At 44.3% G+C, this 60948-nt stretch overlaps 1 protein-coding gene and 1 long non-coding RNA gene across 5 annotated transcripts; one reads left to right on the forward strand and one right to left on the reverse strand.

Moving 5' to 3' along the window:
- Nucleotides 1–8653: 8653 nt before the first annotated feature.
- Nucleotides 8654–35877, reverse strand: LOC112547691 (uncharacterized). 2 transcript variants are annotated; one of them, XR_012896498.2, is made up of 5 exons: nucleotides 35739–35877; nucleotides 26155–26367; nucleotides 18413–18496; nucleotides 9029–9181; nucleotides 8654–8784 (listed from the first exon to the last, which is right to left on the reverse strand). It is a non-coding gene; the product is annotated as an uncharacterized LOC112547691 (long non-coding RNA). The 2 variants fall into 2 exon arrangements; XR_012896497.2 differs by having other exon boundaries at nucleotides 9029–9217.
- LOC102448285 (androgen-induced gene 1 protein-like) lies at nucleotides 35751–59528 on the forward strand. Of its 3 annotated transcripts, none has more exons than XM_025190483.3 (6): nucleotides 35751–36192; nucleotides 44702–44845; nucleotides 49006–49107; nucleotides 52547–52662; nucleotides 58753–58904; nucleotides 59341–59528. In XM_025190483.3, exons 1-6 carry the CDS (start codon nucleotides 35890–35892, stop codon nucleotides 59370–59372), a joined length of 849 nt encoding a protein of 282 aa, XP_025046268.3. In that variant the 5' UTR covers nucleotides 35751–35889; the 3' UTR covers nucleotides 59373–59528. The 3 variants fall into 3 exon arrangements, with proteins under 3 accessions (XP_025046268.3, XP_075757237.2, XP_089625785.1); XM_075901122.2 differs by having other exon boundaries at nucleotides 35751–36054; XM_089769659.1 differs by lacking the exon at nucleotides 44702–44845.
- Nucleotides 59529–60948: the final 1420 nt, after the last annotated feature.

Raw genomic sequence — 60948 nt, forward strand, 5'->3', positions numbered from 1 at the left:
TGAGTCATTGGTCATGGTGAGTATAATTGCTGCCGCTCTGGAGACGAGGGTGAGCGTCTTGTGACTGAACGTGAACGATCACGATGGGGCGAGGTGTACATACAATAACGAGAGTCATGGTGCGAATATTGTGGAGAGTAAGAAGCGACTCTCCTGTGGCGATAGTAACGGGAGCGAGGAGGAGATCGCGGGGATCGTGAGCGGTGTGAATGGTGATATGGAGATCTCGAGTATGTACGGTGGTAACGCGGCGGTGTAATAGATTGCCTCGGAGATCTGTAGTAACGGTGCATAGGAGAATAACCGTAATGGTGGTCCCGCCATCTTTGGCAAGGTGAGAGCGATGGCTCAGGGGAAAACGCCGCCCTGTCGGGACTGAGAGAAGGCGTACGGGGATGGTGAGTCTTCCTTTGCGCCTTAGTCAGTACCACCATGGATGGGGGAGCCCTGGGGATTGGACTACCAGGAATGGAGACGACCGAGGCAAAGTCAGAAACTTCCTCCGGGAGGTGTGGTGACCGAGGTGCGGAGGATGGGGATGGTGGTGCCATATCGTTTCCCAAGCTGTGGGGTTGTGGGCCCATAGGGGCCGGCGCCGAAACGATGGACGGTGCCGGTCCAGCCGCACACAATGGGTGGTAGGTGCAGGCGTGCCCTGTATGTGCGGCGTAGCCGCATCCCCAGGTCTTGAATGGGGGTGGGTTGACCTGGGTGCCGAGTGCTTTCTCGGTGCCGTCTCCAGTGTCTGCGCTGATTGCGGCTTAGGCTTCGGTGCCTGCTTAGGCTTCGGTGCCGGGTCGACTCTCGGTGCCGGGTTGGTCTGAGAGTCTTCATGAGGCAACGGTGCCGAGTGTCTCAGTGCCGAGGACCGCACTGTATCTGGCTGCGGTGCCGCTCGGAGACTCGGTGCTGCAGATGATGGTGCCGATTCCGGACGACCTGGCGGGACCGAGAGCACTGAAAGCACGGGGCTCGGCGCCGACGTACTATGGGCTTTGGTAACTTGTCCACTCCGTGTGGGAGGGTAGCCCGATGAGCCTTGTGTCTCTCCTGCACTTAGGTTCCTGGACGGAACGGAGCTTTTTCTGTCCCTGGACTTATGCGGGACTGAAGCTTCCCGTTCTTCTACTGACGGGGGCTGAAGCACCTTATTGAAGAGTAGCATCTTCAGGCGCATTTCTCTGTCTCGCCTCGCCCGCGCGGCCAACTTGGAACAGTGACCGCATTTCTGGGGGATGTGGCCCTCTCCCAGACAGCGAATGCAGCGGGAGTGGCCATCGGAGACCGGCATGGCGTCACCGCACAAGGCGCATTTCTTAAAGCCGGGAGAGCCGGGCATGTTTAGTGCGGCGGTCTCCGGGGGAAGAAAGAACTTGAGGAGCTGGTCGGAGCGGCCCTCAGAGGTTATAACGGCAAGAGAAAAAAAAATTTTTTTTAAAACTATTAACTACTAACTAACTAACTAACTAAGATAATAACTGACTAACACTATGTAGGAAGGGGTTAATTGGGAAAGAACAAACGAATAAACGATACAATTTCTCCTCAGGAGAGGAGCGTGTTCCAAGTCCGTCTGCGGCCGTGGACGGTTAGGAGGAACTGGTGCATCGGACCGCGCTACGCAGAAAAGGCGCAAAAGCCGCGGGACGCTTTGCGCATGCGCGGTCCTCCGGAGGGGGCTACTGCTGGCGAAAACTTTCTGGTTTGCGGCGCCAGGACGAGCCCAACACCTGTAGTGGAGCACCCACGGAGACATCACTCAAAGAAGAAAGAAAGGCTTTTTCGAAAGATCCTGTAATCCTCAAAAAGGAGTTGAGGTGTCTAAGTAATCGTAAGTGGGATTGTGGAACTGCTATCCTTAATTCTGTTCTGCTGCTGGCACTTCCACTGCCTTCAGTGCTATGCTGCCAGTGGCTGGTGGCTGGGAGCTCAGGTGAGAAGGAAAAGCTGCTGCCAACAGCAGCGCAGAAATAAGGATGGCATGGTACTGCTGCTGCAGAGAAGCACAATGCAATGGGCTAGAAGAGGGTGGCTGGGCAGACCGGAATGGAGCAGGCTGCCAGGCTGCTCTGACTCCAGTCTCCACCATGAGAGCAGGAGGGGGGCTGACCCCTGCTGCCACTCCATGCCCCCCGTCCCCTGGTAAAAATCCTGGGTGACTCCTGGTATAGTTAGAGAGTATTTAAATCTATTTATTGCTTTTATTATATTTTCTATTGTTTTTATTATGTAATGCTTTTATCTTAGGAATAAATTTGCTTGCTTAGAGAGAACTGTGTGGTAACAAACTGCTGGCAATACACTTTTCAGAGCCTTCAGAGAGGACACAAAGCACAGGTGCTGACCTTTAGGCATACCAGCTTGCTGGAGGCATCGGAGTATATGGGGGCTCCCAACACTTCTTGCAAGCGTCTGTTATCAGCATGTTGGTAGGCACTTGGATAGCAATGGCATTCTCTGATACACGCCTAATGAAAAGATGGAAGTAAGAATTCTGAAACAAATACTGGCAAGTTCACACTTTGCCTATTCGATTGATAGACTGACCTCAGACATCCCTGAAATGTCTCAACTTGAGGCATCCTCTTTCTGATGTTCATGGGTGATCTTGAAAATCTGATCTAATTCAAAGGATGACACAATACCCTTCTTGAGGCATGAAGGCTTTCACTGTCTTTGAGTTGAATTGCCCCTATGAATTCCACTAGTTGGGCTGGAAGTAAATATGACTTGCTGAGGTTGATCTTGTCCATAAACTTATCCACTCTATCCCACTGAAAGTAGTTCTAATTAGGTAGAGATTGTGAATTTGCTATCCTAGCCTAAAAATCGGTCAAAGAATAGATTTTTCTGCCAGAAAGATGCAATCTTTGTGACTATATATCCTTCAGAGTAGATGTAGATGGTTCATATTTTCTCAGCCTTTCATTAGCAGCTGTCATCTTCACTAAGGTGCCCGGTGAAGGATGAATATAAAAATACTTGAATTTCTGTGGTCTGCACATTGTTATGTGGCAGAGGATAAAGCTGGGAGAGTGTATAAATCTTTGGTTGGGTTCAAAATTCCCTTGCTAATAGGCATAGCAACTTGACTTTGAAAGACCAGGTAGAGAATATAAAATAATTTGAATGCTCTCTCTAGAATGAGTTCTAAAGGAATCTCAAGGATCCATTTCATTCTTTTGATGCAGTCCTGAACTGCTTTAAAGTCATCAGTCATAAAAGGGACTGATGTCACCATTGCTTCATTCAAAGAAGATGAAAATACCATCGTTACTATGGTGTTCTCCTGATGCTCTGTGCAGTCACTTTCACTCAGTAGGTAGTTATTCATGGTCCCCTGGGAATAATGTCCTGAGACTCTCCAATGCTCACCTGCTGGAAATTTGTCCTCAGATCTTGATGGAAAAAATAGCCTGGATACTAAGGCCATTCAGGCCAATAAAGACAAGGATGTGCAGCTCCAAACAACTATGGAGATCAGAAGATCCAAAGTCATGCACATGGGGTAATAGGCAGCTCTTGAACCTCTAGCCCTAGCCCCAGCCCTGTCTCTTCTCCCGCAGGGCCTCACTCCTTCTGGGCCTGCCCCTGGTTGGCTATTGCCCGCAGCCCTTCCCCAGCCAGAGCACCAGGAGAACATTCACCCCACACCTCAGAGCGCTGGAGGAAGAGTGCATGGCAGTGCCCCCTCAGCCTCCTCTGACCCAGCAAGTTGGGCAGCATGGCCCTAGCCCCTGGGAGCAGAGTGTAGCCAGAGCCATGCCTGCCTGTTTGGGGTGGCTGAGCCACCCCCAGCCTCCTCTAGCCGCTGGCTGTACATGGCGTCCATGGACTCCAAGAATGGGGTCCACAAATGCTCAAAGAAGTGGTAGAGTCTCCTTATCTTTATGTCTTTTGTTAGTCAAACATACAAGTTACTCATACAATCTCAGTACAAGGATAACTAGATCAAATGTAATGACCAGTGATATACAGGTCAGACTGGATGATCTAATCCAGCAGTTCTCAAACGGTAATGGGGTAAGAGGGCCAATGTGGGTATGTCTACACTACAGAGAAGATTGAAGCTACCGCTATCAATCTTGCAGGGTTCGAATTAGCGGATCTAATTCAAACTGAGAAGGGCACTCTGGTCGATGCCGGGAGTCCTGCTTCCATGAGGAGTAAGGGAAATCAAAGGGAGAGCATTCTCCCTTCAACTTCCTGCAGTGTGGACTGTGCCAAAAGTCAAGTTTAGGTACTTTCAACTTCAGCTACGCAATTTACGTAACTGAAGTTGCATATTTTAATTCAACCTTTATGCCATAGTGGAGGCATACCCTTTTAGGCTTGCTAGAACCTGGGGCTGAAACTCCATCCTGGGGCTGAAACTGGGGTAGTGGACATGAGCTGCTGCCCCATCTTCCCCAATCCATGGTAGGGGGCTTTTCCCCAATCTTCGGGGTCATGTAATAACTTTGTCAGAAGGGGGTCACGGTGTAATGAAGTTTGAGAACCCCTGATCTTCTGGCATTAAACTCAATGAAACCTTAATAATGTTCTTTTAACATAAGTGTTTCTGTGTCCATTTACACGTATGGCATTTTATAAATAATATTAAGTAATAATGCACAAGAGTATATGGTGTGTTAGGTAAATCAGGTCAAACTCCATTTAAGACAAGGGAAGTACACTGGTTTAAAACTTTGTAAGGGTTTGTCTACATGGAAAAATTTACTGGAATAACTAATGCATAATAATGTTTCCAGAATAAGAGTATCCACACAGGGAGTTATTCTAGAATAACTATAGCACTTTACATTCACACCCTATGCTACTCTGGAATATTTTACCTGAATAGACAAGACCTAAAAACAGAACCTGATTCATAGTGTCAGGGGCCTCTTCATAATAAAAGATTACAAAACTGTAACTGTTGTGACTCAGCTGCTGTATGGTATTTTAAGATGGTTTTCATTAGGAATGTTCAAAATCGGGTAATTGGGTAAACATGTAACTGCTGAAAATCTCAGCAGTCACCTGGTTATTGGCATCTGCAGTGGGGGGTGGCAGCCAGTGTGTGCTGGGAGCCAGCTTTTAAGCAAGCTCTTGGTGCAAACTGGCTCCTGCCTGCCGCCCCATTCCTGGGGAGCCAGCTGCTACCCCACACTGCAGCCTTTGATACAGAAACCCTGATACAGAGGCCGCAGCTGCAGAGTGGTAGTTGGCTCCCCAGGAGCCAATGTGCGCCAGGAGCCAGTTTTTAAGTTGACTCCCAACACATACCAGCTGCCATCTGCAGCCCTGCTTCTAGGAAGCCGGCTGCCACCCCCAAGATGCTGCCTCTGATACAGAGGCTGCAGCACAGGGTGGTAGTCGGCTCCCCAGGAGTAGGGTGGGATCTGTGTGTAACCAAAACATTGACTGATAAGCCCAGACTTATCAGTTAACCATTTACACTTTCAAACTTTCATATCCCTACTTTTCATATGCACAAGTTCACTGCCATGATAACTAACTGTCTTACAACTCCCAGTCACTAAATCCTTCTGATTGTTTTTAGCATGTATGTAAATCACTACTACTTTCCTTATTCCTTCATCTTGGAGTAATTTATAGACCAAAGGGTTGCACGTGTATAGAATCATAGAGGATTAGGGTTGGAAGAGAGTCACCTAGTCCAACCTTCTGCTCAAAGCAGAACATTGTGTTACAGCTTTTTGAGCTGCTGTCACTTGGCCCTAGCAGCTTGATCTTAAAACCTTCCCTAAATTCTTATTTCACTTTTTCTACTACTGAGAAGTTTTTTTCTTGTGTTAAAAAACCACAAAGATTCAATACATACAAAATACTGTTATTTCAACCATTTTTAATAGAGGTGGACCCAAACTAAAAAGTCCAGATTCAGAATTTTAAAAATCACAGTGTTGCAGCCAGGGTTTTAATTTAATCTAATTTTAGTTGGGTTTTTTTGGTATGTTTTTTTAACATTAAAATATATAACTGAAACTTATTAAAGGGCAAGGTTTTACTGGACCTTGCATAGAAAAGTGCATTTACTGCTTGCTGTGTCCCATATGCAAGAACCAAGGATTTATAGTCTCTCCTCTCCTAAAGACACAAACTTTTTGATGAAAGCCACCCTAAGTCTGCCAATCTATAGTTTCCACCTCTCACCAGACAGCTGAGCTACATTTTTAACTTTTACACTTTGCTTTCATGCAGTGTTTTTTTCTTAGTTGTCAGGGAAACACTAGACTTCTCCTCTTGCAATTTAATGGCTAGATCCATACTGCCACAGACACAGAGGCAATTTAGGATTTAAAGATAACTGGTGTACTTCCCCAACAGTCTGATTTGCTGCCCTCAGAAATATGACCCAGGTTTGCCTCAAGGAATGACACTTTTTGAAGAAACTTCTTTCGTGGTATCTATAAGAAATATGATCCCTTGACATATATGTTAACTTATGGTAAACAATCTGTTCCATGCTGTATTGAGCTGTGACACTTTGAGTACATTTTCCAGACAGGAAGCAGTGTAGCTTGAAACCATGTCTCTCTTAACAGAAATTGATCAAAAAAAAATTACCTCACCCACCTTGTCTCTAATATCCTGAGATCAACATGGCTGCAACAACGCTGCATATAAGAAATGTGTCAATTAAGTCTTCTACTTCTTCATTCATCTATTTTGTTGTAAAACATTGTTCCGTCATGCTGTGAACTAATGTTTGACGAATAACTCTGTGATCTAATTCATGTTGCCCCACTCCTTTGTTTGCATCCCACAATATTAACCGACTACCGTCCTCATTCTATCCCGTGTGAAATATGTCAGCTCTCTTCTAGCAAGGATTTTTTCATCTGTACTGATAGGCATCTAGCACTCAATTAATAATGCCACACGCTGCATACTAATCCCCAGTTGTACACTGCATGATAATAATATTTGCCTTTATATAGGACTTTTGATTTGTAAATCTCCAAGTGCTTTACAAAGATGGGTAAAATCATTATCATTATGCCTGATTTACAAGCAGCTGAAGCACAGAGAGAACACAAGCTCTGTTACAATTAGAGATATGATTCTATCGTGAAAATTGTGACTTTTAATAGTCTGTGAAATCTTGGTAATGGATATAAAATACATTTGATTAGGCCTCCAAATGAAGTGGTGGTGTGACAGGATACAGAGTCAGTGTCACTTAAGAGTCACTTGTTTACCCAGATGAATGGATGGGCCACACTTAAGTGGTGCTGCAACCCTATGCATCATGGTTACAGTGCCTGGAGGGGGGAAGTTCATCCCATGCCAGTCCAATGGGACAGGAGCTGCAGCTGTGGAGCAATCTTGCTTTCCAACACCAACACCCTGCCAGGTCTCACCTTTCAGAACCCTCACTATAGTATGTGTATACTGATGTAGCGAAAAGTACATCATTTGCTGAGCTTTCCATGACTATTCCTCTGTCATCAAATGTATTAAAAATTGCCATGCCAAAATCATAGCTTATTCACTGAATCACACTAGGAAAGTGCAGTGCTCAAGCGGAGGCCCTTGGCGACATTATGCTTATTCAAGTTAGGAGCAGGCATATTTGTAGTAGTCTAATATTGTCAGTGAGGGCCCCTGTGATACCCATAGGAAGGCATGTGTACTGTAGTTCCCACAGTACAGCCTTAAAGTTGGTCAATGTGTAAGGCCCTAGCTACACCCCTAACTCCCTGAACAACTTTCTCTTGAATGATGCATATTGTTGTGGTACTAACTAACCTCCCTCCCGCTGTCAAATCTCATCCTGCCAAACGATAGTTGTCTTCTGTGTGGGAATATTTTGGCATAGAAGAGATTCTCTTTGTTTTCTCTCCTCGTTGCACAACCGTAATTTGGCCAAGACAGCTTTATCCACAGTCACACAGCAGAATCAGGAATAAAACACAGGCCTCTCATTCCTGGCCCTTAAATTAAGCCCTTAGACCACAGCTGTTCTCCCTTGGTACATTATAAACCTCTAAAGAACACCCCTCTTTCCATTCCCGCCACTATGATTTTTAAGGTTACCATATGTTACAACTGCCAACTACTCCTTGAGTGTCTGGTAATGAGGTCACAACAGCATGCTTCTACCCTGGGAGTGGAATATAAAATGAGAGAGAGACTGATTGAGTAAAATACACTGGATTAAATTCTAGCAGAATATTATATACAGCCAGACAACCTGTGCACAGTAGGGAACCAAGGAGCAGAAAATTTCCACGTCAGTTATGGTTTCCTTCAGCTCAGTTTGTTCTGCAGGCTCTCTGCAAAACGGTGCCATGGAAGGTCATTCTGGAGGCAGGAAAGGGAATCAAAGCTCATTTACTTTTTTTATTCTGATAAAGCAGCAGCAATAAACACTCTCTGGATAAATTATTCCCATATAGGCAGCAATAAGCTGAATATAGAAAACATATGTAGAATCATTGCTTGTCAGAAAGAGACTATAAGTATATATTAATGTTTCTTTTGTAGATCTAGAATCATTTAAACAATGCAACTAAGTGTCTATTTTTGACCAGTTTATTTGTATAGTGTTAGGATATATTTGATCAATTTTGTACAATATTTTGGTAGGGAAGACTACCAATTAATAAAACAAATCAGAAGAGTAGTGATTTATTCAACCAGGTTCTGCTCTTCCTTTCTTCTCACACTGATGATTCTCTCCAAATTACCACTGATTCCCCCTCCATAAAATTCCAAAAGTGGCAAGGCATTGAAATCATTGAGCACCTCAGGTATCCTTTTACACATTAATGCCTTCAGAACAAAGACAAATGTTGTCTATTAGATAGTACCAGAAAACCAAATAGTCTAAAAATAATTTGTGACAAATCTTAATATTAAAGTGTTAGCTATATTTTAAACGTTACTTTTTTTCCCCGAAGATGACCTGTGAAACACAATCAATGGTACAGAACAGCACTGCACAATGTTAGAGTTAGAAAATCTAAGTGATCATGTGAAAAAAACACTTGATAATTTGCAGGTAGAGCATTTTTACCTGTTTATCCTTAAATATGGTATCTTGCAAGTCAGTGAAAGTTGTTCTTGCACTGGGGTTATGTTTCAATAAATATGACTGTAAAAGTGAATCTTCCTGGGTTTCACGCAGTTGTGCTCTCATCAGTTGTCAAGGAAACACTGGGCTTCTCCCCTTTGTGAGTTAATGTCTAGATTTTCATTTCCATAGCTACAATGAAACCTTAGTATTTTAACGTAACAGTATCATAACATTAATTTATCATTAATAATAACAATCCAAATTTGCAATTACTGAAAATTACATCTGTAGTTTTACAGGTACATTTGTTTGTCCATGCAAAATCCCACATTTGCACATGCTAAACATTGTATTGTCTAGCAGCTACTCAGGTTCTGTACATCAAATTCTCTGAAGTCAGCTAGCAACTTACAAGAGAAAACCCTCTGTTTTCACGTTTAAATGTAGGTTTCTGCATATGCTAAAAATAAGAGGACAATTTTATATGCCTTTGATCTATCACAAGTTATTCAAGACTTCTTATATTAGTACAATGAGATGTGACAGATACATTTTCTATGATCATGTGTGTATTGCGTGTGCGCCACATGGCACTGACCAAACTCTCAAAGTCCTGTTCTAGTATAAAACTAGTCTCAGTAAAACATTTGAGCTGGATTTTCTAGGAATAGTCTCTTCAGATATCCCAAAGTCTTCATTGGGAAACTGCAGGTATCATCACAGCTTCTTTGAAACTCTGACCCATAAATAAAGTCTCCCCCTCCCCCCACCATGAATAGTTGCACAGGGTGGACCTGATCCTGATCTTTATGCTTCCTGAGTCTTACAAACCAAGGACATTAAAACTAAAGCAGACAGACATCCTAAAATGGTTGTGCCATAGCCTGATGAACAGGATCATCCCGAGTGGAGTGTGGGGCCTGGGATAACCCCTCCAAGTGCCCCAGGTGCAGGGCTAGTGTTGCCAGATGGTTGAACCAAAAATACTGAACATCCCCCCCGCCCCCAAAAAAAAACACTGGGGAAAAAATTCTGTTGAGAAAAAAAAAGGGGAGGGGGAGACCAAAGTTGTTGAACAACAACAAAAAAAGGACTCCCAAGACTTAAGCAAAAAAAAAAGAACAGCATTAAAACAGCATGGCCCCTTTCAGAGAGTATGTCTACACTACAGTGTTATTTCGAATTAACTTAATTCAAAATAGTTATTTTGAATTAAGCTAAATCGAAATAACGCATCTAGACACAAAATCTAATTTGAAACAGCGTTTTGCTATTTCAAAATAGTGCATCCACACTGATTGGACGCTGGATCGCATTTAAGGGTGGCTGAAACCGGTTCCAGCAGGGCATCAGGTCAGTAGTTGCTTTGTGTGGCTGTTGTCTGAAGCGCGTGCTTAAAGGGACCCCCCCTGAACAGCCAGTTCTCAGATTTCCTGCTTGCTTGCCTACCTCGCAGAGGGTATGTCTACAATACAGCACTAATTCGAACTAACTTAGTTTGAATTAGTTAATTCGAACTAAGCCAATTCAAATTAGCGCAGCTAGACTTAAAAACTAGTTCAAATTAGCATTTTGCTAATTCGAACTAGCATGTCCACACAGACTGGACCCTGAACAGAGGTTAAGGATGGCCGGAAGCAGTGCCGGCAGGGCATCAGATGAGGACTTACAGCGTGGAGCTGCTGTCTCAGGCTAGCCGAGGGCCGTGCTTAAAGGGACCCGACCCCCACCCCAGACAGACAGTTCTCAGGGTTCCCCGCTTGCAAAGCAGTCCTGGCTTGGAGTGCCCACACGAGGAACATCACAGCACTCGGCCATCACCCCAGCTGCACATGCTACAGGCTGCCATCCGGAGGGAGGGGCCAATCGGGGGGGCTGCAGGAGAGCTTCCACCCCGAGAAGCCCACAGAGCCACCCCAGTCCTCCCCATCGGGGGCGCGTACCCCATCCCTCCCTCACCTCCTTCCACTTACCCTTCCCTAGCTCCCCTTCCTGATGTACAAAATAAAGAAAACGTGTGTTCAAAAATAGAATCTTTCTTTATTGAACAAAACTGGGGGAGACTGGGAAAAAGAGGTGGGAGAGGGGAAGAGAGAGGCTGGGAGAGGGGAGGGCAACTAAAATGATCAGGGGTTTGGAACAGGTCCCATATGAAGAGAGGCTAAAGAGACTGGGACTTTTCAGCTTAGAAAAGAGGAGACGGAGGGGGGATAGGATAGAGGTCTCTAAAAGCATGAGTGGTGTGGAGAGGGTGCATAAAGAAAAGTTCTCCATTAGTTCCCATAAAGAAGGACTAGAGGACATCAAAGGAAAGGAATGGGTAGCAGGCTTCAAACTAGTAACAGAAAGTTGTTCTTCACAAAGCAAAGAGTCAACCTGTGGAACTCCTTGCTGCAGGAGGCTGTGAAGGCTAGAACTAGAACAGAGTTTAAAGAGAAGTTAGATCAAGTCATGGAGGTTGGGTCCATAGAGTCCTATTAGCCAGGGGGTAGAAATGGTGTCCCTGGCCTCTGTTTGTGGAAGGCTGGAGATGGATGGCACGAGACAAATGGCTTGGTCACTGTCTTTGGTCCATCCCATCCAGGATACCTAGGGTTGGCTGCTGTCAGCAGACAGGCTACTGGACTAGATGGACCTTTGGTCTGACCTGGTACGGCCATTGTAAGCTCAGGGTCGGGGGTCTCAAGGGACCACCCTGATTTTCATGCAAACCTGCTCCTGGGTGGCCAGGCTGGCAGCTCTCCTGCCCTAGACGGCCACTTTCCTGTGCCTAGTGCGGAGGTCGTGGACAAGGTCCACGATGTCTGCACTAGACCAGGCAGGTGCCCGCCTTGTGCGGTCCTGGCCAGGCTCCCGAGAGCCGCCAGCCTGGTCCTGGGAAGAGGCGGAGGGTTGGGTGGCATCGGGTGGCTGGCTCATGGCGTGCCAGGTGCAGGGTCTGCTGGCTGGGTGCTGGCAGGCTTGCACCTGGCACGGGCACCGTAGCCAGCCCGTGCCCCTTTAAGGGCTCCTGGGACGGGAGGGGGGCATACGAGTTTCCCTGGTGGTGCCCAGAGTGGCCACCAGGGAAAGCTGGGGAGGGCTAGCCTCCCATAGTTCGAATTAAGGGGCTACACAGCCCTTAATTCAAACTAGTAAGTTCAAACTAGGCTTAGTCCTCGTGCAATGAGGTTTACCTAGTTCGAACTAAGCGCTCCGCTAGTTCGAATTAAGTTCGAACTAGCGGAGCGCTATTGTAGCGCCTATGAAAGTTAATTCGAACTAATGTCTGTTAGTTCGAATTAACTTTGTATTGTAGACATACCCTCAGAGACAGCAAAGCATTTTCCTCTCTTCCTGCTTTGGTCTCATTTGGGACACCACAGCACTTGGCACTATGGAGCCAGAGCCACCCCCGGGCACTCTGGTGCTCATGTTGAATGTCTTGCTGCAAGCCTGGCAGCAATTGCTGGAGGTTGCCTGATTCTGCTGCAGACCAGGTCTCTGGCCCTCCCCCTGCCTCCCTGGGGGCTGTGGAGGAGCGGTGCCCAGACGCCAGCGTGCCCCACTGCATCTGGCATCTGGACACCAGCAGCGACTGGTGGGACCACATCGTCCTGGAGTGCTGGGGAGACCAACAGTGGACCCAGAACTTCAGGATGAAGAAGGACACCTTCCTTGAGCTCTGCGAGTGGCTAGCCCCTGCTCTGCGGCAACAGGACACACGCATGAAGCCTGCTATTCTCCTCCACAGGCGGGTGGCCATCGCCCTCTGGAAGCTCTCCACACCGCATGGCTACCAATCCTTTGGCAACCGGTTCTGCGTGGGGAGATCCACCGTCGGAGTGGTGCTCATGCAGGTACGGCAGTCACCGGCCACAGGCCCATGAAGGGAGGCTGCAAGGAGGACAAGGTCTGCCCCAGGGAAAACAGGGCGGGAGGTGGTGTAAGTGCCCTCCCCAGGAGGGTTCGGTCTGTCCCAGCTGCACTACAGACCTCCCGCGGTAGCCAGGATTGCAGTGGGGGTTGCTCCTGGGAGTGGGGCACAGGGCAGTTGCAGGGAATGAACATTCCCAGCCACCCGGGCACCCCAGTGACCCTTGGTTTTGTGTGTCTCTCTGCAGGGGTTCAAGGCCATCAACAAGGTGCTGCTCCGCAGAGTCATCTGCCTCACCGACCTGGACACGGTCATCCAGGGGTTTGGTGCCCTGGGCTTCCCCAACTGTGGGGGGGCAATCGACGGGATGCACATCCCCATCCGTACCCCGGACCACCAGGCCTCCCTCTACATCAACAGGAATGGGTACTTCTCTGTGATCCTGCAGGCCGTGTCTGACCACCAGGGCCAGTTCACGGACATCAATGTGAGCTGGTCCGGCAAGGCACACAATGCACGGGTGTACCACAACTCCTCCGTGTGCCAGAGGCTGCACTCCGGGACTTTCTTCCCCGACCGCCACATCAGGGTCGGGGACGTGGACATGCCAGCGTGCCTGCTGGGGGATGCAGCCTACCCCCTACAGCCCTGGCTGATGAAGCACTACACGGGACACCTCAACCCCTTCCAGCAGGCCTTCAATGCCAAGCTCAGCAGGGCCTGCATTGTGGTCGAGGGGGCCTTCGGCCGACTGAAAACCCGATTTAGATGCCTCCCCACCTGCCTCAACCTCTCCCAGCACAATATTCCGCACTTGGTGGCAGCGTGCTGTGTGCTCCACAATTTATGTGAGAGGAAGGGGGAGGCTTTCCTGCCAGCCTGGATGGCAGATACTGACCGCCTGGCTGGCCAGCATGCACAGCCCTGCATGGCTGCCAGCTGGGAGGCCCTTCAGGAAGCCTTGCGGGAGAGCTTCTAGGTGGATGAGGACTGAAGTCCCCCTGGCGTGCCCCACTTGGGCCTTGTGCCTTACATTCCACCCCTACCTCTTTCCCCTTTCCCTTCCCTAACCCCCCTTCCCGATGTACAATAAAAACACCTGTGTTGCCACAAAAAACTCTATTTAACATAACTGGGGTGGGAGAAGGGGAGGAATGAGGGCAGGAGGGGGAACGGGGGAAACCTAGGAGGAGGGAGCTGGAAGGGGGAAACAAAGAGAGGAAGGGGGAGGGGAAGCTCAGGGTTGGGGGTCTTACCGGCCCCCCCATCTCGCAGCACTGCGGGTGCGGAGGCCTCAGTGTTCCTGGGGGGGGGTGGGTATAGAGGGTGGGGCAGGGGGAACAGGGTGGAGGGGGCGGAAGAAACAGGAGGGGGAGCAGGGGTGGAAGGAGGAGTGATAGCTGGGGTGGCCACAGGGCCTGGAGCAGAAGGAGGCAGCAACCGGTCCACCAGGGCCTGCAGGTGCTCGCAGAGGGCACGGCCCTGCTCCCACAGCTCCCGCAACCTCTCCTGCCACAGCTGCAGGTCTTCTTGCACCCACTGCTCTTGGCTGTGGACCTCCTTCCCTGTAACCGCAGCTGCTGCCTCTGGTACTCCTCCTGGTTGAGGGTGCACCTGCTGGCCCGGGTGCGGGTGGATGTTCCAGGCGGGGTGGTGCACCCTGCACTCGCAGGTGCTGCGCCTGTGGTGAAACAAAAGAAACGGTCAGTTCTCCCTGGGGACACAGTGGGTGAAACCCAGCCCCCCTCTGGAAGGTGAGGACGAGAGGTCTCTGCACCATCACGTCCTGCTATCCCCAGGAGAGTGAGCTGACCCAGGACTGCACCCCAGCCCCTGTGCTGCCTATAGTGTGGTGTGGGGGGCGGGGAGGGGAGATGTGCCCTGCCGTAGAGAGGGCATCTGGAGGGAGGGCAGTGTGAAGTGTCTCTCCCCCGGGTCAGGAGCCTGTCATGTGCCTTCACATATATGCGTGTGAGGAACAGGGCCTGGGCCCCTGCATGGCACCCAGCTGGGGCCACATGTCCCGTTGGCACGGCAGATGCACAGATTGCCGCCTGCTCCATGGTCGGCAAGGTCCACGCGCACGGTCCCTGGGCTCCCCCTCCCCCCCCACCCCACATAAGGGGACCGTGATGGCACTCACATGTGGAGGCCTCCCTGGCCTCGGATGAGGCTGCTGACGGGCTCTCTGGTACAGCTCAGGGGTCCTGGGTTCAGGGCACGCTGCCTGCAGGCTCCCGAGGCTCCTGGCTGCCGTCCTCCTCTTCTTCCTCCTCTTCCCCTGTGTCAGGGGCAGGGCCGTCTGCCCCGGGGTCAATGACCACCAGGAGGGCACGGACCATCTGACCCCCCCCACCCACAGGATGCGGTCCAGGGCCTCATACTGCGGGCAGGCCTCTGGGTCAGTCCATGGTTGGGAGTCCCTGGTATAGGCCTTTCGCAGCTCTTTGATCTTGCTCTGCACCTGCTCCTGGCTGCACGTGGCCTCTGGTGGCCACATGGCAGCCATGAGGCTGTAGACGGCCGCATTCCTGCATCTAGTGCAGAGATTGTGGGCACTGGAAGCCTCCCCCCAAACCTCAATGAGGTCCACAATCTCCGCACTAGATCAGGCAGGTGCCCGCCTTTTGCGGCCCCTGGCATGTTCCTGGGAGCCACCAGCCTGGTCCTGGGGAGCGGTGGAGGGCTGGGTGGCAGCAGGTTGCTGGCTCATGCTGTGCCAGGTGCACAGTCTGCTGGCTGGGTGCTGACAGGCTTGCAACTGGCACAGACACTATGGCCAGAGTCTACCCCTTTAAGGGCTCCGGGGTTGGGGGGGAGCAGACGAGTTTTCCTGGTTGTGCCCAGAGTGGCCACCAGGGCCCCTGGAAAAGGCTGGAGGACCCCTAATTCGAAATGAGCGTGTACACAGCACTTATTTCGAATTAGCTATTTTGAATTTGGTGTTATTCCTCATAGAATGAGGTTTACCAAATTTGAAATAAGACATTTTAGGTGTCTGGTATTTTCTGGATTTTTTTACCGGACAGGAGGCGAAAATACCGGATTGTCTGGGTCAATACCGGACACCTGGCAACCCTGCCCAGGGCAACTCCAAACTGCCACAGGCCCCACTTCCACTCCACTCCTTTCCCAAGTCCTACCCCTGCTCTGCCTCCTTGTCCCTTCCCATGAGTAACATGGCCCAGAGAATTATGGGGGAGGAGGACCTAGCATGGCAGCAGCAGGAGTCACCCACCCTCACTCACCACACATGTGGCAAGAGCCAGAGCAGCCCAGCAGTCTGCTTCGCCCCGCTGTGCCACCCTCTCCCAGCCTGCTACACCTACTTCTCAACAGCAGTGGGAAGCAGACATCCTGAGAAGCCGAGTGCAGCAGGCTGGAAAGGCAGGGTGCAGCAAGCTGCCAGGCCACTTTGGCTCCTGCAGCCCACATGGTGAGTGCAGGGCAAGGACAACCCCCTCCTGTTGCCCTGCACCAGGCCCTCATAATACCCTGATCCCTCCTGTCCACAGGACAGTTGGGGTGGCCACCTTGGGCCCTCCAAAAGAGCAGGGCCTTGAGCAGGCATCCTGATTCATTCTATAGACAGGCTGGCTCTGCTGATGAACTTCCACCCAACCTGACACTTCAACTGACTTCTGTGAGGAGGAAAAACTGACTCTGTACATACTCCCCCTAACATCACCAGAAACATTCTGTACCGATGTGTTTCTCTGAGGCTACTGCTAGGAATTGATGTTTGTGTGATGTCCCTTCCCTCTCACTGCAGCTGTGCCTAATTAAAGCATAACAAAGTCCTTAGTGTGCGGTAGGCCAAATACTACATTTAGTATTTGGAGGAAATTATGAAAAAATAATGTAGGCAATTTCTCTGAACTGTGTTGGATAAGTAGAAAATATTCAGCTATGACTGCCGTCCTGTTGGGGCAATTTTGCTGTTCAAGACTGGTGTGAAGTACTGTATCAGACACAAAATAAAATAATGTTGACACTGAACATGCCTGTAAGGCAATGTTATTAATGTATTTAACTGTCTTCTATTGTTCACCACAGTTATAGTAATTCCAATGCACTTAAATAATTTTATGCCATACATAAAGGCAATGCAAATGTAAAACAATTACATCCAAATAATGACTAACTTTGCTTTAAAAGGAATTTTGCAACTGTTCAAGTATGTCTTTAACTGTCTCTGTTGTCCAGAGAGCAAGAATTTAGAAACCTGGAGGATATAAGGATTTGAGCTCTTATAAGTTTGTATCATATATCCATAATTCATATTTTTAAATGTTTGGCTCTCACCTTAGCTTTTCTAATGAAGCCAATCACAGCCCTTAATAAGTTTAATTATAGAACATATTATTTCATCTATTTTTATCTGTTTGTATGCTACTGACTAAGAAAGAATAGGACCGTTTCCAGAAGCTACCAGTAGCAATAATAATAGCACCTTTCATCCAAGGAATTTAAAGCACTTTACAAACATGAATTAAGATTCATAACACCCCTTTTTGAATGGGTATCAAAACAGCAAAATTTTTATATCCATTATACAGATGACTTAACTGAGGCACAAAATTATTAAGTAACTTGTCTAAAATCACACAGTGAATCAGTGGCTCACACAGTGAATCAGTGAACTCAGAATCATGACACATGTTCAGCTAATTAAAAATACTCTGAGGACTTCCAGAGAAGATTACAGTACAGAGTTGGGGGTAAAAATAAATCTCTTTCCTTATGTCACACTTGAGAAATCAATGTCCAGTGATGATCCATTTAAACTAAGAAAGAGAAGTGATCTCAGAATTTTTTTTAAAAAATATTAAGATTGTGAATTAAATAATTTTTAATTATTTTAAGCATATATATAATTATTCCCATGATAAAAGGCTAAAATGTTATGACAAGTTGTATATATTTACATTGCCATATGTGCTGTTATCTATACTATTGTTTGTCTATCTCCATGGTGTCCAGCACGCTAGCCACTCACCACAAGTGGCTATTTGGCTGGTTGAGTGTGGCTAGTTTGCTGGTTGGACACCATGGATCTATATAACGGAGAATGCTCCAAATTTACTTTGAGTTCAGTATTGATTAATAGGTCTTGCCGTGATTCTCATCACTGTGGTATGCAAGCACAATTCAACAATTTAAAAAATGAGGAATATTCATACACAGGAAGGGATGAGATTAAATAGTCATAGTCTAAATTCACTGTAAAGTTGATAAATTGTGTGGAATGTATATTATCTATATTTCCTCAATGTTCCAGTTCATTTCTTCCTTCACTGATGCTTTTACACTTTGGTAATTTGCCAGCTCACTGTTTGTCATCCTACGTGGGTGGTTATCTAGAAATTCATTTCTCCCTTTTTTCTGCTTTTGCACAGTTGAATAAATTCTGACTGAAAGATATTCAGATCTTACAGCATACTCAAATATCCTTGGTCATATGGTATTCTAATTGAATAGCCTTGCCATATATATAAGAAAGAAAAATTGGGAGAATTTTTACTTACAAATGTTTCTTCATCTAAATGTTGACAGTTGCTGTCAAATTCTGAGGTCCAATCCACAAATCTTTATCTGCTATACACATCGTCCTAATCAATAAATCCAAAACATTACAATTAGATGGGAATAGTAAGTGTAGAAAATTACTATCCTGAAGTGTTTTTCATTCAAAGTGCTATACAAGCATGTACATACAGCACCACTAACATGTAGAAATCTATAGGAAAAAAGGACGTTTTGGCCAGACAACAGGAAAAAGTCCTACTACGCAACTGCACATGCATTTTGTTCCAGTAAATCTGCTCCTTACTGTCCACACACACAAACCAGCAGCCCTTTACCACAACATGCTCTCTCCTGCACCTCTCCTGGAAGGTGTCTTTCCTGGTGGCTATTACTTCTGCCAGGCAAGTGTAGGAACTGAGAGCCCTAACAGGGGACTCTCCATATATGTTTTTTTTAAGGATAAGGTCAGGCTGAGCCCCTACCCTGTCTTCCTGCCCAAGGTGGTTTCACACTTTCACATTAACCAGGACATTTTCCTTCCTGTTTTTTACCAAAAGCCCCATGGCTCCAGGACAGAACAGGCTCTACCCACTCTAGATGTGAGATGTGCTTTAGCTTTTTATTTAGAGACAACCAAACCTCTCCACAAGTCCCTCCAACTGTTTGTGTCCATAGCAGAAAGGATGAAGGGTCTACCTGTGTCAGCCCAGAGTATTTCATCCTGGATCACCTCCTGTATTAAAGTGATAGAAATGTAGCCGTGTTAGTCTGGGGTAGTTGAAGCAAAATGCAGGACAATGTAGCACTTTAAAGACTAACAAGATGGTTTATTAGATGATGAGCTTTCGTGGGCCAGACCCACTTCCTCAGATCAAAGGAAGTGGGTCTGGCCCACGAAAGCTCATCATCTAATAAACCATCTTGTTAGTCTTTAAAGTGCTACATTGTCCTGCATTTTGCTTCTCCTGTATTAAGGCGTCCTATGAGCTGGCGCAGGTTCCGGCTCCGTCTATCATGGCCCACTTGACCAGTGCCCAGGCATCATCCACCGCCTTTGTTGCTCAGGTGCCCATCGTAGAGATCTGTAGGGCGGCTACCTGGTCATCAGAGCACACCTTTGTGAACCACTATACCATAGTGCAGCAAGCCAGGGAGGACACCGCTGTAGGTAGGGCTGTATTGCAGTCCGTCTCTCTGTAAGGCTCCAACCCTGCCTCCTGAGATTTGGCTTTGGAGTCACCTAAGTGGAAGGGATATAAGCAACCACTCAAAGAAGAAAAAATGGTTACTTACCTTTGTAACTGTTGACAAGATGTGTTGCTCATGTCCATTCCACTTCCTGCCCACCTCCCCCGCATTGGAGGATTTTGGCAAGAAGGCTATATATGCACTGATATAGCGGTGCCACTCCAGGCGGCTCCCCTATTGGCCCACCAGGTACCGCTAAGGGAAAACTCCATGCACCCGACATGAGCACACCCAAGTGGAATGAACATGAGCAACACATCTCAACGCACAACAGTTACGAAGGTAAGTAACCGTTTTTATTCATTTTTTCCTCACTAGTCACGATTTTATAGAGCTCTATCATATCCCCACTTAGTCATCTCTTTTCCAAGCTAAAAAGTCCTAGTCTAAGGCAAGTCTACATTGGCAAATTATAGTGCACACCTTTGCAATAAATCAGCTCCCAGTGCTGTAAATCCCAAGGTGTCCACACTGGCAAGGCACTTAGGCTTGGTTTACACTAGGGGTACGTCTAAACTACATGGCTCTGTCGACGAAGCAATGTAGATTAGTTTATGCGAAAAAGGGAAATGAAGCTGCAATTTAAATAATCGCTGCTTCATTTAAATCAAAATGACCGCCGCGCTGTGCTGATCAGCTGATTGTTGGCACAACGCAGCAGTCTAGACGGGGAGCTGCTGACCCCAGAACCCTTTGTTGGCAGATCCAGTAAGCCTCATTTCACAAGGCATAAAGGATCTGATGACAAAGGGTTCTGGGGTCGGCAGATCCCCGTCTAGACTGCCACGCTGTGCTGTCAATCAGCTGATCAGCACAGCGTAGTGGCCATTTTGATTTAAATGAAGCGGCGATTATTTAAATCGCCGCTTCATTTCCCTTTGTCATCCTACCTAATCTATATGGCTCCATCGACGTAGCCATGTAGTCTAGACACACCCTAGGAGTTTAGATCAAGGAGTTTAGCCTCATAAGGTCAATTTTCTAAATGATGCATCCACACTACCAAACTTGTTGCATTGACCTTAAGGGCCGTAAAAGTCAATTTCTGTACTCCTGCTTTTCACAAGGAGTAACACTATTCCCAGCCTTGTATGGCTGAATTTACACTAGTGTAAATGCAATGTTGCCAGAAAGTTCACACTACAGGCCTCAGAGAGTCCTCCTGCAGCTTCCCGCTCTGGCCAGAACTTGTACCTCTACTGCTCTCCTGCTGAGCTCAAAATACTCTGGGAACAATACAAGGGCTTGTTCTGTGAGGCCAGCTTTGTGAGTCCATTGTGAATGAGCAGCACACCATGGCATACATGGATATGGCATTGAGTAATCCCAACAAAAGTGCAACAACTTCAAGGATTTCTGCTCCCACAGGCTCCAATTCCCAGAAGCACAGAAGAGTGCCTGCATGAAGTGTTCAGGAGATCTTGGACCTCATCAAGGTGTGGGGAAATGAAGCCATCCTCAATGAGATCTGAACCAGCAAGGAGGAACACCAAGATCACAAGCTATATGGAAGCTAAAGGATATTCCAGCGATGCGCAACAGTGTAGTCAAGATCAAGGAGCTGCGCCAGTCCTACCACAAGACACAGGAGGAGAAAGCAGCACTTCACATATGCTGCATCTAAGACCAGCTAAACACCATTTTGGGGGGGTGGCCTGACCTGAATCCCCAACGTGGTCATGAAGTCCAGCCAAGAGATGCCTGGCATCAGCCTGGAGGACAATGTGGTGGTAGAAGAGAAGGAGAATAGCTGGCTGCTGATCCCCAAGAGCCAGGAGCTGGTCAAGTCACTGGAGTCAGTCTCCCTGCCCCCGCCTTGACCCCCTCCCCAATCCAGGATGTCTCCCAGTCCAGCACCAACCCCCAGAAGGGCTCTTCTGGTGTTTTCACAAACTTTGTCTAACTATAAGCAGGTTAACGCAGTGGGGTGTGAGGTGCAGCATATTCTGTGCCTGCACAGCATGTGAGGCCTGGAATAGCTTCTTCATGTGTCTGCAGATGGAGCAGGAGTCATGTCTGAACAGCTCCATGAAGATCTCACATAGGAACTCTTTAATCCTCAAAAGATTTTTGGCGGGGCCAGCCTTATTCTGTTCTCTGTGGTAGGACACCTTCCCACACCCACCCACCCACCAGGAAGTGATCTGGAGCTATTGAACCACAAAGCAGTACAGCATAAGGCCTGGGTTTATGGCCACATTCAGTCAGCACATGCTCCTAATCACTTGGTGTGATTCGAAGAACACTGATATCTTGCATGGGGAACCTATTCAGCACATGCGGCTTCCTGGGGAGAGTGCTGACATACATCTTTCCCCGCCCCCTGAGCAGGAAAGGAACCAGTGTCCTTGGGAGGCTGAGTGTAACAGACCCAGCATGTGCTGGACACAGCAGCAATAAACCCGGCGTGTGCTGGACACAGCAGCAATAAACCCGGCGTGTGCTGGACATAGCAGCAAGATGACCCGCATCTTCCCCCTACTCCCGCCTGCAGGCTCTGGCCCCTTACTATGACTGGCTGCCTCCAGATCAAGTGTGTTCCGATTCTCCCCTGAGAAGTCTGTGCATCTGCTGTAAAGTGCCCTCTTTAAAGCAAACGTTTGGCCTTGCATGGAACACATCTCCTTTGTCTTTGCAAAGACCTTCGGTGTAGGTTAACAGATTAGGGGTAGGCTTAACACAACGTATCTGCTGTAAAGTCTGCCCTTGTAACTTTTCTTTGCAGCTGGGACAGCAGCCAGCTCAGTGAGTCCTCTACCTCTTCTGGCATCTGCCTGCCTGAGTCACATCCACAGGCGCAAACGCACGAGGGAGAACATGTTCTGGGAGCATATGGACTGCTTGCACACCCTCAGGGTGAAGATCCAGGCAGAGTGGCAGAACCAGATCGTAGACCAGCAAGAGAGGAGAACCGCCAAAGAGCACTTTGTGGCTGTGTCTAGACTACATGCCTCTGTCGTCAGAGGCATGTAGATTAGACACATAGGCAAAGTAAAATGAAGCCGCGATTTAAATGATCGCAGCTTCATTTAAATTTACATGGCTGCCACGCTGAGCCGACAAACAGCTGATCAGCTGTTTGTCCGCTCAGCGCGCTAGTCTGGATGCTCCCCTGCCGACATCAAAGCCCTTTGTCGGCAGCCCCGTTATTCCTCGTGGAATGAGGTTTACCGGGGCTGCCGACAAAGGACTTTGATGTCGGCAGGGGAGTGTCCAGACTAGCACGCTGAGTGGACAAACAGCTGATCAGCTGTTTGTTGGCTCAGCGCGGCAGCCATGTAAATTTAAATGAAGCCGCGATCATTTAAATCGCGGCTTCATTTGACTTTGCCAAAACAATAAATCTACATGGCTCCGTCAACGGAGCCATGTAGTTTAGACATACCCTGCAAGACAGCATGAGACCATGTTTGCCTCCCTGACTGCTCTTATGGAGCTCATGGCATCCTGCCTCAGGACAGCCACCTCCCAAAACCCTACCTACCCTGATAATATCCCCTGGTCCCTCCTCCACCAGCTCCATGATTTCCACCTGTAGGGCTCCCAGGAAAAGGGCGGGGGAGAAAACCCAAGGGAAGCCGGTCACTCCAGGCCCACAGAAGGCAGAAGGCAGTCCCACTCCTGTTCTTGAGTCCCCTTCCCATTCCCAGTTCTTCCACTTCCCTGTTGTTTTCCCCTAATAAAAACTCATGTTCACTGAACAATGGTCTCTTTATTGCTCGAACTGCAGAGGTGGGTGGGGCATTAAAGGGAAACACAGGGAATGCAGGAGCAACTTGTGGAGAACCACGTGGCAGAGTCCTTGCATAAAACTGCAAAAGAGTCCTTGCATAAAATTGTCCTTCAAGGCGTTTCTGATTCGCAGTGCTCCTTGCTGTGCTCTCCTGACCATGCTGGTGTCTGGCTGTTAAAACTCTCTGGCTACATCTACACTGGCATGATTTTCCAGAAATGCTTTTAATGGAAAAGTTTTCCATTAAAAGCATTTTCGGAAAAGAGCATCTAGATTGGCACGGACACTCTTCCGCAAAAACACTTTTTGCAGAAAAGCGTCCATGCCAATCTAGACGCGCTTTTGCGCAAAAAAGCCCCAATGGCTCCACACCAGATCCGGCTTGCTAGGAAAAGTACACTGCTGCTTCCCTTCCCTCACCCCCAGCTGAGGACAGCAGCGCAGGACTTGTTTCCTGGAGGCTTTCCCTACTGCTCCAACTGGCCAGAATCTGGCCAATGGGGAGCAGCGGGAGGCAGTGCCTAAGCTATGGTGCCTGCATGTGAAAGTAAGTGCCTCTGTAGCCACACAGCCCCCCCCCCTCGCCCCGTCACATCAATCTTGCTTGCCCCTCTGAGGTGCATGTATACAGGGCAGAGTAGGAGCAATAAAAATCGGCGTAGCCTTGGAAGGTTCGATGTGAGATCAGGATATGCGGGCTTCTCTGACCCTGAGTAAGCTGAAAACATAGATATGAGAAGAGAGCGATTAAGGCAATAAGCTGACCTCGAGGCTGCGAGAACTGCCCTGGCTGGCACCTATATTGATACGATCACACAGTCATCCCTGGGAGACAAATCTCCCAGGGTATGTCTACACTACCACCCTAGTTCGAACTAGCGGGGTAATGTAGGCATACCGCACTTGCAAATGAAGCCTGGGATTTGAATTTCCCGGGCTTCATTTGCATAAGCCGGCCGGCGCCATTTTTAAATGCCAGCTTGTTCGAACCCCGTGCCGCGCGGCTACACGCGGCACGGGCTAGATAGTTCGAACTAGCAAGCGTCTGGGCTGTCAGCTGGCCGGGCGCTCCGCGGCTTGGCTCTGCTTTGCGCCCCCCCCCCCCGTCCCCCTGGTCTACAGACCAGGGGGACTGGGGGGGGGGGCAAAGCAAAGCCAAGCCTCGGAGCGCGTGGGCAGCGGACAGCCCTGTCCGCTGCCCACGTGTTCCGCCACTTTGCTTCCTCTCCCTGATCTGCTGGAGACCAGGGAGAGGAACGGCCCCGTTCGTAACTGCGGATCCGACATAAGTCGGATCCACGTAACTCGGGGACTGCCTGTACATATAGCCTTATTAACCTCTCGTCATACAGTAGCCGTTCCATACCCCTCATCATTTGTGTTGCTCTTTTCTGAACTTTTCCCAATGCCAAGATATCTTTTCTGAGATGAGGTGACCACATCTGCACGCAGTATTCAAGATGAGGGCATACCACAGATTTATATTAAGGCAATAAGATATTCTCTGTCTTGTTCTCTATCCCTTTCTGAATGATTCCTGAAATGTTGTTTGCTTTTTTTTTTTTTTACAGATATTGCATGCCAAGTGGATGTTTTCAGTGAACTATCCACAATAACCCCAAGATCTCTCTCTTGCATGGTCACAGCTAATTTAGTACCCAGCATTTTATATGTATAGTTGAAATTATGTTTTCCAAAATGCATTAATCAACATTTTGTTGCCTACTGACCTAGTTTTATGAGATCCTTTTGAAGCTCTTCACAGTTTGCTTTGGACTTAATTATCTTGAGCAGTTTTATACCATGTGAAATTTTGCCACTTCACTTTTTAATTTTGCTATCTCTCTGTTTATCATTTAATATATCAAAAAGGACAGATTTTTGGTATTACAATTTTAAACAATGAAGCACGATTTAGTAGTGTTTGGCAACTAGATGTTTCAAGATTCCTGGATTTTATTCCAAGCTCTTATATCTTTTAGAGCATTGACTAAGTCACCTAAGCTATCTGCCTCAGTTTACTCAACTGCAAAATGAAATTACACTTAAAAGAGTAGTTACAGGGATTGTTTTTAAAAGTACTTTTAGAATGATTACAAGTATGTGCAGAACTTTTCTTTTAAACCATTAACGTCCCAGAAAAACAAGAGGTTGAGTGAAAAGAACTAGAAAGTATTCCACATTTTGTTTCCTGTAATGACTGCTTCCCTTTTGTGATTTCCATCAGGTTCTGATTTAATTGTAAACTACTAAACATGTAGTTGGAGGTTATATGACCTTCTTAACCTCACGATCTGCCCTTCTTGTGGAAAAATGTTGATTAAATGGAATACCTTGTTGGCTGGTGTAAGTGCAACTGCTGCTTCAGCTGTGTGGGACATTATTGCCTTGGAATCTTGAAATGCAGGCATCCAATTTTACCACGTTATTTTTTACAGTTTTCAGTTTTATGGCCAACAACCCCTTCAGTGAGAGGTTTCTTTCTATAACACCACAAACAACTGTTTGGTTTCCCAATCCAAAATTATGGGGTTTCCTTAACGTTTAACACAAACATGACATGATTACTCATTATCTATGAGGTACTAAGGAAATGTGCTTGCATATGTGTAGTCACTTTTACAACATACTTAAATCTATATACAAATACGAACTCTCATTTAATCTCTTAGCAAGTTTTTAACAGTACTGTGTTATAAAATTTCAGTGATCCAAGTAGAAAGTCAGCATCCAATATATATATGGTGATCCAAAGTTTACCTGTTTGCTTTCATGAAAGTCTTGTTTGGAATGTACATGGACTCCTGAAACAGACCCTGCTAACAGAGTGCTGAACAGAACTCTTTTTGAAGCTCGTCAAGATTGACAGAATGATATGTTGATGAATCAGTTTGATTTCTATAAAGCCAAAAACTGTATTGTAGCTCTTTATGTAGTGTACGGTCAGAAAAAGAATGGAGATTTAACACAGTCCTACAAAGTAAAAACAGAAATAATTATTCCAATGGGGAAAAAACAACAAAGGGGACATTTTAAAGAAATTTAAAAATATTTCAATTCAAGAGAAACTCTTTTAAAACTAAACATATGGCCTGCTTTTAAGAGGTTTTATGCACATACAATTATCACTCCTAGAGCCTCTGAAAATAAAGATGTGGGTACATAAGATCCACAGAAAAATCAGTTGGGAGCCCCACACAAGTGAGAAGCAATGTGAGAAGGCCCTGACTGAGAAGGAAAAAAACATTCCTCACATTCCTCTCATACACCAGTGCCTAGGGGGCCGGCCCCAGGCTAGTAGATTTTGTGCACTCCAGCCCTGTGAGTGGGTGGCAGGAAGGCTGGATCACCAGCACAGACTCTCCAATACAGGGGGCTCTATAAGCCTTGCGGGCTGGATCCAGGCAAGCCGGGGGCCACATGCAGCCCCCAGGCCTGAAGTTCCCCACCCTTGTTCTATAACCTTCCATTGACACAGGATTTGGGAATTGTGATGGGGCATCTGCCCCATACTGGCTCTTTAAGGGTAAAATGCAACCCTTAGAGAGGGTTGAGAGAGCAAACCCCCTACAGCTGAGGCAGGTACTAGCTAATTAGGGCTCAGCTGAGGGGAGTATAAATAAAGACTCCTGTAGGGTAAGAGACTCAGACTCACTCGTGTTCTAGCTAGGGAGTAGGAGAGACCTAGCTGCCCCTGAGATGAAGACTGGCAATAGGGAGGGGCGGGGCGGGGCGGAGGAGGTTGGTGATTCCCAGAGGGGGAGGACCCCAGAGTTTGGGGATGCTGTGATAGGACAGTACCCAGAGGTGGAGAACAAAACAGGTACCCATGGGTGAGACACTGGCTGAAAGAGGGTGCCCCAGGACTGAAGGACCTAAATCCTGAGTGAGCAGCAGGAGATGCCTGTGGTGGTGAGTCATGCCTGGTTACAGGAACATGTACACTTCATAAATTATTACTAACGTTCTGTTACAATAGTACATTAGGCAATTGACAACACATTTCTTCTGCTGCTTACCTTCTCAAAATATAATGTTTAGGACTAGGATGTCATTGTGGAGATGACCATTCTTATCCTAGGCTTATCAGTTAATCTGGTCAATTACATGTTTAAAAGCAGTTCTTCTCCTCTTTCTTCCCTGCCCCTGCTCTGTGGTGCTGCCTGCAAGCCTCTGTCCTCCTCCCCATGCTGCTGCCTCTATCAGCAACTGATACAGAGGCAGCAGAGAAGGCAAGGGAGGCTGATGCAAAGCAGCCTCTGTCTGCTGGGGGAGTCTGAGGTCCATGCAAAGACTGCTCTGCATCCAACAACAGCCTCTGTCTGCAAGGAAGTGGGACCCCCCCACACACAGACAGGGGCTGCTACCACCCCATGCTGCTGCCTCTGAATCACAGGCAGAAGCACAGGGTGGTAGGCAGCTGGTCTGCTTAAGGGGCTGGTTTTAAAACTGGCTTCCCTCATGGACAGGCTCCTATCTGCCATCCTGTACTGCTGTCTCTATCACAGGAAGCAGTACAGGGTGGCAGGGGGCTGACTAAGAGTGCACTGGCTGCTAGCCCTGCTCCTGGGACCTATCAAATAGTCACATAAGAACTAAGTTTTCATGTGGCTTCATGACTACTCAATTACACTATATTTAACATCCCTATTTAGCACCTTGATTTGATTGTTCAGAAGAGTGTTTTGGCCACTTTTTCCCTATATTCCCCTTAATACATCTAATCAGGATAAATTGATTCAGAAGCATTGAAGCAGTATAGCCACTATTTGCCATATTGCTAAAGTTGGGACTTGTAATGGAGCTTCATTAGCAGAAACAAGAGGAGGCTGGTAGCTATGGCATTATTTGTGAGGGATTTTGTCCCTACTAGTCTGAAAATATCCTGACAATCTTCAGGGCATGCTGTATTTGTTTTCCCAAACTTTTGAAAAGTAAAAGGAATTGTATGGATGAGAAATGGGGAAGTGGATTTTGGTTTTTAACTTACCAGTAGTGGGCTATATGTAGAAACCTACCAAACTGACAATATATTTAGGTCAATTTCATGGACAAAGGATTTTTAAAATAGTCAATTTCACAGTTACAGCTATTTTATGTATGAAATTTCAGAGTGTTGTCACCATAAGCATCCAGACACAAGTGCATCTTGGAAGAGGTCACAAGGCTATCATAGGGGGTTCATGGAACTGCCAGCCTTACTTCTGAGCTGCTGCTGGCAGGGGTACTGCTTTCAGAGTTGCGCAGCCAGAGAGCAGTGGCTGATGGACAGGCGCTTAGCTCTAAAGCTAGTGTCACTGACTGCAGCAGTGCGGAAGTGAGGGTTGGGAGGTATGGGTTACCATATGTCTGGGTTTTTTCCCCAGACACTTCCTGTACTGGCAGGGGGCAGACAACTGATTGGGTAGACTCCCTGCTCAAGGGGTGACAGCTTGAGCCAAAGTCTCCAATCCAAGTCAGGAGCTGACAGCTAGAGCTGCGCCTTTCTGGACTGGGGGAGGGTGTGATGATAGCCCTGGATGGAGAGGAGGTGATGACAACTGGAGTCAAAGCCTCTCTGTGGGGAAAGGGTGGTGACAGTTGGAGTGACAGCCTACCACCTGGGCTGGGGGCAGATAGCCACCCTCACTTCTGTGCTGCCTTCTAAGCTGAGCTCCCAGTTAGCAGCTGTCAGGGCTATTCCCCACTCTGGCATGCTGAATGCAGAAGATGGAGGCCCACAAGGGACCTTAAATACCTTGACTCTACAGGCTCTGCTTACAAAAACTCCCCAGTGTCACAGATTTACTGACTTTTGGGGTAGCTGCCTCCAAGTGATTTAATACTTGAATTCCGTCCCTGGGGGTGCCCCAAGACAACTTGAACAAAGAAGCAAAAAGCACAAACACACTATCTCCTATGTCTACCTAGCCTTGGAAGTCAGCTGCACACAGGCCTCCTGTTACCTTCCAGGACACAAGAATCAAACTATTGCCTTCAAGATGATTTTAACAACCAAACAAAAAGATATACTTGGTTGCTAGGTGTTACAGAATTTCTAAGAAAAGAACAGATCAAAGACACAAAGTATCCTAGTTCTTTGGGCTGTAACTTAAATGGTGAGTGGGGGAAAGAAGGCATAAACTCCATATACAGAGTTTAACCAAAATAAAGAGAAAAATACACATTTTTCCTTTACTCATGATCCAGGGTGATCTGTACTTCAAGGCCCAGTTCACTACCATGTCCAATATTTATCGGAATGGTAATTCTGATTACTGCATCTGCTTCCTCCAGCCCTTACCTTGCTCTTTTTGTGGGAAGATTCTAAGTTATCTAAATACAACTCAAATTTCAGCACTATATCCCCATTGGTTCTTTTGGCCCCCTGCCAAAACTCTTGCTAGCCACCTGAGTTTAACCCCTTAGGTCAAAGGGTGCTGGTCAGCACTCTTCCTATCCATCACAGCAGCCATGGAGCTTCCTACAGCTGGAAGAGGTTCCCAGAGGTGGATTAAACCTAGCTCCAAAAGTAGCCGCTGCAGGGGAAGAGAAAGTCCTATCCTTCCCCAGACCAGGACTAATAATTGAAGCCAGGCAAACAATAGAATGTGGGGCACCTCTAGTCCTGCCCTACAATATGCAGATTTTGCAGTAAAGTCAGAGTTCATGGTCCATGATGAGTATTTCATGGTTATGAATATGGAAGGACCATTGTTATCTTTAATTGCATTGCTGGACTTAAGATGCATTTTTAAATAGTCAAGAAGATCTATGAAAAAGAGGTGCCTCTTATATCTTTTCTGTATATGGAAACAAACAAGAGAATGGGGTTATTTTATTAAAATTCTGCTTTAAAAGAGGAGTTAGTATTGGATACATGTTACCAAACAGCTAAATCTTGCAATTACTTTAAATACTTAACGTTACTGCAGCTGTGGTGATGAATGTTACCATAACAACACAACTGCAGTGATGTCCATGATGACACAGAAGACTGTTTCTATGGTAATGGAATGTCTTTGTTTCAAGGATGCATAAAAACCCATCCCAAAAAATGGGAACTGACACTAGATTGGAAAATTTCTTCCTTGTAATGCCCCATCTGTCTGTCTTACACTGAGATGGGAAACACTTTGGGGAAGGGACCTTCTTTTTGTTCAGTGTGTATATAGCCCCTAGCATAATGGGGTCCTGGTGCATGATCAGGGCTGCTAGGGAGCCCTAGCAATACAGATAAATAATCATAATCAATATATATAGGACTGACTGTTCACAACAAATACAGTGGCTGGATAATGTTCCTAATTATGTATGTGCAAGTTCAGATATTTACTGGTCTAAATAAGACTCTAATCAGGCATAATATGATTCTGATCTCAAACTTTTACCCCCAGTGAAATTCTGCTTGCTACAAAGGAATTATTTCAGTAGTGTGAAATCAGAATGAGGTAGCTGTTCTAGTTTATCCAAAGGATAATCTGTATCTTGTAAAGTAGACATAAGAAATTCTAAAGGCAGACACTAGACTTAGGGATGTCATCTTGTAGACAATTACACAATTAACTGATAAGCCTGGGTTTATCGGTAAATCTTGTTGACTAAATGCACTCTCCCTGCTCCCTGCTGCCTCTGATACAGAGTGGGAGCTAGTGCCCATGAGGAGATGGCTTAAAAGCCAGCTCCCCACCCCAGCGCAGAGATGAAATTAAATAAGGACAAATGCAAAGTACTACGTGATGGAACAAATAATCAACTGCATAAATATAAAATGGGAAACTGCCTAGGAAGGAGTATGGGGGGAAAGGCTCTGGGGATTATAGCGGATCACAAATTAAATATGAGTAAAAAATTAAACACTTTTGCAAAAAAAAAAAAAGCAAACAGTATTCCCTGATGCATGAGCAGGAGTGATGCAAGCAAAACACAAGAGGTCACTTTTCCACTCTACTCAGCACTGATTATACTCCAGTTGAGGACTTAGTGCAGTGCTGGGCAGCACACTTTAGAAAAGATTTGGATAAACTGGAGAAAGTTGAGAGGAAAACAATAAAAATAATTAAGTCTAGAAAGAAACTCACACTTTCATAATTCTTAAACCACTGCAATATTAGGTAGTGTGACTAGTGATTCATCTCAGTTTGAACAGTACAATGCTGAATTCAAAAAATCTACTTATCTGTAACTGGTCTTTATTCTGACAGCTACATTATAGGGTGTCCAGTGATTAAATCACAATTAATTGTGCAGTTAATAGCACTGTTAAACAATAACAGAATAACATTTATTTAAATATTTTGTATGTTTCCTATGTGTTCAAATATTTGTTAACACAGAATACAAAGCATGCAATGTTCACTATATATTTTATTAAATATAAACAAAAGAAACAATGTTTTCAATACATCTAATACAAGTACTGTACTACACTATCCTGAAAGCTGAACTTACAAATGTAGACTTATGTACAAAAAACTGCATTCAAAAATAAAACAATTTTAGAGCCTAGAAGTATAGCCCTGAGTGGATACAAAATTTGTATCTGCAGCCACATCCATATCTGCAAAAAGAGCTGCAACTATCCGCACACACTTCCACAGATGCAGATACCTGTGGATGTAGACGGGATAACTGCAGATTTGCAGGCCTCTCTACCTACAAGTCCACTCAGTTCTACTACTTGTTCAGTCAACTGCTCAGACAAATAAGTTTGTTTACATTTGCAGGAAATAATGCTGCCCACTTGTCTACGTCAACTGAAAGTGAGAACAGATTCATATGGCACTACTGTAGCTAGAATCACAAGAAATTTACGTGCCAGATTCACTAAATATTCATCTGTCCCTTCATGTTTCAACCACTACTCCAGAGCACATCTCCATACTGATGATGGGTTCTGTTTGATAACTATCCAAAGCACAGCAGATCGATGCATGTTCATTTTCATCATATGAGTCAGATGCCATCAGCAGAATTTTAGCAACACTCTGATGCTACTTCTGAAAGCATGATCCACACCTCATCCCTCTTAGATTTTGGACTGTACTTCAGATTCTTTAACCTTGGGTCGAGTGCAGTAGCTATTTTTTATAAATCTCTTTACTTTCTTTGCACTTTGTCAAATCAGCTGTGAAACTGTTCTTAAAATGAATGTTTCTGGGTCATCTGAGAATTCTAGAACATGAAATATGTCTCGTGTTTTACACATTCCACTATATAATTCTCCTACACATTTCAGTCACAAATCTAATAAACACTTTTTTTTAAACAAGCATCCATCAGCATAGAAGCATGTCCTCTGGAATGGTGGCCAGAGAATGAAGAAGCATAAGAACATTCAGTATATCTGGCATACATATTCCAATGCCAGCTACAAAAGAACCATGCAAACACCTGTTTTCACATTCAGGTGATATTGTAAATAAGAAGGTATCAGTATCTCCCATAAATGTAAACAAACTTCTTTGTCTTAGCAACTGGTTGAACAAGAAATAGAAGAGGACTTGTAGGTTCTAAAGTTTTACACTTTAAGTGCAGTTATGTAACCAAAAAAGCAACATTCATTAAGTTATACTTTCACAACTCAGATTGCACTAAAACTTGTATATTTCTTTATCATTTTACATCACAAATATTTGAAATACATTTTGTATTCTGTGCTGTAATTGAAATCTATGTATTATAAAGCTTTGCCGGGATATAAAATCTGCATGTGTATTGGCAAAAATTAACCACAAATATCCACACAATTCTTTGAGAACTTGAATTAACGGTGTTTAGTCAACAGTCTTACTAAATAGATATGAATCATCAACTGGGTGACTTATAAGGATGTTAACGTTTATTTTTTTTAAACATGTAACTGCTGAATTTTTTTTCCCAGTTACACATTTACATGCAGAGGGGCAGGTGGCTCCATGGGAGCTGGTACACGCAGGGACTGGCTTCCCATGTATACTGGCTCCTACCTGCTCCCTCTCCTTCACTGCAGTATCTCTATCATAGGCTGCAGTGCAGGGGGGCAGGAGCCGACACTCACAGGGATCTGGCTTTTAAGTCAACTCTTCCCTCCCTTCCCCCCACTGACTCCCATCTGTGCGCCTGCCCCCCCTCCCCCCCCCCAGTGCTGCTGCCTCTGTGGGAGGCAGCAGGGCTAGGGCTGCAGGCAGCTCTGTAGGAGCCAGCACATACAGTTCCCACCTCCCCACACCTTACTGTCTCTGAAACAAAGGCAACGGGGGGGGGGGGGGAACACAACCTTTAGGATTAACCAGTGAGGCCAGGCTTATCAGTTAATCATGTAAACAGATACACACTAACATCCCTAGTGACTTGTCAAGCAACTTATCATACATTACATATAAAAGCTTTCTTTCTGGAAGTGCAGGGCTACTAAGCACGCAGTCCATTTGTTTGTGGCCCACGGTGAAGCTTGGGTTTATGTGGGACTCAACACGCGACCTGCGAGTGGGAGCCCTTGAAAATGGCCTCCACTGGGAACACGCTCCTCAATGGCAAGGCTTCTCCCAGGTGGGGTGAGCATTGAAAGACACAAGTGGATGGGTTGGCTGGAACAGATGGGTACAGTGTCAACATTTCTAGCCCCCAAGAAGAAGAGACTGGGAATGCTGGGACACTGTGGGAAGTGCTTTGCATTCATGCCCATCAGTCTGAAACAAGTTATTTGTGTATATTTGCATTTATATGCAACCACACTTAAGTTGCAGCCCTTGGCATGTGCTGTGAGTATCACTGTGGTCCCTGGGGCTTCCAAAGTTGAGTAGTCCTGTTCCAGTGTGATCAATTAAATTGGTACAATTCTGTCAACTGTATGAGCTTAATTATCCCATCTGCTTTTGTATCCGAAAAACATGTTGTTGTACACTATGAAAGGAAAATGAAATAGATGACAGATTATGAAACAATTATGACAGAATAGGTGAAAATACCCCACAAAATACAAACTATTAGTAGCTGTAATTGTAATGTTCCAAATTTGGGGAGAGAATGTCAGTTGCAGGTGAGATGCAGAGAAGAGTAGCAGGTAGAGATGCCATTCATTCAGTCAGAATGAAAAAGTGGCTGAAATTGTAAGTATGCAGACATCTTCAGTGAGGAGTGAACACAAACCAGACTAAAGTACCTCAATTATGAAACCAATCACCACCAGTTCTCCTAAAGTCAGTGACTCATCAGTATGCTTGTAATCATTAAACAGGGCCTATGTCTATCTTATTGTACTTATGAAGGCCATACAATTTGCCATACAATTTACCTTACAATTAATTAGTTGAAATTTTAACACCTTTACTTTTCTAATGCAAACAAATTATTTAAATCTAGCCCCAAAACAATAAAAATTAAATACCAACAAAAACATTTGAACTGTGGGAAGGACTTTCAAGTGTCAATTTTGAACTAGGATTGTAAGAACTCTTAATTCATCCTTCTCACTCTTTCCATCCAGCTCTTTCCTATTAAACATTGGAAAAACATGTTTAGCACCCCACCTTGTAATCTCAAGCCACTGTTATCAAACTAATATATTTATAATATATTAATCAAACTTATCAAACTAATATAGAAAACTAATATATGTTTTCAGGTAAAACTATTTTACAAGCCCTACAGAAGTCATTCACTCAGCATAGAAAACACCTCCTTTTGGGGTTTAATGTGACAATTCCAGATGGATTCAGTAATTTAGGCCAAGAAGTGAAGACTTTAGGTTGGCATATGTAATTAGCTAAGATGAAATCAGATCAGGAAATTAGTGCTGACTCTGCAACTTATTAAAGATCCCATGCAGTTTTCCTATAATCTGGAACTCTGATTTTTAGTCTCACACTGAGGATGGGCCCAAAGACATGAGTGACAGGTGCCTGTGGAAGCAGGGGGAGCAGGAGGGCCATCCAGAGTAACAGGGAGGGCACATACAGGGGCAAGCTATATTATCAATTACAATATTGATGGGGGCGAAGAGGGGCAGTGTACCAGCTCCGTGCTGCCACAAGTCACCTCTGGACATCATGCCCAGCCAGAATGATGCCAGGTCTAGCCCAAGAGAAATATGCCCGCCAAAAACCCCAGAGTTAGCGTCGCCACAGCTGGCAACAGGCTATCTCTCCATAGAGCGAGCCTCATTTGGTCCAGGACACCTTAGTCCCGCACTAACGGCAGATCCTTCCCAGCCAGCACCAGATCCACCCTCACCCCGTTACACCACTGAAAGAGCCACGGTCTGTAGACGGGGTAATTCCGGGCTGCCTGTCATTCTGCGCTCCCTGACACGCACCCTACTGCCGCACTGACGTGCATCCTCCGGCTGCTGTGCAATGAGGAGGCGTCGCCGCAAGGCGCCTCACCTGGCGAAATTAACATGGCGTCACAAGGACCTCAACAGGGACGCACGAGATGGCGGCGGGCGGCCCGACGCACGCGCCGAGTTCCCCCCAGCAGCCAAGGCCCTTCGGGAAGGCGGAGTAGGAACGCGCCTCGTTGGCGGGCCGTCCCAAGATGGCGGCGGGACGCTTAGCTCGTGCGCAGAACGCAGCGAAAACAAGGAGGGGTTTGCGGTGCGCAGGCGCAGCGCGCCACCCGGGCGCGTGGTGGCGCCCACTCTCCCTCCCCGCGCCTTCTGACCCACCCAAGATGGCGGGGCAGTTGCGGCGCCCGCGACTCGTGAGTTTCGTCCACGTGTGCTGTTTCCTGTGGGCCTTGTTCTCGCTCTCTCAGAACGTGGGCATGCCCCACTCCCTCCGCAGGGAGAGCGAGAACACCTACGGCGGCCGCTGGAAATACCTGACCTTCATCAACCAGGTGTGGGCCGGCCTGAGTGGGCGGAGGAGGGGGGTCCCTAGGGAGCTTGAAAAACTAGTGTCTGGAGGGAGGAGACCGGCAGGGGGCCTAGGAGGAAGCTCTGACTGGGGCAATACGTGTGCCAAATGGGTTGGGGGGGGCAAAAAGGGAGGGCTGGCAGGCAAGGGAGGAGGTATGGGAATGAAGAGGGCTCGAGCTTGAAGGGGACAGGTGTGGGTTGAAGCTAGGGCTCAAGAGAGAGGGATGGCTTGTGGGGAGGAGTACTTGTCCATCAAAAAGTTTGATGGCTTCAGGGGACAGGTGTGAGTTGAAAGTGGATGGAAGGGCTGTCCTGAGAAGAGGAATGAGCCATGTTGAGGGAATCTGGCCTATCATCACTTGATCCATGTCTCCTTTACTTGAATAACATAAAATTTAAATGAATTTTGAAAATTAAAAACAATAACGACATGACAATATATCCATCCCTTCTCTTGTGCATCTCTTTTTCAGAGTATTTTACAATCGTACAATAAATAAACAGTAATTTGAGGATATTCGCCTCTAACTCCTAGAGAATTCAGGGAATTTTTCTCTTTTTTATTTTTTTTTATTTTAGTGCTTGGCTGTTGGCTGTATTATAAATACAATAATTTTGTTGAATAGTGATAAAAATGTAGCCGTGTTAGTCTGGTGTAGCTTTTCGTGGGAAGTGGGTCTGGACCACGAAAGCTCATCACCTAATAAACCATCCTGTTAGTCTTTAAAGTGCTACATAGTCCTGTTTTTTGTTTCAATCATTTTGTCCTATTTCTTATACTGGTAAGATCTCATTATGGTAGCTAGGATGCCATTTAGGTATGGCAGCGAGCATTTTAGCTGTCCTCTTACCCCGCTATTTCATGCTGGAAGTCTGCTTTTCAAAGCACGTGCCCTAGCCCCTCAAAGAGATCTTAATTACATAAGAACATCCATAGTTGGTCAGACCAAAGGTCAGTCTAGCACAGTATCCTGTCTTCCAACAGTGGCCAATGCCAGATACCTCAGAGTGAAAGATCAGAGCAGGTGATCATCAAGTGATCCATCCCCCGTTGCCCATTCCCACCTTCTGACAAACAGAGACTAGGGACTCCATTCCTACCCATCTTGGCTAATAAGTATTGATGAACCTAACCTCTGTGAATGTATCCAGTTCTTTCTTGAATCCTGTTAAAAGTCCTGGTCTTCAACATCCTCTAGCAAAGAGTTCCACAGATTGACTGTGTGCTGTGTGAAGAAAAACTTCCTTTTGTTTTAAACCTGCTACCTATTAATTTCATTTGATGACCCCTTAGTTTTTATGTTATAAAAACAAATAACTTTTCCTTATTCACGTTCTCCATACCTGTCATGATTGAATAGATTTCTATATCATATCCCCCCCCTTAGTCTCTGCATTTCTAAGATGAAAAGTCCCAGTCTTTTTAATCTCTCTTCATATGGCACCCGTTTCAAACCCCAATCATTTTTTGGTGCCCTTTTCTGAACTTTTTCCAATGCCAACATATCTTTTTTGGGATGAAGCAACCACATCTGTATTCAGTATTCAAGATATGGGCACACCATTGGACCATAGTACACATTGTGGGTGCACTATTTATATAGAGGCAATAAGATATTCTCTATCGTTTTTAATGATTCCTAACATTTGCTTTTTTTGACTGCCACTGCATACTGAGTGGATGTTTTCAGAGAACTATCCCATAATGACTTCAAGATCTCACTGTTGAGTACTTATAGCTAAATTAATCCCCATCATTTTGTATGTGTAGTTGGGATTATTTTCCAATGTGCATTACTTTGCATTTATCAACGTTAAAATTCATTTGCCATTTTGTTGCCCAAACACCTAGTTTTATTAGATGCTTTTGAAGCTCTTCACAATCTGCTTTGGTCTTAACTATCTTGAGCAGGTTAGTATCATCTGCAAATTTTGCCACCTCACTGTTTACCCCTTTCTCCAAATAATTTATAAATATGTTCAATAGGATTGGTCCCAGTAAGGATTCTTCGGGGATACCACTAGTTATCGCTTTCCATTCTTGAAAACTGACCATTTATTCCTACCCTTTGTTTCAAATCTTTTAACCTGTTATCAATCCATGAGAGAACATAAGAATGGCCATACTGGGTCAGACCAAAGGTCCATCCAGCCTAGTATCCTATCTGCTGACAATGGCCAATGCCAGGTGCCCCAGAAGCAGTGAACTAAACAGGTAATGATTAAGCGAGCTCTCTCCTGCCATCCATCTCCACCCTCTGACAAACAGAGGCTAGGGATGCCATTCCTTACCCATCCTGGCTAATAGCCGTTAATGGATTTAACCTCCATGAATGTATCTAGTTCTCTTTTAAACCCTGTTATAGTCTTGGCCTTCACAACCTCCTGAGGCAAGGAGTTCCACAGGTTGACTGTGTACTATGTGAAGAAGAACTTCCTTTTCTTTGTTTTAAACCTGCTGCCCATTAATTTCATTTGGTGGCCCCTAGTTTTTATATTATGGGAACAAATAAATAACTTTTCCTTATTCACTTTCTCTATACTGCTCATGATTTTATATACCTCTATCATATCCCCCCTTAGTCTCTTTTCCAAGCTGAAAAGTCCTAGTCTCTTTAATCTCTCCTCATATTGGACTGTTCTAAACCCCTAATCATTTTAGTTGCCCTTCTCTGAACCTTTTCTAATGCCGTTGTATCTTTTTTGAGATGAGGAGACCACATCTGTACGCAGTATTCAAGATGTGGGCGTACCATGGATTTATATAAGGGCAATAAGATATTCCCCATCTTATTCTCTCTCTTTTTTTTTTTTTTTTTTTTAATGATTCCTAATATCCTGTTTGCTTTTTTGACTGCCGCTGCACACTGCGTGGACATCTTTGGAAAACTATCCACGATGACTCCAAGATTTCTTTCCTGTTTAATTGTAGCTAAATTAGCCCCCATCATATTGTATGTATAGTTGGGGTTATTTTTTCCAATGTGCATTACAGGCAGTCCCCGGGTTACGTACAAGATAGGGACTGTAGGTTTGTTCTTAAGTTTAATTTGTATGTTAGTCGGAACTGGTACATATTGTAGGGGAAACTCTAGCCAAACATTTCTCCAGAGCTCAGTTTTATTCTCCCACACCTCACTTCCCTCAGTCCTTTATTCTCAAGCTGAGGTGTCTGCTGAGAAAAGCTGCTCCGCGTCTCCCTGGTCTGCTGGGAGGGGCGCTAGCTTCACGTCTCCCTGGTCTGCTGGGAGGAAGCAGCTAGTGTGGGGTTGCCTCACCCCGTTTGTAAGTAGGGATCCGATGTAAGTCAGATCCATGTAACCCGGGGACTGCCTGTACTTTACATTTATCCATATTAAATTTCATTTGCCATTTTGTTGCCCAATCACTTAGTTTTGTGAGATTTTTTTGAAGTTCTTCACGGTCTGCTTTGTTCTTAACTATCTTGAGCAGTTTATTGTCTGCAAACTTTACCTCTTCACTGTTTACCCCTTTCTCCAGATCATTTATGAATAAATTTAATAGGATTGGTCCTAGGACTGACCCTTGGGGAACACCACTAGTTACACCTCTCCATTCTGAACATTTACCGTTTGTTCCTACCCTTTGTTTCCTGTCTTTTTAACCAGTTCTCAATCCATGAAAGAATCTTCCATTTTATCCCATGACATCTTTATTTACATAAGAGCCTGTGGTGAGGGACCTTGTCAGAGGCTTTCTGGAAATCTTAAGTACAGTGTATCTGCTGGATCCCCCTTGTCCTCATGTTTGCTGACCCCTTCAAAGAACTGTAATAGATGATTTCCCTTTACAGAAACCATGTTGACTTTTGCCCAACAAATTATGTTCTTCTACATGTCTGACAATTTTATTCTTTACTATTGTTTCAACTAATTTGCCTGGTACTTACGTTAGACTTACCGGTCTGTAATTGCCAGGATCGCCTCGAGAGCCCTTTTTAAATATCGGCATTACATTAGCTATCTTCCAGTTATTGAGTACAGAAACTGATTTAAAGAATAGGTTACAAACCATAGTTAATAGTTCCACAATTTCACATTTGAGTTATTTGAGAACGCTTGGGTGAATGCCATCTGGTCCTGGTGACTTGTTACTGTTAAATTTATCAATTAATTCCAAAACCTCCTCTAATGACACTTTACTCTGACAATTCCTCAGATTTGTCACCTACAAAGAATGACTCAGGTTTGGCAATCTCCCTAACATCCTCAGCTGTGAAGACTGAAGCAAAGTTTCTCCGCAATGACTTTATCGTCTTTAAATGCTCCTTTTGTATCTCAATCATCCAAGGGCCCCACTGGTTGTTTAGCAGGCTTCCTGCTTCTGATGTTCTGAAAAAGCATTTTAATACCTTTTGAGTTTTTGGCTAGCTGTTTTTCAAACTCCTTTTTTGGCTTTTCTTATTACATTTTTACACTTAATTTGGCAGTGTTTATGCTCCTTTCTATTTTCCTCACTAGGATCTGACTTCCACTTCTTAAAAAGATGCCTTTTTATCTCTCACTGCTTCTTTTACATGCTTGTTAAGCCACGGTGGCTCTTTTTTAGGTCTTTTACCGTGTTTTTTTTAATTTGGGGTATACATTTAAGTTGGGCCTCTAGTATGGTGTCTTTGAAAAGTGTCCATGCGGCTTGCAGGGATTTTACTTTAGTTACTGTATCTTTTAATTTCTGTTTAACTAACCTCATTTTTGCATAGTTCACCTTTCTGAAATTAAATGTCACAGTGTTGGGCTGCTGAGGTGTTTTTCCCACCACAGGCATGTTAAATGTTATATTATGGTCACTGTTTACAAGTGGTCCTGTTATAGTTACCTCTTAGACCAGATCCTGCGCTCCACTCAGGACTAAATCGAGAATTACCTCTCCCCTTGTGGGTTCCTGTACCAGCCACTCCAAGAAGCAGTCATTTGAGGTATCGAGAAATTTTGTCTCTGCATTTCGTCCTGAGGTGACATGTACCCAGTCAATATGGGGATAATTGAAATCCCCTACTATTATTGAGTTTTTTATTTTGATAGCCTCTCTAATCTCCCTTAGCATTTCATAGTGACTATCACTGTCCTGGTCAGGTGGTCGATAATATAGCCCTACTGTTATATTCTTATTCGTATTAGAGCATGCAATTGCTATCCGTACTGTTTCTGTGGAATATGTTGATTCATTTTAAGATTTTTACTTCATTTGATTCTACATTTTCTTTCACATATAGTGCGCCCCCCCCCCCCCCCCCCGCCCCGCACGACCTGTTCTGTCCTTCCAGGTTTCTGTGATGCCTATTATATCAGTATCATTCTTTAACACAAGGCACTCTAGTTCACCCATCTTATTATTTAGATTTCTAGCGTTTGCGTACAAGCACTTGAAAAACTTGTCACTGTTTGTCTGCCCTTTTCTGATGCATCATATTCTTTTTTATGTTAATGTTTCTCATCTGATCTGGCCCATACTTTATCCTCTTCCATCCTCTCCTCCTGACTAAAACCTAGAGAATCTCTATCAATAGACTCTCCTCTAAGAGACGTCTCTGTCCGATCCACATGCTCCTCTGCACCCATCAGCTTTCCCCCATCTTATCCCATGACCTTCCCTCTTATCCCATGACAACTTACTTAGGAGCCTTTGGTGAGGGATCTCGTCAAAGTCTTTTTGGAAATCTAAGTACACTAAAGTCACTGGATCCCTCTTGTCCACGTGCTTGTTGACCCCTCAAGGAACTTCAGTAAATTAGTAAAGCATGATTTCCCTTTATAGAAACCGTGTTGAACTTTTCCCCAACAAATTATGTTCATCTATGGGTACATCTACACTGCAACACTATTTTGAAATAACTAGTGCAATTCCAAAATAACTTAGTCCACGTCTACACAACAGGCAGAAAGTGTCAAAATACTGTCAAGCTGGAGGACTACTTACTCCGACTCCTGTAACCCTCATTGTACAAGGAATAAGGGGAGTCAGAGGAAGAGTGCTCTATTTCAAAATAAGTGCTGTGTAGACACTCCCTATTTCAAAATAAGCTATTTCAAAATAAGATACGCAATTGATGTAGCTCAATTTGCATAGCTTATTCCGAGTTAAGCCCTGCTGCGTAGAAGCACCCTTAGTGTCTGAAGGGTGCTGGCATTAGACTTACCAGTTTGTAATTGCCAGGATCACCTCTAAAGCCCTTTTAAATAATGGTGTCACATTAGCTATTTTCCAGTCATTTGGTATAGAAGCTGATTTAAAGGATAGGTTACAAACCACAGTTGTTAGTTCTGCAATTTCACATTTGAGTTCTTTCAGAACTCTTGGGTAAATAACATCTGGTCCTGGTGACTTGTTACTGTTAAGTTTATCAGTTTGTTCTAAAACCTCCTCTAATGACATCTCAATCTGGGACAATTCTTCAGATTTGTCACCTAAAAAGAATGGCTCACGTTTGGAAATCTCCCTAACATCTTCAGCCGTGAAGACCAAAGCAAAGAATTTATTTAGTTTCTCTGCCATGACCTTATCATCTTTGAGTGCTCCTTTAGCATCTCAATCATCCAGTGGTCCCACTGTTTGTTTAGCAGTCGGTAGGATTTAACTTCCACTTTTTAAACTATGCCTTTTTATGTCTCACTGCAGCAGACCTTGAGTGTGGAATGTAATGAGTTCTGTGATCCTCCCAGCTTTGCCTAAAATAGTTAAATCCAAAGCTTACTGCAAAGAGTTACAAAAGGATCTCCTAAAACTGAGTGATTATGCAACACAATGGCAAATGGAATTCAGTGTTGATAATTGCAAAATAATGCACATGGTAAAATATAATGCCAACTATACATCCAGAAATGATGGGATCTATATAAGCTGTTACCTCTCAAGAAAGAGATCTTGACATCATTGTGGATAGTTCCTTGAAGACATCCGCTCAATGTGCAGTGCCAATCAAAAAGCTAACAGAATATTGAAAATCTTTAGAAAAGGAATAGATCAGACAGAAAATATTCATGTTGCCTCTATATAAATCCATGGTATGTCCGCATCTTGAATACTTCTTGCAGATCTGGTTGCTTCATGTAAAATATGTATAGGATTTGGAAAAGGTACAGAAAAGGTCAACAAAAATTATTAGTGTCAGAGGGGTATCTGTGTTAATCTGTAACTTTAAAAGCAACAAGTAGTCCTATAGAACTTTAGAGACTAACAAATATATATATGAGCTTTTGTGGGCAAAATTTATTTCTTCAGAGGAGATGAGCTTGAGAATGATTAGAGGTAAGGAATAACTTCCATATGAGGAGAAATTAAAAAGACTGGGACTTTTTAGCTTAGAAGAGAGTTGAGTAAAGGGAGGGTATATCAGAGGTCTATAAAATCATGAATGGTGTGGGAAAATTTGAATAAGGAAATGTTATTTGCTCCTTCACATAACACAAGAAGGTCAGCCAATGAAACGTATAGGCAGCAGATTTAAAAGAGCCTATTTCATCACCGACAACCTGTGGAATTCTGCCAGAAGATGTTGTGAAGGCCAAAACTATTGTAGAGTTCCAATAAGAACTAAGGTTCAAGGAGGATAGGTCCATCAATGGCTGTTAGCCAGGATGGGCAGCAATGGCGTCCCATCTGTTTTCTAGAAAATGGGAAGAGGTGAAGGGATGGATCACTTGATGATTGCCTCTTCTGTTCGTTCCCTGAAGCACTTGGTATTGACCACTGTTGGAACTCAGGATACTGGGCTAGATGGGCTTACTAGGTCCAGCTCCCCTCCCAGAGCTGAAGTAGAACCCAAGAGTCCTTTCAAGTTGTCTCTCTCTCTCTCTCTCTGCAGTTAGCCTAAGCAGTTCCTCTTTAGTGAGTCACCACAAGATGTCAGAACATTAGTGTTAGAACTGAGTGGGTCTCATATTTAATTTCCTGTCTTTTATATAAGAATTAGATACAGTGCTCTACAGTCAGCTAATTGCTACATATTCTGCCAAAAAACTAGAGTTTTCAACTGAGTAGCTCCTGAAAAGAGGTGATGAGTGTGTGGAAGAGTGCGTACAGGGTCGACACACCAGTTTTGCTGTTTCACTTGTATTGAGCATTCATAATAACACTGCTGAAGCCACTCTCACTCTGCCCCTCCCCCCATGCCCTCACTTCACCTCCCCGCTCTCATGGCATGCACCAATCAACCCTTCCCATCAAAATCTGATATGGCATCCCTTTACAGTAGATAGACTAGAAACACAAATAATAGAGTTGTTTACTTTTTTCAAAGTAAATTTAAAGCTATTATAGTACCAGCATGTGTATATGTGAACAGAAACAACGATATTGATTAAAGAGTTAAGGCAACAGGCTAGGTAAACATGAGTAATTTCCATGGTAAACAGGTTATATTCATTTAAATAAAACGTTTTCTTTTGAGAATTAAAGAGTAATAAAAAGGATATATATGTAACCAAAATAACATATTAAAAAGATTTCTTATTTTTTTCTTAATATGTTTAGATTCTACAAACTCTGTTGTTTGGAATATGTTCCATAGTTGACTTTGCTCGTATGTTCATCCCTGCCAAAAAGAACAGTGTGTCTTCCAGACTGTTGTCTCTGAGAGACTTAATCTTCTCGATACTAGTATTCCCTGTTGGCTTAGTAAGTAGTTCTTAGTAGGATGTTAAATATCAGTTAATTGAATAGTTGAGTAACCACATGAATTCTTATCAGTTAGTTGACTACTCTATAGTACCCGGGGGCGGAGGCAGCAGTGTGGGGTGCCAGGTGGGAGCTCGTCCCCGAAGGGAGACAGTTTAAAAACCAGCTCCTCTCATGGAACAACTGCCTGTTGCCCCGTGCTGCTGCTTCTGATACAGAGGCAGTAGCACGGAGTGGCAGCAGCCCCTGTCCAGGGAGAGGAGGGATTGGGAGGAGGGGGGAGGAGTCTTTGCTCCCAGACCCAGACTGAGCCGGGATGACTCCTAGCCTAGATCCTAATACACTTTACATGCAGAGCCTCAGCAGAGGTAGGTACCTGTCCCATTGCAAGGTAGGACTGAGCCAGGTTGCTGGCCAGCCTGCTAAAAAATGTACTGGGGGAGGGGGGAGAAACGCATGTATTATATAGCACTGACCTATAAGCTTTTGCTTATCAGTTAATCAATTACACTATTACATCTCGAGTTCCTACCAAAAGGCCCCCTCTAAAATAATTTCACAAAAGACAGAAGATAATAGTGTGTCCATATTAAACTGACAGAGATAAGTCATAGTATTTTATACACCATTTTTATTTAGTTTCAAACATAAATGGATAGTGACACAGATTTTTGGGGAAGCTGGTTCCTAGCCCCTCCCTTCTTCCCACTTCCCCTGCAGGAGCCCACAGCATCCCCACCACGGCCCCAGTGCTAGGTAGTCAGTCAGCATGGCCACAGTGCCCCAACCCAGGTGCCTCAGGCGATGTTGCTGCAACCCTCCCAGCCCTGGTGCCCTTAGTGACCAGATGGCATGGCAGCAGTATCTCCAGCCCCCATGCACCAGGCAGCCATCCCAGAGCTCTGGGTGGCACGACTGCAGTGCCTCCAGTCCTGGAGTATGGGGCAGCATAGTCTGAGCATAAGGCAGGTAATGCAGTGCCAGCCATCCCAAGTCCGTGCAGAAGTCAGGTCAGCCAGCTCCAGCCCCAGCCAGCCTGGTGAAGGCAGAGCACCAGGAAATGCAGGAACATGTCTTGGGGCAGAGCTTAATTGGAGATATCCCAGGCTGTTGGGGGGGCAGCCTCCCTCTACCTAAAATACTCTTTGCCCATGCTTTCAGACATAATAGGTCTAATGTGTTCCTCGCTCAGGAGACTTTTAATGTATATCTGGTAGGAAGGCATTTTGTCTAATGTATTACCAGCTGCTTTTTTTTTAAACGTGTGGACACAAAGAAAGTGAGAAATGAGATTTCTCTTGAGTTACCTGAAGAAAGATAGGCCCTAAGTTAAGTAATCCTCATGAATGGGGGTACTCATATGAACCACGAATATTTACATGAAAATGAGTGTGTGGTGTCAGATTCCTAGACTGATGCCTTGTCCACCTGAGACAGGTGTGCCAATGTAACTAAATTGGTTCAGTCTGCTTACACTGGATTAAAAGTGTCCACCTAAAAATACCTTATATTTAGTTTGTTAGCAAAGAATGAGCATAAGTTAAACCATAAATCAAAGCACTCATAAATCAAATTAAGTGTCCACACAAAGAATGAGCAGTGGGCTGTCCCGCTGCCCGCGTGCTCCGCGGCTTTGCTCAGCGCCTCCCTGGTCTGCTGGGGGGGGCTCCCACCCCCAGCAGACCAGGGAGACACGGAGCAGCTTTTCTCACCCCGGAGGATGCAGGCAGCAGAACCGCGGCGCATCTGGGCATCCCGCCGCTCCCGTCCTCCGGGGCGAGAAAAACCCCGTTCGTAACTGCAGATCCGACAGAAGTCGGATCCGCGTAACTCAGGGACTGCCTGTACTAACCTGTCTTAATATCTACCATGTAAACACATTTTTAAAATCATCTTTCCCTCAATGTAATTATTTTGGTAAGGATTAACTCTGAATAGTTCTGTGCACAAACTAATACTGTAAAATCTCAGTTACAAATGGTTTATGAATGGAGGTTACTGGTAACTCTAAAATGTTTGTAACTGAACAAAATGTTATGGTTCTTTGAAAAGTTTACAGACGAATATTTACTTAATACAGTTTTTACTCCTGGAGGAATTTTGCACCCCTGTAGGAACACAGAATTTATACCTTCTGCTGAATTCTTGGCTCCCCTGCAGAAAAATGAGAAAGCAAAGAAATCTGTGGGGAAATCTGTGCCCCTTCCCTGGCAGACCTGGGAATGTGTGGTGGGAGCAGATGACAGGAGGGAGGCTGAGCGTGTGTGTGTCCATGGAAAAAATATTCAGGGAGTGCATGGAGCTGGATGCATGCCTGCTTGGGAATAAGTGAGAGAGGTGCCTTATCTACACCTGCAAGTTTTATCACCAAACACCCTTTTCAATGACAAAACCCAAAGAGCATCCGTATAGCAACGTGACAGAAATTGCAACAAATGCCAAGTTTTGGCAACAAAAAACTTCCACCTCTGAATGAGACATTTGTTTCTCCCTCTCTCTTTATTGTCGACAGTAGGTTTTTTGGTCACCTCCAGCATGTTTCCCACAATGCCTGATTAGCCACTTGGTCCAGCACTTTGAACTCGGCTGCTTTGCAACCACATAAACAGGGTAAGCAGACACACCCCTTCCCCCCCCCCCCGAAAACCCCAAAAATCCATGTGGTGAATGGTATCTGGCTCATGTTCTGGTCCGCATGGCATCTTCTCAAGGAAATGGGTGGGTATTGCTTAAAATGCTCTTCTGCTTGGAGCAATGCAGAGCTTTTGGATCTTACCAGTTTGTGGGATGCAGAATCAGCCCAGTAACACTGCACGTGACCCATAGGAACTGAGATGTATGGTTACGTTTTTCGATCCCTATGTGAGAAGGGTTATGAGTGCAATACTCTACAATGCAGAGTCAAGATAAAGGAACTCTGGAAGGCATACCAGGAGGTGCAGGAGGCAAACAGCTGGTCAAGGATCGAGAAATGTGACCATATCTGGCCCAGTTCCTATGAGTCCTCTGATTGCACTGATTCTTCACTGCAAAAAACAATTAAATCCCAAACCACTGCATTGCTTCAAGCAGGAGAGCATTTGGATCAATAGCCACCACTCCTGTTTCCTTGAAAAGACCCATGAAGACTACTACGCAATGTGCCACATACACAGGAAAAGAATTTAAAGTTTCTGGTGTTTGCAGGTGGAAGGGGAGCATCTGTTTACCTGTAACCATTACGTGGCTGAAGGGTAGCCACGTTCAAGGTGATGTCTAGAGTGGCTAAAAGGGACATGGTGGGATACATGTTGGAGTTCAATAAAATCAACAAAAAGCCTATTTTAGTACATACTGCATGATTGTCAACAGTCAGACACAAAAGTTCCTCACAGGGCTGGAAGCTTTTTGTCACCAAAAATAGCCTTCAAACATTCACATTAATGAAAGAAAAAATGATGCTTTCCCTTTTTTTTCCCTAGTAGTTTACGTTTAACATGGTACTCCACTGCATGTGTTTTGTTAGTGGGTTGATTTTTTTTGTTTGTGTTTTTGCAGGGGAGGGTTGGGATGGGTTTGCTTTGGTTTTGCTTTGTTTTGACTCTGCTCCTGCTTGATTGTAGGGATGTTAAATATTGATTAATTGACTAGTCAATTAACCTCATGAATTCTTATTCGTTACTCGACTATTCTATAGTCCCTGGGGGCAGGGCCAGCAGCCATTGTGCTCTGGCCCCACTCACAAGGAGCCTTCTGCTGCTCCGTGCTGCTGCCTCTGATATAGAGGCTGGGTGGCAGCAGCCCCTGTCCGGGGTGGGTCTGAGCTCCTGGACCCAGTGAGCGAGAACTGAGCCGGGCTGCCTGTCTCCTAATACATGTTAAATGCAGAGCTGCAGTGGGGGTAGGTCCGGACCTGACCCAAGCCAGGACTGAGCTGGGCTGCTGGTCAGCCTGCTAAAAAATTTGCTGGCGGAAGTTGGGGGGAATGCGTGTAGTGTATAGTATTAATATATAAGCTTTTGCTTATCGGTTAATTGACTATGCTATTACAGCCCTACTTGTTTGCATACTTCCAATTCCAAATAAGATGTGTAGTTGACTGGTCAGTTGGTAGCTCTTGTGATCCTAACTCAAGGTTAAACTATATTTAATTTTATTTACATCGAGTTTTTTTATCTCAGTTTGTAGCTGTTACTTTTTGGACTCTTTATGCATATGACAGAGAATTAGTGTATCCTAAAGAGCTGGATGAGATTAATCCTTCTTGGCTTAATCATACTATGGTAAGTAGATAGTGTTTCTAGAGTCTTGGGTTTAAAGTTTATTCACTTTATGGTATTTTCCTTATCTCATATGTATGATACATGCAAAGTTTGTTTGAACATAACAATTAGGCATGCAAATTTCTTACTTTCTGGTATTTCTTACTGTATCAAATGTAGATATCAGGGTCATGGCCTGTAGCTACCAGGGCATTCACTAAGCTGTAACTGCTTCCATCTCTAACACTGGTGGAGATGCACCAGTAGTTGTAACAATTGGGAAAAAGACATGTGTAGATTCAGCCGAGGGTCTCTGTGATGTAGAGTACAGGTACACTGTGGAGAGTAGGGAGAAAACAACAACCCTGTGCAACAACTTTCTAGGTTTCAGAGCCCAGTCTCCAACCTGAGCAGAAAGGTCTATGCTGCCATCTCTAGTGAGCCTATGTCAGTTGACCCAGGTTTAGAGACTCACTGCTATAGGGTGGTTGCATTGTTTTGAGGTTCTTTTGAAGAGGAGAATGAGGGGGGAGTTAGTTCCTCATACACAGCTGCCTCTTTCACTGAATATCACCTGTCCTGTGCACTGAATTAGGCAGGATGTGTGGATAAAACTGTCACATGCAGTGGTGAAAGTAACTTAAATTTCCTACAGGTATTGTCGTATAGCAAACCCACCCCCTCCACAGGGAGGGGAGTTGCTCAGGGCTGGAAGGTTTGGGGGTTTAGAGCAGGAGGTGGGTATGTGGGTGGGTGTTGGAGTCAGGGCAGTGGGGGATGCACAGGGCAGGGGTGGGGATGCAGGAGTCAAGGCAGGGGCTTTGGGGAATCTTAGGCCAGAAGATTGCGGGATGTGGGGGAAGCTTGGGGTTGTGAGTGTGGCCACCACAGTGCCCAGCCACCACATTCCCAGGACTGGCCAAGGTAGCAAGCACCATGCGGTCTGGCTGCTAGCTGGCTGAGGTGGTGGGTACAATGCAGGTTGGCTGGGATGCCAGGGACCGCACTGTCCAGCTACCTGAATACTAGGGCTGGCTGGGGCAATTGAGGCTGTGTTGCCCAGCTTCCAGATCTACAGGACTCGTTGGGGCAGCAGGGACTGTGCTGCCCAGCTGCTTGAGCACCAGACTGAAGCCCAAGTGGGCTGTGGCCACACAGCCTAGGGCCGTGGTCACCAACCAGTAGATCGCGATCTACCGGTAGATCTCAGGGGCTCTAAGAGTAGCTCTTGAGCCCTCTCTGAACTGCGCACCTGCGCAGTACATTTACATTAGATTTCCTCATTTGAGCAGCAGCTACTCACCGAGCAACGACACAGGTGAGTAGCTGCGAGGAATGGTGGGAGCTGAGAGGTCAGGAGGGCTGAAACACCCCAGCAAGCTGACTGTGGCTTTTAGCTGAAAGCGTCTGCCCCGCACTCCAGCTGATCGGTGGCTTCTCCTCTGCGTCTGCCCACGTGGAGCTTGGTGCACCCTGGCTGAGCGCCATGGCCAGCTGGCTGGGCAGCCACTTCTCCACCCTATAGCCCGGCTGCCCTGCGCTCAGCCCAGGGAGGCTGCGTCTAGCTCCAGCTGTGCTGGAGCAAGCTTCCCAGGCTGAGCGCAAGATCACAGATGCCCATCTGATGGACTGTATATGACTAGCAATCTCAGACTACAACCCAGACTTCCAGATACTGGCAGATACTGTTCAGTCACAGGTGTCACACTGAGACTGTGTTATTGGAAGAAAAAATATATAATTATCAATACTTGATTTTACATTTACAAAATAGCAGAGAACAAAATGTATATTGTAGATGCTTAATTTGACATTTAAAGAGCATGAATTAAAAACAGACCAACTATAAACATGTGATTTTAATTTTATATATTGCACGATTTAAAAATAACTGTTTAACAGAGTGTATAAGGGCTGGGGATAGCAAGTGATGGACAGGAGAACGGAGAAGGCGGGGCTTCAAGGAAGGGGCGGGGCGGTAGATCTTCCCCTGTTCTGAGACTTAAAAAGTGATCTTGAGTGTTAAAAGGTTGGAGACCATTGGCCCAGGGTGTAGCGATACAGGTACTTTTGGTAACATCCAGAGCCCCATCCGGCAAATCTCTTAACATTGTGCTATCCCAGGGCACACAGGCTTATTTTCACCTTTGATAATTAAATATTGTATTATCTATATCTATATATATCTATATCTATATATATATATATATATATATATATATATATTTTAGAGTGTGTCTGAGAGTCTTTCTGTGACTCAGTTTGTTCAAGACCTCCTTCTAAATAGTAAGAGCTAGGGCCATTTAATTTGGTATGCAGCTCCCTCTTATCCTAACTTAAAGCAAGGTCAAGTTTTGGTTGTCAGGAAAATAGAAAGTCTCTGGAATGGGACTGTTTTCCATAACATGGAAAGGGAGGCGGCTGAGAGGAGAGACCATGAAAAGGAGAAAGGGAGGGAGGAGAGAGAGAAAAGGCCCCTGTGGGCCAGAGGGAGGGGAGAGAAAAGGCCCCACAGACTGGAGGGAGGGAAAGCCCCACCAGATGGGACATCCCCTGCCCTGAGCCCTTCCTTACCCTCTCACTCCCACATCCCCAGCCCCCTTCTCTGAGCCCCTCCTCAATCCTCTTGCCCTGACTACACACACCCCAGCCTCTTCCTATCTTGCCCCTTTTCCACATCCCCAAGACCCTGCCTTGAGTTCTGCACCCTCTACATTGACAGCCTCCTGCTGTCAACACTGGATAAGTCTTCTAGTAATATGTAGGTGAAAGTGGGCAGAATTAAGGCTGCACAAGTCTTTGTCATTTTCTGATTTTTGAGTGCTTCACTTTACAATCAGAACATTGTGTGTGTGTGTACACACCATTAAATCTTGTAAAACATCCATAGATAGATGTGTAAATTGCATAGTAACTTGTCTTATATATTATGGGCCAGGTCCAAAGCATGTTGCATCCAGTCTGCTTTGGATCAGGACCAATTTTAGTGAACATAATTTCCCCACTGAAGTCAATTGGGTTCTGAATGAAGAGGACTTCAGGAATATACATTAATTAATTATTGACTCTTAATTTGTTTCAGAGGTCCTGAGCCAGCATCATGTCAATGGCAGCTTTGCCATTGACTTCAGTGAGTATAGGATCATATCTATAGTATTCAGAATCAACTAAGGCCATTTTATTTCTTGATTAAAAACATCAATTTAATTTTGATTGCATCTTTTGGTGGCCTTTTATTTCTGGGGAGTGGATGAAGCTGTTACAAAGAAAAGAGACTGCATTTGTGAGGGATGGAAGGAATCTGTTATAAATAATAGCTCATCTGAGAAGCCTATGAAACAAAATATTTCATTGATATTTCTGAATTTTTCACTGTTTCTATTGTATCATTTTCTAGGATATCATTTATTCATACTGTATATTTCCAAATCTGACTCTTGTATTTTATTTTTATTTTCAGCATACCACTATACTGCCACTACTGTTTATTGAGCTGATTACTTGTCCGCATAGATATCTTTCCAAATTGAAGGGAATGGTAGGACTTAGCATCTTTGGTACTTCATACCTCACATGGTAGGCATTCCATGTTTCTCAGAGACACATCAGCAACAAGAGAGTAGAATGCATGTGTGTATTTCTACCATGTGTGTTTTTGTCATGATATTTTTGTTAATGTAATTACTATAATGGTTCTTACATTACAATAGATTCATATACACATATTTTACAAGAAATAATAAAAATGTGAGCTGCAGTCACTTTTTTTTTTTTTTAAATGCAAGTGTGATTCCATGACCAGTCTGGTCCCAGATACAATCTCCCTGTATGCTTTGGAGAGAGTTGCTGCAGGACACCTCTCCATTTCAGATGTAGTAGCAAGTTTTCATATATGTGGCCTTTATGTGGAGTTTCCCCCTCTGCTGCAAAATATTTATGATCGGTAAATTTGACCCAAGGAGAGGCTCCAACTACTTACTTTATTCAAAATTGGTGATCACGTTGAAACCTCATGTTGAACTATTTCACTGCTTAGTGTATTAGCAAAACATCCATGTAAAATATTTATCCTGTATGGTTGGATTCCTTTAATAGATGTTCCACAAAAATAAAGTTTCAAGTTTTGCATATGCAGTAATTCAAATAGTCTAAGTGTCTAATTCTACACTTAGTATGCTAGGAAGGAAACAAGTAACTGAGTGAAAGAGGAAGATTCTTGAGGGGAAATGAAAGTGGTCAGGAAACTAGAAGGATTCAAATAAAGCAAAGCAGATTACATTTAAAGTCTCTATTGAATAAAAGCTAGAGATGTTATTACACAACATGCTGTTTTCACTTGTTTTGAGTAAATTTACTTTAAGAAAAACCTCTTTAGATTTCTCCAAAATTTCTGCAGGCTCAGAAACAAAAGTCGTACAAATTTTCCCTCAAATTCCCTGTAATTTTGCTCAGGATGAATAGTAATCTGTCATAACTGTTGAAATTGTCAGTGACCTTACAAATTCACCTGATGCAGGTAGACCGTTGATCAGTCTTTATTTAATTTTAAAACTAACATTAAAAATACCTTGAACATTAATCTCCTTTCACTTAATTATAAATATAATTACGGGAATACTAACTAGTACCTTAACCATAGCTGGCTGAAATAAGATTTAAAAAATAGCCAGAGATCTTCAATCAATATATTCTCCCAGTATACAAACCAGTGTGAGTGCTTACTACACCATTCCTTAACCAAAAGCCTGGGTAAAAAGGTGGGCTTTTCAGTTTACTCTAAAGATAGCACATTTGAGTTATTTTGGCTTGGGGAGGAGAGTAATGTAGTCTCTTAAGCTATATGTACACTGCACACCATACAATAGACAGTCGGGTTGTTGCAGCCACACCTGTATAAAATGCACATTGTAGCTGCCCTTTGTCACAAGGAGATAGCTCTCCCAGTGATAAAATAAATCCACCCCAAATGAGGAGCGGTAGCTTTCTCATCAGGAGAGCATCTCCCATTGACAGAGTTGTCCACACTGGCTCTTTTCATCGTTATTTTAAATTTTTTGTCATTCAGTGGAGTATTTTTCACACGCCTGAGAGACAAAAGTTTTAACAGCGAAAGTGCTGTGTAGACATAGCCTTTATGTGTGCGCACAGCAGTCCCTAAACTAGCTACAATGGCATGAGCCTGGCTAAGATATCAGTGTAGATGCATTGACATCCAAAGGCTTCAGCATGGGCTGAACAAACACACTGAAAATCCTGGCTACTTGCATTGTTAAAGGCTGCATTGCCACATCTACAGTGCTGTTTTTAGCTGTGCTACTTAGATGCGTCTACCTGTGCTGCAATCACACCTATAATTACTTTGTGGAAATATCTTAAGATACTCCAGTTCAGCTTTTAGAGCTCAAAACCAGGACTTTAAACTCCTCCTGGAAACTAAGATAGCTGATGCATATCCCAGGGTAAGGGGACATATAAATAAACCACCACATCCTGTATCAGCTTCTAGGTTGATTTAAAATGTAGCCAGTTGTAGGATTCACGGTATTAGTCTACTCTTAAAATAGAAAAGGCATGGATTACAGACACAAACAGAAAAAATCACAATACACTGCTACTGTATGATGGCAACATTTAGGGATATACCTGAATTGAAATGACAATCTCTATAAATATATAATTAATGTACTGCTGCATGTATAACATGGAAAAAAACTGAGAGACTAGCCAAAATGGCATATACCATGGAATTGGTAACAAGGGATCAGTATGTCCCCTATGTACAAAGTACCTGCATAGATCCTGGAAACTCTTGCAAATTCCTTTCCCAGTGCAGCTTTTTTTAATCTTTTCATCATAGAATAGTAGAACTGGAAGGGACCTCAGGAGGTCATCGAGTCCAGTCCCCTGCCCTTGTGGCAGGACCAAATAGACATTTATCTAACCTACTCTTAAATATCTCCAGAGATGGGGATTCCACAACCTCCCTGGGCAATTTATTCCAGTGTTTGACTACCCTAACAGTTAGGAACTTTTTCCTAATGTCCAACCTAAACCTCCCTTGCTGCAGTTTAAGCCCATTGCTTCTCATTCTGTCCTCAGAGGCCAAGATGAACAAGTTTTCTCCCGCCTCCTTATGACACCCTTTTAAATACCTAAAAACGGCTATCATGTTCCCCCTCAGTCTTCTCTTTTCTAAACTAAACAAACCCAATTCTTTAAGCCTTCCTTCATAGGTCATGTTCTCTAGATCTTTAATCATTCTTGTTGCTCTGCTCTGGACCCTCTCCAATTTCTCCATATCTTTCTTGAAATGCGGTGCCCAGAACTGGACACAATATTCCAACTGAGGCCTAATCAGCACAGAGTAGAGCGGAAGAATGACTTCTTGTGTCTTGCTCACAACACACCTGTTAATGCATCCCAGAATCATGTTTGCTTTTTTTGCAACAGCATCACACTGCTGACTCATGCATAGCTCTCCATTCCCTACCTGACCAAACTGAAAGGTCAGTCAATTCCCAAAAACAAGTGAAATCCCACAAAATCTGCTTGTCTATAAAGAGAATATGCAAAGGGAAGGACTGCATGTACAGAGCCTTCGTAGTTTTCTTCCCCCACTGGCTCTTTCATCTGTTCCTTACAGCCTGGCTATGATAATGTCGCCTGTGATAATGTTCCACTATTTGATCTGAGGAAGTGGGTCTGGCCCACGAAAGCTCATCATCTAATAAACCATCTTGTTAGTCTTTAAAGTGCTACATTGTCCTGCATTTTGATTATTTGGTGACATCGGTCCCAAGTGTTGATAGCAGGCGTTGCTAAATGGATGCAGAAAAATGAATCTGCCAGCCTCTATTTCAAGTGACAATTCCATTCTATCCAATATTTGACATGTAAGCCAAAAACCTCGTTGGGCTGACACTATGTGATCTTGGACAAGTCACTTAATTGTCTCCTCCATTAGATGGAGGTGTTAATGTCTTCCTCACCTAAAGTTGGCTATTAACTGTTTTATTATTTCTTAATAATCTTATTTGAAATTATTCAAATCTTCATGGCTGCGTCTAGACTGGCATGATTTTGCCCAAATACTTTTAATGGAAAAGTTTTTCCGTTAAAAGTATTTGCGCAAGACAGCGTCTATATTGACATGTGCCTTTGTGCAAAAGCATTCGTGCCAGTGTAGACTCTCTCTTGCGCAAGAAAACTCCGATGGCAATTTTAGCCATCGGGCTTTCTTGTGCAAGAAATTAACTTGGCTGTCTACACTGGCCCTCTTGTGCAAGAATACTTACGCAAGAGGGCTAATCCCTGAGCAGGAGTGTCGGAGCATTTGCGCAAGAACCACTGATTTTGTACAGTACAAAGTCAGTGTTCTCGCGCAAAAGCTTGCCAGTCTAGATGCAGCCCATAAGTAATTATTATTTGTCCCTTCCAGAGAGTGCTGTCTTGTCTTATACCTCTGTTGCCTTCCACAGGAACCAGAGAGGGCATAAAATTCTCAGATTTACTGCTAGTATTCTGCAGAGTAAAATTATGCAGTTTTGATTTCCAAGACTTTATTGCTTGTGCCATGAGGCAGTGAGAGCCCTTAGGGCCAGATTTTTAAAGGTATTTATACACTCCCAGTGAAAACAGTGAGAGGCATCTAAACATGTTTTAAAATCTGGACTTTACTGTTGGGGCATGAATCCTTCATATTATCCAATAGTGACTTCTCTGACCAATTTTGAGGGTAACACAGTCCTCAACTGAAAGACTGGTAGCTACTATACGGGGCCTCAGGAGTGGGAGTGAGGGGAAAAAATGGATGATTCTGTGCTCAGCAGGTTATATGAAGAACTTATTAAAAATCTTAGCAAATCTTTAGTTATATAGTTTCTAATTGTGGAACACCATAAAATATTTAAAAACAATTACAATAACATTTTCCTAGTTCTGTGCCTGCTATAATGTCTGTGCTAACTGTAACTCAGAGTTCTTTGGTTGTGTGGTTTGTGTTACATCTTTAGGGTTAAATTTTCAAAGCACATCCATTCTATACCCAGGAAGGACTTGTTTATGTAAAAATAACATTGATATTTTAGCAATCAGAAGAGGTAGATAAGCCTTCAAGAATGGCTGTTTCCATTCGGAAATGGTTTGTTTGTTCGTATACATAAAACTGGGGTTTGTTCAGCTGTATGAGTAATTCACAATTCAGTTATGTGTTACTTACCTTTCTAGTGGACAGAGGTTTATTAATCTGCTACTGCTTACACCTAAAAAACAGTGATTTAGTTCACATGACTGCTAAAGACACCTATCTAGACATTCAGAGATCCACAAAACAATTGTCAAAAAATCAGGGTAAGTGGCTGCAGAGTCTTGCACTAGGTTTTGAATATTTGATCTTCAATATTGTTTTATTTTGTGTTTAAATAACCATTGGAATGCATACACACGTAAAAAATTTGACAACACAAGTTAGCACAAATGAAGAATTGTCTATTTATTCTTCTGTACACACATGTAGAGCCTTGTGTAGATGCATAATTTGTATCTGAATCCATATCCACAAAAATGAGCAGTGGATACCCTCAGATATCCACAATTTTGCAGGGTTCTAGATACAAAATTTATATCTACATCTGCAAAAATGAGCCGTGGATATCTGAGCATTTGCAGGTATCTGCGCATATGATATATACTGCTGAGATGTAACTCAGCTACTCAGTTCTACCCCTCCCTTGCTGCCTCTGTATCAAAGGCAGCAAGGGGGCGTGGAAAACCGGAGCCAGTGCTGGGGGAGCTGGCTTAACAGCTGCTTCCTCCTAGCACTGACTCCACAGTGCCGCTTGCTCCGGAGGCAGCAGCGTGGAGGATCGGGGAGGCTGCTCCAGCAGCAGCCCATATGCAATGGCCTGGCTGGCAGCAGACGGGTTGCTGCCAGGCAAACTCTGCCTGCAGACTGGCTCGTACCACATTTAAAAGGCAGAGCTGCAGCAGTCCTGGGCCCAGCAGAAACTGGAACTGCTCAGTCCTGGCTCTCGCCATTTTATGGACCTACCCCCGCTGCGGCTCTGCAGAGCACCTCCCCTTATCAACTAATCGTGTAGTCCATACAAATTGTATTAATTACATGATTAACCAGATACCTGCTCCTTAACATCTTTAATATATTGTAACTTGTGGTTTGGCAGAGCTACATAGTTTTGTGACTTTAAGCAGTGCCTGAAAAATGTTTTGCAAACCTCTGTAAAAGGTGCTAGAGAATTTGAAATCATTATTACTTTTAATTGTTATTTAAATGATAGCAATATTACATTTCACTCTTAGAGCTTTTCATCAAGGATCTCAGAAGACTATAAATATTAAAATATCCTCACCACACTCTATTTAATCCCCTTACGTTGCTGTTCCTGCAGGGAAAACGTTTAAATCAATACAATGTTATTTTAATTTTTTAACTAAAACAATTCAATATTTCTAAACATTTTCATTTAGGGAAAAAATGTTGTTTGAAAAGGTAACTAATTTACCAAACATTGTTCCTTTTTAAATGCAGATTTGTAACTGACAACTGAAATTTTCATATGGTTTGAGAAATAAAGCCAATTTTTAATCTTCAAGCAAAATATATGTCTAGTTCTCTTTATTAATACTGTTTGTTTTTCATTGGTTTAGGGTACTATGGGTAAATTATGCATCAGGTATTTGGGCATACCCAATTCTAGAAGTACTAGGCATACCTGGAAAGGTGATACTTTTTAGCATTTCCTACCTTGTAATGGTAGGATTCTACTTACTTGGAGAGCATCTAACAAACTACTTATGGGGTAAGCAATGCAGAGTATTTTCATTGTTATGGGATTTTAATTGGGATAAAGGTGGTAAATGTGTGTTAGCAGAAAAATCTTCTAAATTTTTCCCCAACCACATTTGTCAGCATACAGCTTCCTCATCTCTAACTTTTCATAGAACATAAATTTCTTGAATTATTGATTTTATCTAATAAGGAACTTTATAAGTAAATGTCTGCTGTTTCTGTGGAATTTTCATCTCCGGAAATCTAGGCTGAAGTCATGCTTGAGTTAAAAATGAGAATGAGTTGAGTGGTTTCAGTTTAATCTCTGGCTAATACAAAGCCATTAGATAGCTTAAAACAATTCTTTAGCAATAGAAATCTATGCGCAAGAGAGTCCCACAATTGGAAATGAATGCCAGGATTGAAATGCCCACACTACTTAATTTTACTTTGTTCCTTTCTTGCAGGTGACTTTCAAAAATATAAGAAGAAAGCATAGAGAGGAAGCTGAAAAATAGGTCTCAAAAAGTGCAAGTTCATTTATAAACATACTGCATTTTTAAATCGAGATGCCAACTTAACACTGTTTTGAAAAATGCTCAGACATCTGTCAAATACGTTATTCAAAGCAATAAAAAATGTTCTGTACCAATAATTGTAATCAAGCAATCTATAAGGAAAACAAGCTGATTTATAATCAAGATTTTAATGGTTCTAACAAACTCTCATTCCAGTTACATAAGGAAAAAAATGGTTTACATATATATTCTGGCCTGTAGCTCTGTATGTATATATGCACATAGGTTTTCAGGTCACGAGAATGCTTGGCATTTTTTACCCAAGAGGATATAGTTTTGGTTAACCTTAGGGTTTCAGTGCTCAAAGAAACTAACATTTTCTCACAGCGTCAGTTCAAGGAAATATTATGCCTAAATGTGACTACATGATTTCCAACATTTGTTAGTACAGTTCTGTATCTACTATATATTTGAGAGAGTGAGTCTGTCAGTTCAAGAATTCCTGCTAAATGGTAAGAGCTAGGACCACCAATTTTGGTATACAGCTTCCTCTTATCATAACAAAAACAAGATAGGAGTTTGGTTGTGCCAAGAAAATGTGATATGCCTTGAGTGGGCTTTCTTCTCATAAAACCATACAGAAAGCAGACAGAATCATGAGGCAGGTGAAAGGGGCTGTCTGGGAATACCATAGCCCTGAGCCTCCCACTCCCAGGCATCCTTTAGGGAGGGGGACAGCTGAAGCTCCCAACCCATTCATACTGGAACATTGCTGGCCTTTCCTCTCTGTCAGGGAGCAAGGAGAAAGTGCACAGTTTGCTGCATTACTTCCTTACGCTGGGTAGTACAGGGAGGCAGACAACCTGAACATGCACCTCTCCCCCAACTATGCCTGCTGGAACTGCAGTGGCAGTGGAAAGGTGCTTGACACCTGGCCCCAAGCTCCTCTCTTCTTTCCCTGGTGCAGTTTGCATACCAAACCCTTCCTCCCCAGCCCCGCCCCAGAGCAATGGTTTAAATGAAGTGTATACATTTTCATTTTATTTTTCAAAAAACAAAAACTGAGTTAACCCAAGCAAAGCCAGGTAAATCTTCTAGTTAATATTACAGAGGGCTTAAACATCAGCCTTGTAATTAATCTGTTGCTTAAATCATTAATCTTGATTTCAATAACAACAAGATATTGCCTTATGAGCCCTTATAAATAGCATACCACTTATTTCTATTTTTAGACTGAAATAACTATCCAGGTCCTTACAAAATATTGAGTCATAATAACATCCTAGTAAGTACATGCATAATTAATCATCAGGTTTTCATTGGATGAATTAAATACATTAACAACCTTTCTGTTGCATTTATAGCTAAAACAGATTTAGGATTTTAAATTTACAGGAGATTATTTAACTGTTGTAAAGCTTTTTGGCGCTCAATATCTGACTAGTGTTGAGGTGCATTTCAACTTAGACCCCTTGGTATTGGAAATGGAATATATTTATAAACTAATTCCATTAAGATTAGTCCTGGATTGTTCCCTTTCTCTTCTTTGCGTGTCTT

This window comes from Pelodiscus sinensis, chromosome 17 (assembly GCF_052426305.1).
Source record: "Pelodiscus sinensis isolate ZL-2025 chromosome 17, ASM5242630v1, whole genome shotgun sequence".
Taxonomy (NCBI): Eukaryota; Metazoa; Chordata; order Testudines; family Trionychidae; genus Pelodiscus; species Pelodiscus sinensis.

Coding starts and splice junctions, on each gene's coding strand:
- LOC102448285 (XM_025190483.3), top strand. CDS start 35,890: ATGGCGGCGGGACGCTTAGCTCGTGCGCAGAACGCAGCGAAAACAAGG. Junction 36,193..44,701: donor ACCTGACCTTCATCAACCAG/GTGTGGGCCGGC, acceptor TAATATGTTTAG/ATTCTACAAACTCTGTTGTT. Junction 49,108..52,546: donor CTTGGCTTAATCATACTATG/GTAAGTAGATAG, acceptor TTTTATTTTCAG/CATACCACTATACTGCCACT.